This window comes from Pholis gunnellus, assembly GCF_910591455.1.
Source record: "Pholis gunnellus genome assembly, chromosome: 8".
NCBI classification, from domain to species: Eukaryota; Metazoa; Chordata; class Actinopteri; order Perciformes; family Pholidae; genus Pholis; species Pholis gunnellus.
In genome coordinates this window covers 1,656,030-1,728,118 of record NC_136534.1, presented here as the reverse complement: position 1 = coordinate 1,728,118, position 72,089 = coordinate 1,656,030, and the positions used below count along the sequence as shown (strand labels likewise).

At 42.5% G+C, this 72,089-nt stretch overlaps 1 protein-coding gene across 1 annotated transcript; it reads right to left on the bottom strand.

The window, feature by feature from the left end:
• Positions 1-25,900: 25,900 nt before the first annotated feature.
• On the bottom strand, positions 25,901-46,986 carry cyb5r4 (cytochrome b5 reductase 4). The gene is made up of 15 exons (XM_079164892.1): positions 46,516-46,986; positions 46,042-46,195; positions 45,199-45,299; positions 44,798-44,873; positions 43,710-43,791; positions 43,567-43,624; positions 41,687-41,780; positions 40,538-40,570; positions 40,319-40,441; positions 39,451-39,591; positions 35,944-36,078; positions 30,400-30,550; positions 29,279-29,365; positions 27,914-28,075; positions 25,901-26,384 (listed from the first exon to the last, which is right to left on the bottom strand). Exons 1-15 carry the CDS (start codon positions 46,597-46,599, stop codon positions 26,330-26,332), a joined length of 1,536 nt encoding a protein of 511 aa, XP_079021018.1. The 5' UTR covers positions 46,600-46,986; the 3' UTR covers positions 25,901-26,329.
• Between the last annotated feature and the right edge of the window lie 25,103 nt (positions 46,987-72,089).

Genomic DNA, 72,089 nt, shown 5'->3' with positions numbered 1-72,089 from the left:
GATCATTATTTGTTTGAGAATTGTTTTATAAGAACATGTACTTATCTCAGTTCTGCATTAGTTAAACGTTTAAAAAGAATCTTTGCCCAGTGACACAAAGAAACAGACATTATGTGACATGTAAAGTGTGTTTGACAAGGTAGTAAATGTCTGTGTGTGTTGAGCATCTAACCTGCATGCAGTAAACCAGAGTTTGAAGTATTTGAGGGGTGTGTGTTATGTCATTTACAAAGTGACGATTTTGAAGCAATTGAAAGCCTTCTCTTTGGTGAAGTTTCTCTCTACTTTTCTGAAGTTTCGTTGAAGTTTTGGTGAAGTTTCTCTACTTCTGTGTTGAGTCAGAGATGGGCAGTATTTCTATTACTTGTATTTGAAATACGTATTTCAATTACTTTTGAGTATTTTGTAATTTGTATTTGATAGGGCCGATTAAAAAGCTAACGTAATTTGTAACAAAATACTTTAGAGTGGAGTAATTTTGTATTTAAAATACTCAAAATACTTTCTCCAGAATCAAAAAATAGTTCACGAGTTCAGTCTTCAGATCTTCAAGTTCAACGGATTATCTGTCAAGTTAAATATTGTATCTGAGTGTGACAGATGTCAACTAGCTTGATGTATAACTTATGTCTGGGTCTGGCTACATAGCCTATTGTATATACATGGTGATGGTTATAATATCAAGCTAGCGATCGATGCTAACATGCTAATGACGCTAGCATGCTGTCTAGGCTAGTGCATAGCCAGTGTTTAGCAAGTTAGCTTATCAGTCGAGTAGCTAGCTATAGGAGAGGGAGATTGGGATCTTGTATGTCATATGTGATGAATATTTTCTTGTTTCCAAAATTTATGGGCTGTTAAGTCCCATTAATAAAAATATATATATATACATAATTAAGTTGTTGTCTTTCAATAGCTTTGCTTAGTTACACTGACATTCTTTGACTGTTCTTCCTGTTTGTGGGGTTCACTAGAGCTTTGTGTACATTATAGCCCAAACCTGAATGCTCTGCTATACCAAATTGTGAGTAAACAGAAAATCCAGAAAAAAGTATTTCCTATATTTTAAATAGAAAATACATGTATTTTGTTACATTTTCTGGCACCAGTATTTTGTATTTTGTATTTTGTTGTAATACATTTATTTGGGGGTATTTTGTATTTTGTATCAAAATACATTTTGATGTATTTTTGCCCATCTCTGTGTTGAGTTTAGTCATACTAATTGAGGAAATGTGATATCTGTGCATGTCTGTTTTAGCTAAGATGTGATAAGGTGAGAAAAACTCAGGAGATGGGCGTGCATGCACCTGTCAGAGCCATTCTCTCATCAGGAAACAAGCTCTCATCCTGGGGGATTTCCCCTGAAAAGAACTTGCAGATACAAATAGGAGGGTGTTGGAAATAGGCCCGTGCAGCAAAGGAGTGGTGACAGTAGGTGAAAATGAAATCTGGGTATAAATAAAAGAGCATACTGCAGGAAAACAAGTGTTTGAAGTAGTCAGGAGTGAGAATGAATGATGTTTTCTTTATTAAGTAATTAAGACTGGGGGGATTGGAGTCGGCGGTGTCAGCTTTGCTACAGGCTGATATGGCACAATATGTTATCCAAACAAAAATAAGAATAATTAAAGCTGCAAGCAGCATTGATCGGGCCCTCGCATATTTACCCTTGACGCACGTCAAGGGTACTGGCAGGACTCTGGGTGACGCGGCCATGCATTTCTGTAACCCAGTGGCCGTGGATTTTATACCTGGGCCTTCAGTGCTGTTCTACACTTCTAATAACCTCATTATGACATCACAGCTACGGGTTATTATTTGTTTCGTGTAAAAGCCGCATATTCACATAACACTGCAACATTTGACAAATGAAATAAAATGTTACATGAAGTTCAACACCTAGCATACAAAACACGAAATGCAGTGTGCAGATACATGAATACAAGCATGACGGGACGCTGCGTCATTAACGGAGTCCAAATCAATGTAACACAATGACAAACTCACAAGAGCAGTCGCATATGACTGCTCCGCCATACGAATGTATGACAACAAAGCATGACAAATCAATCCAGCAGACCTGCAGCGGATCCACGCATTCCACCACACGCGCACGAGCCATTCAAATATTATTCATAAAAACGCCACGATAGACAAATGAACAGTAGAGGTAAACAAACGAAGTTCACTTACCAAATGCTGTCTATCCTCCTTTCTTTGTTGACAAAGAGTTTAATCCCAGTACATCAGTTCCAGTAAGAAGTCCTTCTCGATTCATCGATGCCAGTCGAGCCTCCCCAGTTATATTTCGCCGGTCGCCGCCAGTGGTCGTCTTCGGCCGTGGACCGGCTGTGGACCGGCGAAGGGCGGGCCGTCCGACCTATCCCTTGTCCCCTTAACTTTAACATTCTCAGACTGCACACATAACTTTTTAAAGATACTGAGAAACAGTTTTCAGGGGACGAGGGAGGACTGTGCCGCCCTGAGTGGGTGCCGGATGATCTCCGCCTTCCGTAGGAATAAAAACTTAAAAGATATCCTGGTCCACACAGATCTCAATAAAGGAGGCGCTTCGAGGTTCGGAGATCGGTTTTATTCATCTCCCCCATGTTTTTAACCCTCATGTGAGGATTGGTTTTAATCTGGGGCAGGCCTTGCAGCCTACGGCTACAAACACAGTCTACGCTGTCAGGTGCGGGGCCTGCCACAAACTGTACGTGGGGGAGATGGGTAACGAGTTACATCTTAGAATTAAACAACACATTTATATGATCAATAGTGGTAATGGTACGAGCGTCCTGTACACACATTTTAAACTCCATGGCTCACACAATGTCCAAAGTGTGGGCCTTGAGAGCAACAGACATTGGAGTGTGGCGCAACGGCGAGCAGCGGAGAGGAAATGGATGCACAGACTAAAAACAATAGAACCTGATGGTCTAAACGAAAAATTCTAACTGTGTGTCCATTTTTTAACCAGGTTTTTAAACCTTTTTTCGGAAATAAACCATTTCCGGATCTCCATGGTCCCACCCCCACTGGTCTTTTTACCGGCAATCCCGTCTGCTGTGCGATTATTTCCTTTTTTCCCTTTCTTATTTATGTCTGTCTTTTTCACCCCCAACAATTTTAGGTACCCCTCCACCGTGCAGTCATATGAAATATTTAATATTTAAATTATAATTTTTTAATATTTATTTTAATTATTTATTAAATTAATAATTTTATTGTATATATTTTATGTTATCAAATATTGTGTGCTTTTTGCATGTTCCTATTTTATATCTATATATTTGCATGGTTTAATTAGTAGTAGTACTAAATTTATTCTTTTAGACACATACGGTGGTGGGGTTGCCACATATTTAACTACAATATTCTTAGTTCTCGCACGCAGATCCTGGGGTTTCTTTTAAGGGTCTACTCACGTTGCCCGGCTTGCATCTGCTCTGATGCTCTTTTTAAACCCTTTTAATAATTTACTTATTATTTTATTGTTTTATGAGATTTTAATCCTTTTAACAATTTTTTACCCCATTTTTAAACTTTTATTCTTTTAGAATGTCGTTTATAATGGCGGGACTTTTAGCAAAAACTATGCTCCAAATTAAAGAACACTCGTATATCTTTTAGATCAATGTTCCCCTCTTTTTAACCTTTTGTTTTTATGGCAAGTTTTTAAACCTTTTTAAAGTGTATATCTTTTAAAACTGGGACAGTGATTGCCTTTTTTTAGCCAATTATTTTTTAAGCCCACACGATGGCTGCACTGTTTTAAGCCACAGCAAAGGATGGTGGAGCAGGACAAGGCCCGAGGGTGAGTCACTTGGATTTTTTAACAGCAAAAGAGTGTGCACACTGAAGATTCCCGCCAGGACTCACCAGAACTCGGACCCTTTGACTCCTTAAACCCCTGAACATTACACCCTGCTGTGCATGTTTTTAAATATGTCAGGATCAACTACAACACTCTGATCCTAAAACGTAAGTGCCGTGTGGTTTGTTTTAAATTGGCTGCAACCATTTCCTTGTTTTTAAAGAGGTATACAGAAATAACTGCCTTTTAACTCTTTTTAACCACCCTTCTTATTCTCTTCAATCTTTCAACTTCCTCTATATATCTTAGGTATTTTAAATTGTTTTAATTATTTAAATTGTTTTAATTTTTTATCCCTTTTAGTGTCTCCACAAACGCCTCTTTTATTTATTTTTTTATTTTACTTTTATTTTTATTTTTTTGCTGAATGTCCCACCCTGACTCCGGATTGGCTTCTGTGGAAGACACCGGTAATCTGACTGGGTAAAACACCCCCCCTTCAATTTCTCAACCTTCTTTCCAGCTCCACAGCATGACCCACCCAGCAATAGCCCTTACAAACAGATTTAACCCACTGGCTCCTGCCCCTGGTGCGGAGGTGAATGATATTCCACACCGCTCTTCCCGCCCCACCAGGGGTCGGAACCAACAGCCTCCACACACACACAAGACACCTTCAGACATTCACACACATACCAAAACCTACTTTAAAATACTTCAAGCCATCCATCATTCAGAAATTCTTAACAACACATTCAACACCAACACATTTCCACAGGGCATGATGAGGAGGGTGAATATACTTACCTCTTTCATCAAGCCCGCATCACCAAATGAAATAACATATCTTAAGGTTCAACAGAACACAAATAACTGGATGCACACAAACATGACAATACTTAGGGAACACTACGATACGGTGATTGCTGTGGGACTGGAAACAATCCCTCTGTTTAACCAGGTCATTTTTGACAAGGCGATCCAGTGGGGGAGAGCGAGATACAGGAGGAAGCTTACCCCCTCCTCCATCAACACACTGCGGGACTTCACATCCAAGGTCCCACATACGGAGGAGGCCGATTCCCCTGGTCCGCTCTACCCCCAGGACTTTCCTCCACTTCCAACACCAGCCAACCCACCCTTCCAGCAACCCCACCTTCTTCAACCTTCTCCCCTCTCTTCTCCCCCCACCCCCTTACCTTGCACTCCCTCCTCCACCACTATACTCACTGCCCCCTCCTCCCCCCACCCACCTCCTACTTCCTCACCTCCTCTCCCTCAATCCAATCCCACTTCAACTCCCCGAGACCTCTGTAACCCTGGAGGGGCTACGGGTGGGCCTGATGTGGCGGCGGCCCAGCAACCCAGACGCAACCCCGGACGAGAGGTCAAAGTGCAAATCCATCCCCTCCCCCAGAGACAAGTCCAACGTCTACTGGGAGCACGGGCTGTCCGTTCTGTCGACCCACCTCACACAATGGCGTCCACCTACACACACGCAATCCAACATTAGACAGGAACATCAACACATCATCAAAACACTAAGTAACAACAAACACATAGTCATTAAACCAGCAGATAAAGGGGGACAAATAGTTCTACAGGACACACATAACTACATTTTAGAAGCCGAAAGACAGTTAAATGACAGATATTCATGAAAATGACATGAAACTGTTAAATCAACTGTCCTGAGCCACTTCTTTGAAGAAAATCTTTGAAACTATGTTTACTTTGACAAAATCCACTTTTGGCCTCTTCCCAGCCTGAAACTTCTTTCAGCATAAACAGTGAAAATCTTTAGGCAGTAAAGTGCTGAAAACAGCAGACATTCATGAAAATGACATGAAACTGTAAAATCAACTGTCCTGAGCCACTTCTTTGAAGAAAAGGGGCGACTGTGGCTGAGTAGCGAGCAGGGCCGTCTTTCAATCAGAGGGTTGGTGGTTCAAACCCTGGCTCTGGCTCCGGCACCACTAGTTGCAAGTTGATGTGTCCTTGAGCAAGACACTTAACCCCGAAAATTGCTCCCGTAGCTGTGCCTACGGTATGATGGCATCTAAAATGTAAGTCACTTTGGAAAAAAGCGTCAGCTAAATGACTGTAATGTAATGTAAAAAATCTTTGAAACTATGTTTACTTTGACAAAATCCACTTTTGGCCTCTTCTCAGCCTGAAACATCTTTCAGCATAAACAGTGAAAATCCATCTTTAGGCAGTAAAGTTCTAAAAACAGCAGATATTCATGAAGATGACATGAAACTGTTAAATCAACTGTCCTGAGGCACTTCTTTGAAGAAAATCTTTGAAACTATGTTTACTTTGACAAGATCTACTTTTGGCCTCTTCCCAGCCTGAAAGTTCTTTTCAGCATAAACAGTGAAAATGCATCTTTAGGCAGTAAAGTGTTGAAAACAGCAGATATTCATGAAAATGACATGAAACTGTTAAATGATAGACACAGAGATAGTCATACAGTTAGGTGGAGGGAGTGAGGCAGGCAGGCAGACAGACAGTTATATGTACTGAGTGAGTGAGTGAGACAGGTAGACAGTTAGATGGAGTGAGGTGTTATTGAACCATCAACATTTTTAAAATAGACTTTGTCGTTACAGAATTGTAGTCTCTTTCGTATGGGTTACAATTTTCGAGAAGGGGCCTAAAAAAAGGCTTAGGAGCTACGGTTATGGGGGTTCTGAGGATTTGTTTGAGAGTTTTTCCTAGTTTCATCTACATTTAAAGCCTGCAGGCACACAGGTGTTTCTAATCAGCAATGTTGAAAAACACACAGACTCACAGACACACGCGCACATACACTTCTCTCCCGCTATCTCTGTGTGCGTCTCTCTCATTCAGTCATTCAGGTCTTGGATACTTTTAGAGGACCCCCCCCCACACACACACACTTATTCTAATGCTACTAATACTTCTACTACTTATAATTCTTCTACTACAACTACAACTTCTACTACTACTACAACAAATATCAGTACTGCTGACATTTTTTAATTAAGGTTAAAATGTTGAGCAGCAGGGTTAGTCGGTCATTTGTACTGAGTGAGTGGACTGACATACAATGAATGATATTCCGCACCGAGACTCTGCTTTTGATCACCCCATAAAGGACTCAGAAGTCTTTGTATGCACCGAAAGTATGGGTAACATGAAAACAATACATTGATGTCACAAAGCAAAAACTATGCTCTAGCGCTCACTAGCAAATGCATTGATGTATCGTACAATGCTAAAGTTCTCAGAAGTTGTCGTCTTAAAGCAAAAACAATGTTATGGCGCTCAGAAGTCTTTGTATGCAGCACTGACTGTTGTACCCGACATCTGCAGTGTAGGCTGACATACAATTAATGATTTGTTGAAAATATTGTCCAGCAAGCAGTTGTTGGTTTAATCCAAGAGTTTAATCCAAGAGTCAGTTAGAATGCAATGAAAAAGACGTTAAAAGACAGTTAGCAGAGGATGGTTTCGATCCATCAACCTCTGGGTTATGGGCCCAAGACGCTTCCGCTGCGCCACTCTGCTGTCCATCGCTGACATGTGACTCGAACCCATCATGGCCATATACAAAGACAGTGGGCAATAAACAGCATTGAGCAAACATGTCAAAGCAAAGCACTGAAAATATGGTCAACATAAGACAAAGGCATTGACTTTTCTAAGCAACAATGCTATAGTTGCCCAGCATGCTTCCGCTGCGCCATTCTGTTGTCCGTCACCCCATGTGGGATTCGAACCCACGATGCCTGGCTTTCAAGGCCAGACAACAATGACAATCCACAGAGGGCAATAAACAGCATTGAGCAAACACGTCAAAGCAAAGCATTGACAATATGGTAACAACAATGTCATAGTTGCCCATCACGCTTCAGCTGTGCCAATCTCTTTTTATCACCCAAGATGGGTCTTGAACCCATAATTGATTTCATATCATTACCTTTCCACAATAATGAGTGAATAAATCATAAAGATGTGAATCGTACAACCTTAACAGAAGTAACAACACCGGAGAGTCAGAAGGTGTAAAGAGAGTCAGTACACATCTACAAAGTCCTGACAAGAGAACTAATAGACAACAAATGAAAGTAGCTGTGTGGTTGAACCAGACTTCACTAAATAAACCAGAGGTTCATAAATAACAACAATTTACCAGTCTAAGAAGTTTAGAATCCAGAAAAGGTTAAAGGGCTTTTTAAACCTCATCACACCTAAATGTAAGTGTCATGTTGCACGTTTGTCATTGACATGTTGGAGACAAAAGCAGTTCCAGAAACTTGTTAATTTTATTCTTCAAATAAATAAAATATGTTTCTTTTTTTGTAATTCATAAGGCTTCATAAAACTCTTCTTAAGGGTTATAAAGAATAACAAATGTGGAAATAATGTTTTATAAGTTCAGCATGCTTTATACCTCCATGTCAAAGTGACAACGATGTTTGTGTGTGTGTGCGTGTGTGTTTCTTTACTTCTGCTTATCTTTCTCTCTGCCTAGTTGTGGATGATTGTGTACAAGTTTTTGATAATGACGATAATCACAGTAATACTGTTAATATTCATAGTAATAATAAGAACACATCAAAAAGAAGAATATGAGTCCTGTGTTACACAGCACATTATAACTACCATGACTTTATTCAGTTATTCAGACACATAGAGAACTGCTCCAACATGTCAGAACAGATTGTAATTTCTACGTTTCTGAAATGGAATAATGTGTTACAAACATCAATAACACGTTATAGCATAACTTTATGAGTTTTAAGTGAAGTGACAGCACTGTAAATTATTAGCTATTGTATGAAAGCTACTATTGTCACAGTTCAGCTTCACTCCCTCCTCACTCTACTTTCACTCACTCCCTCCTCATCAGGCTAAACTCCCTTCACCTGTTCACTCACCTGCCGCCGATCATTAATCAAGCCATTATTTAGACTCCTGCCTCCCACACACACACTGCCAGATTGTTCTTCGGTTTCTCCATGCCAGACTCTCCAGCACTCTTTCCCGGACTGATCTCCTGTTGCCGACCATGCCTGTCCCTGTTCTGCCCGCCTTGCCTGACTCCCGGTAAACCCACCAGCCTTCTGATCCTGACACTGTTTTACTCTGCCTGCTGTGCCTGGAAGTTTGAAATAAAGAGCCAAACTTCCCTGGAATCTTGTGTGTTGCATTTGGGTCCATATACTACCGGTTACAGTACAATCTGGCCAGTCATGGACCCAGCACGCACCCCTACACCAGTGAACCGTTTTGAGAGGGTTGAGGGGGCCCTCCAGCAGCATGAGGCGCTGATGACCGACCTCGCCGCTGAGACACGTCAGTCGGCAGCTACCCAGGAGCAGGCTATGGCTGCGTTAGCCGCGCAGGTCCAACAACTGACAGCTGTCCTGACCCAGCGGATCGCCCCAGCTCCGCCTCCTGTTCTTCCGACGCCTGCTCCTGCACACGAGCCCCGTGTGGGAACCCCAGAGCACTATCCTGGAGAACCTGAGGGCTGCAACCCATTCATTACAAACTGCTCCATTTTGTTTTCCCTGCAGCCTTACACGTTTGCCTCGGAGGAGGTTAAAGTCGCCTTCACCATCAACCACCTGGCAGGCAGGGCAAGACTGTGGGGCACCGCCGAATGGGAGAGGCGTACGGCAGCCTGCTCTTCGTTCCTGGATTTTTCTGCAGAGCTACGCAAGGTGTTCGGAGCGGTCTCCAGGGGTCCTGATCCTACTGGGGGACTTATGGAACTGCGTCAGGGAGACCGGACAGTAGCTGACTATGCCATTGAGTTTCGCACGAGAGCACGCCTTAGCGACTGGAACTCGGCAGCACAGTGCGATGCCTTTTTGGCTGGTCTAGCTGGGTACATCAAGGACGAACTGATTTCATTTGATTTGCCTGCCAACCTGGATGGCTTAGTGGAACTAACTTCTCGAGTGGACAGGCAAGACGACAGGAGCGACTCAAGGGGAAGACAGATCGCCGCTCTTTCACCTGGCTTCAGGGTCCTCCAGCAGCTACCAGCGTCACCCCAAGGCCTCAACCTGGGGGTGTGGAACCCATGCAGGTGGGGCGCACCAGTCTCACTCCGGAGGAGCATGAGTGCCGCCGCCGGGGAAATCTTTGCCTGTACTGTGGCCAGGCTGGTCACTTTATATCCCGGTGCCCAGCAAAAGGGCACAGCTCGCCAGTAGTAGGGGAGGTACTGGTGAGCCGAACCATAAGACTCTCCTCCATCCAAAGACCCCTTTGTCACGCTCAGCTTCTGCTCGCGGACGGATCCCAGACCCTCACTACGTTCATTGATTCTGGTGCTGACGACAACATCATTGATGAGGATCTAGCCCTTCAGCTGGGCATTGACCGGGTTTCCCTGCCACGCTCTGTTCCTGCCAGCGCCCTGGATGGCCACCTACTGGGGAGAGTGACTCACCAGACTATGCCCGTCCGCATGCTCCTGGCTGGTAACCACCATGAGACCATCCGGTTTCTTATCCTGCGGTCGCCCCAGCACCCGTTAATCCTGGGATACCCCTGGCTCCGCCGCCATAACCCCCACATAGACTGGTCCACAGGAGCCATCCTGGGGTGGAGTCCATCCTGCCACCTGATTTGCCTAAAGCAAGGCGCCGCACCCCAGCAGTCGGCCTGTTCCAGCACTGCTTCAGACCTGTCAGGGGTGCCTACTAAATACCATGACCATCGGGAGGTATTCAGTAAGGTCAAGGCCTTATCTCTGCCCCCACATCGCCCCTACGATTGCGCCATTGACCTGCAACCAGGCACCACGCCACCCAGGGGTCGCCTGTATTCTTTATCTGCACCTGAAAGAGAGGCCATGGAGGAGTACATTAATTCCTCTCTAGCTGCTGGGATCATCCGTCCCTCTTCTTCACCTGCTGGTGCGGGGTTCTTCTTCGTGGGGAAGAAGGACAAGTCACTGAGGCCTTGCATTGACTACAGGGGTCTCAACGACATTACCATTAAGAACCGCTACCCACTTCCACTCATCTCTTCTGCCTTTGAGCTGCTGCGGGGGGCTACCATCTTCACCAAGCTAGACCTGCGTAACGCCTATCACTTGGTCCGGATCCGAGAGGGTGATGAGTGGAAGACGGCCTTCAACACCCCAACTGGACATTATGAATACCTAGTTATGCCCTTCGGCCTCACCAATGCCCCAGCCGTCTTCCAGGCCCTGGTGAATGATGTTCTGAGAGACATGTTAAACAAGCAGGTGTTCGTCTACTTAGACGACATTCTGATTTTCTCCAGGTCCCGAGAGGAGCATATTCACCATGTCCAAGCAGTCCTTCAACGCCTCCTAAAGAATTCTCTGTTCGTTAAGGCAGAGAAGTGTGAATTCCACGCCTCATCTGTCTCCTTCCTGGGGTACATCGTGGGACAGGGGACCGTGCAGATGGATCCTGCCAAGGTGTCAGCTGTTACATCCTGGCCCATCCCTGACTCACGTAAACAGCTGCAACGATTCCTGGGGTTCCCTAACTTTTACCGGAGGTTCATCCGCGCCTATAGCACAGTTGCTGCTCCACTCATGGCCCTTACCTCTTCCAAGATCCGGTTCCAGTGGTCACCATCAGCTGAGGAGGCCTTCCGGAACCTTAAGGCCCGATTTACTTCGGTCCCTATCCTCCAAGTCCCTGACCCAGAGAGACAGTTCATTGTGGAGGTAGATGCCTCCGATGTTGGGGTAGGGGCCATCCTATCCCAGCGGGCTGCCAGCGACCAGAAACTCCACCCCTGTGCCTTCTTTTCCAGGCGGCTCTCACCTGCGGAAAGGAACTATGACATTGGTAACCGAGAGCTGCTAGCTGTCAAGCTGGCCCTTGAGGAGTGGCGTCACTGGCTTGAGGGGACCAGTTTGCCCTTTTTAGTATGGACTGATCACAAGAACCTCGAGTACATTCAGTCAGCTAAGAGACTGAACTCTCGGCAAGCCAGATGGTCCCTGTTCTTTACCCGATTCAACTTTTCCCTCTGTTACCGGCCCGGTTCCCGCAACGTCAAGCCTGACGCCCTGTCTCGCCAGTTTGTGGATAAGGGGGATTCCACCCCTTGCAATGACTACATCCTTTCGGCCCCCGTCTTGGTTGCCTCGATCACCTGGGAGGTAGAAGAGAGAGTCAAGGCCGCCCTGGAGGACCAACCCGGTCCTAGCACCTGCCCTCCTAACCGCCTGTTTGTTCCGCAGACCCTGAGGTCCGATGTCCTACAGTGGGCCCATAGCTCCAAACTCGCTTGCCACCCTGGGAGCCAGCGTACGAAGGATGCTTTGCAGCAGAGGTTCTGGTGGGCAACTCTGGAGAAAGACACCCAGGAATTGGTCAACGCCTGTCCTGTCTGCAAGCAGCACAAGCCATCCCACCAGGCCCCCGCTGGTTATCTTCAACCTCTGTCTGTGCCACATCGGCCCTGGTACCACATCTCATTGGACTTTGTTACCGGCCTACCACTGTCCAACAAACATACCACCATCCTGACAGTGGTAGATCGGTTCAGCAAGATGGCCCACTTTGTGCCCTTGCCCAAGCTCCCCTCTGCCAAAGAGACTGCTGAACTGGTCCTGCTGCATGTCTTCCGGCTCCATGGTGTCCCCACGGACGTGGTCTCTGACCAGGGACCTCAGTTTACATCTGTGTTCTGGAGGGAGTTTTGCACACTCATTGGGGCCACAGCCAGCCTGTCATCTGGATTCCACCCACAGTCTAATGGCCAGACTGAGCGCAAGAACCAGGAGATGGAGACAGCTCTACGGTGCATGGTCTCCAAACATCCATCTTCCTGGTCCCAGGAGCTCCTGTGGGTGGAGTATGCCCACAATGCCCTGACCAGCTCTGCCACTGGAATGTCCCCGTTGCAGTGTGCAGTGGGTTTCAACCTCCGCTGTTTTCGGCCCTGGAGAAGGAGGTTTCCTGCCCCTCTGCCCAGGCTTTCGTCCGTCGCTGCCGCCGTACCTGGGCCGAAGCCAGAGTTGCGCTCCTCCGCTCAGCCAACCGGTACTCCACAGCGGCCAACCGGCGCCGCTCCAAGGCCCCAATCTACCAGGTTGGCCAGAAGGTGTGGCTATCGACCCGAGACCTACCCTTAGAGTCCCCGTAGAGTCTAAAAAGTTGGCACCCAGATTCATTGGGCCCTTCGAGATCCTGAAGATTATCAATCCTGCAGCAGTGAGGCTCAAGATGCCCCGGACCATGCGGGTCCACCCGTCATTCCATGTGTCAAGAGTGAAGCCGGTTCGAGAATGCCCACTGGTTCCTGCTGTGCAGCCTCCACCGCCACCGCGATTCATCGATGGAGGTCTTACCTACACGGTTCGCCGCCTGCTTCGTTCCCGCCGCCGTGGAAGAGGTCTGCAATACCTGGTCGACTGGGAGGGCTACGGTCCTGAGGAAAGATGCTGGGTCCCCGCTCGTCACGTTCTGGGGGCCTCTCTCATCAGGGAGTTTCACCGTCGCCACCCTGACCAGCCTGCCAAGGGTCCGGTGCCCACTGGGGCTACTCGGCCAGACTCTGTTCCCTCTCCTCCCTCTGTAGCTTCTAACGTTGGGGAGGATGAGGAGGAGCCGTCTTCCGACCAGGACAGCTCACCCTCCGATGATGAGAGGATGGAGGTGTCGGAGGAATTTTAAGACACAGCTGATGGAATATTAATATTAACATAATATAAACTTCATAAACTGATTCAGAGTTACATTTTTTATGTAGATGTAAAAGTCATCAGTTTGGCTCTTTGCATGAAGAGGTTCTCGATATAACTAAGACGAAAGCAATAATAAAATACTGTAATAAAAACAAATAGATGTGACTGAAAACAAAATGGACGTGAAAGATTCCATCGTTGCTAGGTTACATCTCAGCACATCATTAATATACAATGATAATTTAAACATAAACAACGCCTCAGATGGTCAAGGACAGTGCTTTCTCAACTTTCTCCCAACGATTTGTTGCAAAGTTTCGCTTCTACAGACGATTTGGTACATCAACAACTACAGACTCACAGAGACTGAAGGAAGAAACACAACTGATTTCCACTATGGAAAACGTGAGATTTAAACACTTTGAGTGGTTTTTATGTGTTTTAGCGTCGAGATGTTTAGCTAGCTTAAAATAGAACTTTTAAACTAGCTAAACGTTAGCTAAGCTAACGTTTTGAGCTAGCTAAAATAATGTTTAGCTAGCTTAAAATAAGTTTTTTTAAGCTAGCTAAACTTCGATTGGCTCTGCCATGAACACTCTCTCACTGAAACAGAAAACTAATAAAACTAATTCATATCATCTTAAATATGATTCATATCATCATTATTGTTGAGGCTGAAGTTTCTCAAACAGAGAAGAAGAGCACAGAGGAGAAGAAGCAGCCCCCCCCCCCCCCCCCCTTGCTCCCTTTGTTCCATCAGCAAGCATGGCCAGAATCAAATTAAAATCAAAACTGAGTGAGTGAGTGAGACGGGCATACAGTTATATGTACTGAGTGAGTGAGTGAAATATAACTGTCACATATGTGATGAGTGAGACAGGCAGACAGTTAGATAGAGTGAGTGAGTGAGACAGGTAGACGGAAGGTTATATGTACTGAGTGAGTGAGTGAGACAGGCATACAGTTAGGAGGAGTGAGTGAGTGAGTGAGTGAGACAGCCAGACAGTTATATGTACTGAGTGAGTGAGACAGCCAGACAGTTATATGTACTGAGTGAGTGAATGAGACAGGCAGACAGACGGTCATTTGTACTGAGTGAGTGAGACAGCCAGACAGTTATATGTACTGAGTGAGTGAAATATAACTGTCAAATATGTGATGAGTGAGACAAGCAGACAGACAGTCATTTGTACTGAGCGAGTGAGTGAGACAGGCATACAGACAGTGTTATGTACTGAGTGAATGAGACAGAGAGATAGACACAGAGACAGGCATACAGTTAGATGGAGTGAGTGAGTGAGACAGGCAGACAGACGGTCATTTGTACTGAGTGAGTGAGACAGTCAGACTTTTATATGTACTGAGTGAGTGAGTGAGGCAGGCATAAAGTTAGGTGGAGAGAGTGAGTGAGACAGGCAGACAGACGGTCATTTGTACTGAGTGAGTGAGACAGCCAGACAGTTATATGTACTGAGTGAATAACTGTCACATATGTGATGAGTAAGACAGGCAGTCATTTGTACTGAGCGAGTGAGTGAGACAGGCATACAGACAGTGTTATGTACTGAGTGAATGAGACAGAGAGATAGACACAGAGACAGTCATACAGTTAGATGGAGTGAGTGAGTGAGACAGGCAGACAGTTATATGGAGTGAGTGAGTGAGTGAGTGAGACAGCCAGACAGTTATATGTACTGAGTGAGTGAGACAGCCAGACAGTTATATGTACTGAGTGAGTGAGTGAGACAGGCAGACAGACGGTCATTTGTACTGAATGAGTGAGACAGCCAGACAGTTATATGGAGTGAGTGAGTGAGTGAGACAAGGCAGACAGTTAGATGGAGTCAGTGAGTGAGACAGGCAGAACGAAGGTTATATGTACTGAGTGAGTGAGTGAGACAGGCATACAGTTAGGAGGAGTTAGTGAGTGAGTGAGTGAGTGAGACAGCCAGACAGTTATATGTACTGAGTGAGTGAGACAGCCAGACAGTTTTATGTACTGAGTGAGTGAGTGAGACAGGCAGACAGACGGTCATTTGTACTGAGTGAGTGAGACAGCCAGACAGTTATATGTACTGAGTGAGTGAAATATAACTGTCCAATATGTGATGAGTGAGACAGGCAGACAGACATTGTTATGTACTGAGTGAATGAGACAGAGAGATAGACACAGAGACAGGCATACAGTTAGATGGAGTGAGTGAGTGAGACAGGCAGACAGACGGTCATTTGTACTGAGTGAGTGAGACAGCCAGACAGTTATATGTACTGAGTGAATAACTGTCACATATGTGATGAGTAAGACAGGCAGTCATTTGTACTGAGCGAGTGAGTCAGACAGGCATACAGACAGTGTTATGTACTGAGTGAATGAGACAGAGAGATAGACACAGAGACAGTCATACAGTTAGATGGAGTGAGTGAGTGAGACAGGCAGACAGACGGTCATTTGTACTGAGTGAGTGAGTTTTAATATCTAACAGAAGCCAAAACAAATGCAAACTGAATTACACTATCGACAGTAAAACAAACATAATATTCCATGAAATATGAGGCCCCGTCCACACCACAGGACAGAATGGTGTGTCTGTCCCATGATGCGGAGGAGGTCTGAGGATCTTCTGCAATTCGAAGATCCTTTGTCCCTGCTGAGTCTCTCAAAAGTATCATGTTTCACATTTCTCAGCCAATCGATCAGCTCAGTGATTGGCCAGCTTCGTTCCAACCCCCGCTGGCAGACACCTCCTTACATTCTTGGGGCCAGTTCCTTTGTTTGATTCGCCAAACCCCCGCTTCCAGTACAGTCCTCACACCTTCCTCTTACAGTATGAAATGACCTCTGATGATGAAATTACTTCTTGGTCTAAACTCTTACAAGTAAACACACTGTAACATATAATATCCAGCACTAGGAATGCTCTAAAACTTAAATTCCTCACATTATAAACATTGTAGAAGATGCTGTTTTTTACTGTAATGATACACACTGGCTAATGGATCAGGTAGACTACAGTACTGTACTGACTCAGTTCATCTAGTCATTATAAATACATTAAAATCACTGCCTGACTTACTATAATGTTTTATCATATTATTATGTCTTTCATCAAATAATTCTTATCACAAATTCATATCAACCAGCTCCAAACTAACACATTTATATTGGATGTTTAAATATAGCCTATTAAAAGTAGGCTCTCAACTATAAAGTACTTGAACTTTTATATTTTTAATATATTATAATTATATTTTCCTACAGTATGGAAATACTAGATATATATAAGGAGGGTCCTGCTTTGTTATCAGACCTCGAGGTTCTGTCTTGAGGAGGTTTTAACTCCTTCACTCTTTCAGTTTAATGAGAACATGCTAAATATTCCTGTAATCATGTTGTTACTCAGGCTACTAGCAAATCTGAAACCAGCTCAAATAAAGCACAGAAATCCACACTGTGTAAGAGTGTGAGGATCAGGGGTCAATAGGGGGAGTAGCTCATTGTAGCCCTGGGGCCTCCTGCTAACTTAATCTGGCCTCCATAAACTCTTTCAAGGGTTGAATGGACTGATAGGCTCATTATGTTTGTGACAATAAATGTTATTATTCACTTTATCTATTGCCAGATGTTTATTTGACTGTACTAGTGAAGCTTCATTATAACATGGTGTCGTTGCAGTGTGATGTTCCCGTCCACCTCCAGGACAACCAGAGAGGAAGGAGAGTCTCCGCTCGCAGACAGTGTCCATGCTGCAGGGATGACCAGGTGACACATTTAGATCCTCATATTCAATAATGTGTGACCAATATTATGTGTTTTAAAATTTTAGTGTATAGCTTTCTTTTTTATGATGATTTTAATGTAAAGTGTCTTTGAGAATCATGAAAAGCGCTCAATAAATAAAATGTATTATTGTTATTATTATTAAATAAGTCACAATGTAAATACTCCACAAGTTTTAGTTTGACATCCTCTAATGTGTTGCTCACCAGGTGCAGACTTTGACCCGCAAGCGCCGGCGCTCTGCTGCTACTGGAGACCCTCCCCAGAAGAGGAGAAGGAGCTCCGTGGCCCGTCCTGCAGACTCTCCTGTCTCTTTGTGTTTTCTCCCAAAGCCTCGGGCCACCATCCTGCCTGCAGACCTGCCGATTGCCTCCAGCGTGACCCCCGGCCTCCGGCCCTCCTCGACTCCACTGCACCACGAAGGCCCTCTGATCCACAACCACTCTGAGGAAGAGTACCAACAACTCTACCACCAAGTTGTGGACGATATGCTGAGGTGTGTTGTGTCAAAAATCTATCTGATGATTATCACATTTTCTAATCACTTTAGTTTTTCACTCAATTTATTCCATGTATCAACTTTAATCTCATGTCTCATTATGACTCTCCTCACAGGTTCAAGAACGTCCGTCTGCGTCTGCACAGCATAAAACTGGGACGTCTCATCAAGCAGAAGCTCTGGGAGAGACTGGACCGTCCCACGTCAAAAGAGACGGTAGACAAAGACGGACCTGGGGGACCCTTTCTTGCCATACAGGGATCACAGCGGCGGCAAAAGTCCTCCACGTCCCTCCTGCACTGTCCCCAGTAGAAGCCTTGACGGAGGCGACGGAGTGTTTTAGAAACACCAAAATGTCCAGACCCTGCAGCTCCATGCATGGCTTCCAGCACCGCCTCCCGCAGGTCCTTGGGGACCACCATCTGCCACCTTTCCTCCCCTGTTGCTGGTTCCTTCCACGCCCGCTGCAGCAGACCCTGACTCAGGCGCAGAGATCCAAACTGAGACCAAAACCCCTTTGGTTGCTTTGGAGGACACTGCAACCTCTTCCCACGGTTGCCGCCGCTGTGCCTCCACCCACTGCAATACCGGCTGTAAGTCCGCGTCCTGCACCTGGTGTTGTTTCCACTCTACCCAGTCCACTGTCTGCAGCTCCCGGCATATGAACTCCTCCACCCGTCGAACTGCAGCACAGCCTCCTTCCTCTTCACACAGTTCTTTCTCGCGGGTCTCCCTCTGCTCGCAGTAGCGGCACCCGTCTGCGGCACATGGGCGGCGTGAGAGTGCGTCGGCATTAGTGTGGCGTGCTCCTGCCCGGTGCTCCACGTTGAGGTCGAAAGCCTGAAGGTCCTCCAACCACCTGGCCACCTGCCCCTCTGGCTCTTTGAATGTCATGAGCCACTGCAGAGCAGAGTGGTCCGTCCTCACCGTGAATGGCAGGCCACACAGATAGTACTTGAAGTGCCTGATTGACAGCACCACTGCCAAGAGCTCCCTGCGGGTGACTCAGTAGCGCCGGTCAGCTTTGTTGAATGCCCGGCTGAAGTACGCCACCACTCGCTCTCCCTCGGGTCCCGCTTGGGACAGCACTCCTCCGACGCCCACCCCGCTAGCATCCGTGTCCAGTGTGAAGGGCAAGCTGGGGTTGGCTGGGGCAAGCACTGGAGCCTCACTCAGGGCGCATCGAAGGCTGCTGAACGCCGTCTGGCATTGTTCCGTCCACGAAAAGTCTCTGTCCTTCTGCAGTAGCTGAAACAGGGGCGCAGCAGTGCAAGCAAACCCTCGTACAAACCTCCTGTAGTACGAGGCCAGGCCCCAAAAAACTCTTCACCTGTTTTTGGTTGGTGGGAATGGGCCAGTCGGCGACTGCCTGCACCTTTTCCTGTATGGTGCCGATGCCTTCACCCCCCACCCGGTGTCCCAAAAAAGATACCTCTCTCTGCATGAAGTGGCACTTATCCGGGTGCAGCTTCAGGCCTGCTGCTCTGATCTTTCCCAGCACCACCCGTAGCGATGCCAGTGCATGCTCGAATGTGTTACCATGAACCAGGATGTCATCCAGGTAAACTAGGCACTGCTGACGGGGGACCCCTTCCAACACCTTGTCCATCAACCTCGCGAAGGTGGCAGGGGCATTACAAAGTCCAAAACTAAGGACTTTGAACTGCCACAGTCCCCGTCCGGTGCAGAAAGCTATTTTGGGGCGGGCTTCAGGGGCAAGTGGCACCTGGTAATACCCACTGCGGCGGTCCAAGGAGGAGAACCAAGAGGACCCAGAGACCAGGTCCAGAGACTCGTCAATGCGGGGTATTGGGTAGGAATCCTTCTTGGTTACTCCATATACAGGCCTGTAGTCAGAGCAGAGTCGCCAGCCGCGTATTTTCTTTGGAATCATGACAACTGCTGCTACCCAGGGGCTGTCAGAAGGCTCGATGATCCCCGCCCGCAGCAGGCTCTCGACCGCTTCATCACAAGCCTGCTGGCGAGCCAGCGGGAGGCGACGTGGACGGCACTTGATAGGTCGCGCGTCCCCTGTGTCAATCTCGTGCTGTACTAGATGAGTTTGCCCTACCTCGTCCTCACTCCTGGCGAAACTGCCTTGAAACTCTCGCAGAAGCTGCCACAGCTGTTCCTGCTGCTGAGGATGTAGGCCGCCACAGTTCTTGCTCCACACCTCCCTTACCGCAACCAGAGTCCCCTCCTCCTCCTCCTGGTACAACCCAGGCGGGGTTGGGGTTGCGTAGGCCATGGTGGGGTCAGATGGGGAAGAGACACCCCTGGTGGGTTCCTCTGGGAGGCAGGCGATCGTTGGAAGGTTGCCGGACACAATCTGTGGGGTAGAGGCACCCCTTGTGGGTTTCTCTGGGAGGCAGGCGATGGGTGGAAGGTTGCCGGATACTGTCTCTACCGCACTTGCGGATGGTGTGAGAGGTCTGGGAGGAGGCGCAGCAGGGATATGGGTGGTGGTCATAGTGATAGCAGGCCCCCCTTGGAACCTCACTGAGCCTCGTTGCAGGTCCAGCTGGCAGCCTGTGGCCTTCAAAAAGTCCAAACCCAGAATACATGAATCCTGCACTGAAGCTATCCACACCCGGTACGTACAGTCATCCCCCCCCACAGATATAGTCAACAGACATATGCCTTTCATGGGTGCCAGCTCTCCGGTCACCGTGCGCAATCGCACAGCGGTGGGGTTGGAGTTAGGGCCGGGGTCCGCATATCCTCCTCTATGCGGGCCCTGAGCCGTTTCCCTGCAACTTGCTTGACTTGGGGCACTCCCTGGCAAAGTGCCCTGGTTGACCACACCCCCAGCAGACCCTGGGCCCGGGGCGTGGTCGGTGTGTTTGCTGTAATGAAACAGCCCTAATCAGTTCAGTCACTTCAGTCAACCATGCCGGTCTCTCTTCTTCTGAGGAGCTCTGCATTGCAGCCCTCACGGGAGGTGGCCCATCCCTTTGACAGTGTCCAGCTGCTACACCCCACACATTCTCTCTCTCCACTGCCATCTCCAAGGCCGCCTGCAAAGACTGTGGGTGTTGTAGCTGTACCTGTACACGCAGTTCAGTGGGGAAGATTGCTCTGATGAACTGGTCCCGTGCCAGCTCGCTCTGTACTTTGGGGGCATGTGTACATAAGCCCGTCGCGACAGGCTTTCAATGTCGTTAGCTAATGCCCGCAGCGCCTCCCCAGATTTTCTGCAACGATTATTGAGTTCATTACGCAGGAGCTCAGGCTGCAAACACTGTCCAAAACGCCTCTGAAGAGCCCCCACTAGCGCTTGATAACTACGTCTGTCCTCCGGGCTCAGCAGAGGAAGACAGGACAGCGCATCATCTGTGAGGCACAAAGCCTCATCTGTGAGGCACAAAGCCAGTTGCAGTGCTTTAGTCTCGATGGACCCGGCGTCGGATAATAGCTCAAATTGGGCCAGGAAAGCTTCCCAGTCAGACATACCGGAGTATTTGGGTGTTTTCACCGTTGAGACTGCTACTGGGTGCCGGGCGCCGCCATTGTTATTTCCATTGTCCGGAGAAACGGCGGGAAACGTTGATGAGGGAGCCATCCCAGCGCCTCTAGCCATCCTCACAGCAGACTCTCTCAGGCGATCCCTCACCTCACTTGAAGCTCTTGTGAACTCTCTGGCCATGTCCTCCGACCACCCGCACGCTCCCTCCTCCTCCATGTCTCTCCTTTCCTTCTTCACCTCCGTCCTACCGACACCATCCATGACCAAAAGCAAGCTAGCTGGCTAGCTCACGAATGAAGCTAGGTTAGCTCACGAACGGATTTGGCGGTATGTCTACGTCCGTCACAAAGTCACTTCTGACACCAGTGTAATGTTCCACTTACGAGTCGGAGACAGAGTGAAGTCCTTGCAAGAGGTTTATTAACACAAACCGTAACAGTAGTGCCGAGTAGCTCCAGCCAACATTATCCGTCTGTTCAGTTTTAACAACACAGTCTTCTTCGTTGGTTCCGGTATAACGACCTTGCTAGCTCCCAACACAGAACAGGTAACAACAGCAACAGGTTACTAACTGTAACAGGGTCGCTACACTACATTAAAATCACTGCCTGACTTACTATAATATTTTATCATATTATTATTCATATATCATATATCATATATATTATTCATATCAACCAGCTCCAAGCTAACACATTTATATTGGATGTTTAAATATAGCCTATTAAAAGTAGGCTCTCAACTATAAAGTACTTGAACTTTTATATTTTTAATATATTATAATTATATTTTCCTACAGTATGGAAATACTAGATATATATAAGGAGGGTCCTGCTTTGTTATCAGACCTCGAGGTTCTGTCTTGAGGAGGTTTTAACTCCTTCACTCTTTCAGTTTTATGAGAACATGTTAAATATTCCTGTAATCATGTTGTTAATCAGGCTACTAGCAAATCTGAAACCAGCTCAAATAAAGCACAGAAATCCACACTTCTTTAATCGCTTCAGAGTGACTAGATTTGTTGCTTAAATCCAAGCCTTTGTCAGTTAGAATGCAGTGGAAGAGACATTAAAACAGTTAACAGAGGATGGTTTCGATCCATTGACCTCTGGGATATGGGCCCAGCACGCTTCCGCTGCGCCACTCTGCTGTCCATTAGCCAATGTGTGACTCGACCCATCATGGCCATTGGGTTTATTACCCACAAAGACAGTGGGCAATAAACAGCATTGAGCAAACATGTCAAAGCAAAGCACTGAAAATATGGTCAACATAAGACAAAGGCATTGACGTTTCGAAGCAACAATGCTATAGTTGCCCAGCATGCTTCCTCTGCGCCATTCTGTTGTCCGTCACCCCATATGGGATTCGAACCTACCATGCCTGGCTTTCGAGGCCAGACAACAATGACAATCCACAGAGGGCAATAAACAGCACTGAGCAAACACGTCAAAGCAAAGCATTGACAATATGGTAACAACAATGTCATAGTTGCCCATCACGCTTCAGCTGTACCAATCGCTTTGTATCACCCAAGTCGCAGGCACTCGTTGCCTTCGTCGCCCTAAGTGCAGTTTTCTTGACTAACGGACAGCAGAGTGGTGCAGCGGAAGCGTGCTGGGCCCATAACCCAGAGGTTGATGGATTGAAACCATCCTCTGCTAACTGTGTTTTAACGTCTTTTCTCCCCACCCCTAGTGTTAACTGTGTCACAGCACTTAGTTTATTGGCCCCTTCTTACTATGGCAATTTTTCTACAATCTTAATGTTTAGTAAGATCGGTGGATTTCAGGGGAATCAAATAGTTTGGCACCATTTTTGCATTTGGCTTGCATTTGGTTGTGTGTATTAAAAGTGTTTTTAATTGTGTTTCATGCAAGAATAATGTGTGTGATATATTTACCAAACAGTGCCTTGATAACAGAACATATCTAAAATTGGCAGAAGAAAAGGCCTCATATTTTTGTGTAGATTTGTTATCACCACGGTTTCAAATATTGCAATATTCATGTTTTTGGATATTAATATCCATCGTTTTGTGATTGCTAATATTGTAAATGTTTAGAGATTACAGCTGCTTGTCAGTTATGCACATTTCAGAAGACAGAAGATAATTATCATTGGGTTATCAAAAGAAAACAAAATTCCTAGTGCATTGTTTGTTGAAGCCATGGTATTCTCACAAGCACAGGAATAACGTTATCCTTGCTACTGTTCAACAACTAAGAATAAATTGTTACAAATGTATTGTTTGCTGTCTCCCTGCAGTTATTGTTGAAGCTTAAACATGTGTGTACATTGTAACAATACAATGGTAACAATTACTGTGAATGGGTAAGCTGCCAGTTAATAACTGCATTTCACAGTCAGCTTCTTACAGTGCTTATTTAGCATTCGTTGGACTCTGGTTGCAAAAACGACCAAAATGCTAAATGTTCATCATTTTAATAACTTGCAAAATATAAATATGAGATGTACCTTTCTTTATTTGGCTAATGGTATTCACTTAACATTATTCGGGCCGATTCTGGGGCGTCATTCATCCCGAGTCTCAGCCGAGTCGGCAACCGGACCCGGCCCGATGCATTTCTTCTGGCGGGCCGATGCTGGCCCCGGTTGTTTTCGATTATGGCCCAGTGACGGCAGTGTCGGTACCCGGAATCGGGCCGGTGTATTTGCCCCGATTCTGGGGCGTCATTCATGCAGAGTCTCAGCAGAGTCGGCAACCGGACTTGGCCCGACGTGTTTCTTTCGGCGTGCCGAGCTTATGCCGGATCTGGGCCAGGTAATTTTGGCTACCTGGGAGGCTGAGAGGAGGCCAAACGTTTATTTGTGAAAGTAAACATAGTTTCAAAGATTTTCTTCAAAAAAGTGACTCAGGACTTTTGATTTCACAGTTTCATGTCATGTAACCTCTTGAACCCTCGGCCTATTTTGAGACCTCTGCTTGAAAATGTCATACTCAAACTCTAGAGTGTAAATCTCTAACTACAAGGTCTATTTGAATAATTTAAATGGCAAAATAACACAAATAAATGTGCTTTGTTAATATGTGTACATATCATTGTATATGTTACTGGTAAATGCTGAAACGAATGTTGCACACAGCTCAAATTGAAATTTTTTGTGCCTAAAAAGCACTTTTATTGATTTGAAATGATGCACAGGCAGGCCTAAACACTCCCAAATCATATCACAACATGTCAGCAGTCCTTTTAAAAAAAAACTTTGATAAAGTAAAGTATGCCTGAGAAATCAATGCTGGTGTACAGGTCAGCTGAGGTCAGCCAACGTCAATTCTGATTTTGGAAGGAGCACATATCGCTGTCTTATTGTTCTTATATATACTATCTAACTATTTATTTCACTTCTTTTATCACTAATAGTGTTCAATCTATCTAATACAGCAGTTTGGCATCATTTTGAGAGCCTGGGCCATATAAAAACTTGTAAAATATGGCTAATTTTCAGAATATCAGTTTTACGTGATGTATTTGAACCTAACACAGCCTGTGATCGGCTGATTTGCGCAATTCCCACAGATTTGAACACGGAATAGTCTGGGCAGTGTAGTCATTCGTTCTTTGAGTTGTTTACAGAATTTTAAGCCAATAAAATAATCAAAAACTGTGATCCGCCCCCATGGGTCAAACCCATTGGCCCAAACTGAAATTCGTACTCATTCGTCATAGAAGCTCTTCAGAGACTCAGTTTTTTTTACAGCAGAGGGCAGAGAGACATGGCGAAATGGCCGCACGGATTTCTTTTTCTTTTTCGATTTTCATCCAGGAAACATCTAAAAGGTACGGAGCGTTTCAATGTTTATGATGATGGGCTGAGTTGATATCTGTGGCAGATCAACAGTAACTTTCTAATGGTTTAAAGTAGAATAATTTGGAGGCGATAGTTCGAAGCAGTGTGTTCTGCTGGCCCTCCTGGATATGAAGTGTGTGTGTGAAAGTGCCGTAGATCGCGGCTGGGATCGATAACGGAGAACATTGCTCGCCTTCTCCTGGTGAGAAATAGGTAAAATTGTGGTAGTACTTGTAGTACCTTGAAGTACTTTGTGTATATATATGTTTTTGAGTGATTAAAATAGGTTACATGGTCCATTTGATCAGAATCTCTTCGTCATGTACGTTTTTGATATATTTTAAAATATAATTTCATTCGTTCTCAGAAGTGATTTGTACTACATGTGTACACTCTTCGCCCCCCCAATGGGGGGCTCTCGGGTGCAAGATTAATATCTGCTGCTTTCAGCACTTTACTGCCAAGAGATGCATTTTCACTTTTTATGCTCTTAAGAAATACAGCCGTTTGAGCTTTCTTCACCAGGATGAGATGGGAGAGGACCATGTCAGGATCTGTGTTCTCTTTATGGGCTTTTGTGAAACAGGCCAGAAGGTAAGGTGCTCGTCAGCAATAATGATCACACACTTAAGTGACATAACACTTGTTAAGACAACACTGCGTTTGCTTTATGTTTCCACAAGGTTCAATGTTTATAAGGCAGAAGCAGGTTTTAGCCTGTGTAATTTCTCTTTTAAAAAGGTCAAAAAATCGACTTATAGTCAACTTGATGGTCAGAATTAAACCTGGATGAGTCACGACTCTGTAGTAATAATGAAAATGGTCCCAGTCTCAATGAATGGAAGATCCCTTTGAAAATGTTTCCATAATGCATTTTATTTCACTTCAGAGGTAAGAACTCTCCTGCAACTGCATCCATGTAACAATAGAATCTATAAATATCTTCAGATGATCCTCTCCTATGCATTTCAACGCTCATGTTAATTCTATTTGTATATTGCATATACACCACAGAAAATATACTGAGACGCAAAGAAATGTGAGATTATCTCATTCATTTCTTTGCGTCGCAGTATATTTTACAAACCGTTACAAAGTTTTTTTAGAACTTTATTTCAGATACTGGTCACAATCATAAGAATCATACTGCACTGTACAGCCCATCAGAGCCTTGGTGCATAGAAATACAATGTTCCATTCATTTCTCACAAACAAGTTTAGAAATTAAACTCTCTCTCTCTCTCAGGCACTCAGTCTTTGCAGGGTGGAGTTGTGTGGAGGCAGAGCGGTCAGCCCTGGAAGGCGTGGAGCTCCTCCTCACTGAAGCCCTGCTGCTTCAGCAACCTGACAGACGAACAAAAGGGAGAGGAGGACAAGACACTGAGAACTGAGTACCACTGCATCTGAGGTCTACGGTGCTCTGAGGAGCTGAGGCTACTGAGAAACGTAGCACATAGAAGGTAGGTATGGGAGGTATGTGATATGGGTCTCACTCCTCCTAGGAGTTATGAAAGTCAAAGTCCCCTTCTTTACATTTCACATAAATGCATTATATTTGGTTGGCATATGTATCATGTCCAGACTTTAAAAAAGCCATTGAGAGGTAAACCCTAAACCCAACAGGAAAGCAGCTTTTTTGAATTGAGTGTGCAATACTATGGTCATTTTTGCCACTGTCTGTACTGAAGACATCTACAGGCCCATTTTGAATCATAGCCATAGCGCCACCTACTGGTAACAGGAAGGAACAGTTGCTATACTTTGTCTTGCTACTCTGAGTAGGTTAACCAGATCAACCTAAAAGTTGCTCAGCAAATAATTTAGACTTTCATGATGTAAAACCGAAAAGTGACCGTGTTTTGATGGAGCCACGTCGTGGGAAGGCATTAGTCACCATAAACAACACAGCGGTTTTTGAGAGGCTTGACATGCAGTAAAATAGTTGGTTCTTGTGCTTGGCTGTAAAAATGACAACATTTTAACGAAGCAAACCTCACAGTGCATTTTACCGAGATGTACGGAATTTGGTAGGCTTATGTAGACTTAAAAAAAAGTCTCCAGGGGCCTCTAACAACGTACAAACCAAGTTACACACAAAGATGTCCCTGATAAGAAGTTAAATGGTAAAGGGACTGTACTTGTATTTCTCTTTTCTAGTCTTCCGACCACTCAAAGCTCTCCAACACTACATGTCATCAGTCACCCATTCACACCCATTCATACACTGATGACAAGGCTACCATGCAAGGTGCCACCTGACCATCAGGACTATCTAACATTCATACAACATTCACACACAGTAGGCACAGCTATGGGAGCAATCTGGGGTTAAGTGTCTTGCCCAAGGACACATCCTGGACTAGCGGAGCCGGGGATCGAACCACCGATTGATTGAAAGGACAACCCTGCTCTACCACTGAGCCACCGTCATCGTTAAGAAACATGGGCAGTCAGCTGATGAGACAGAATGTAAACAAACCTCCAGGTTAGCCACACTCACAATAAAGTCGTTATGGTTCACTGTTAATATCTATCACAGGTTACAGAGTCCTCATCTATAGCGGCTGGGTACGCACAAAACAGGGCCTGAAAGAGGCACACGCAAAAGATGTGATCTATGACGACAAACTAGACAGAAAAATGTGTTGAAATTAAATGTGGGAGGCTCACACATTGAATTTCACCTCATATCACACGTTACTTATAGATCTACTTTGTCATAAACATTCAAACCAGCAGAGTTATTTGTGTTTGTGCTGTAGATATTCCTAAAGCACCTTTCAACTGTAAAAGCTATTAACCTAGATGCACTTTTTTCTCAGAGCATGAGGACAGTGAGGTACAGGTTGAATAATAAAGATGATAATACACACCCTATGGTTAGCTCTGTAAAGGCATTGGGGCCGCACACACACACATAGCATTTGGACCCATCAGGCCTGTTGAGGACATCCTGGAGCATGGATTCGTCCAGTCTTCCCTTCCTGCCGGTCCAGCTTTCAGAGAGATCGGAGAGCACGTACTCCACCTGAAACCTGACACACACACACATTGTGAAGATGTACAAAGACACAAGGTCCCGGTGTAGCAGAAGAATATGTAAAGCTGAAAGTCATCTGCATTTTCTTTGCCATACTAGGGCTGCATAATTAATCAAATTTTAATCGCGATCACGATTTTGGCTGCCACAATTAAATGAGCATGATTGTCAGCGATATTGCCGTTTAAAATGCAAATCAAGCGCTTCCTCAACTAACAGTCAGCCAACCACCAGGGGGAGAACGAGATGGGAGGTGTCATGCGCGCACCCTGCAGCGGCAGCCTCAAAAAAAGTTCTGTCTGCAGTCGACTCCGGTATCAGTATTAGAGTAGAGAGACAGGAGCTCATCTCTCAAGCCAGAAAATGTCGACAGGCTGGTGTTTCTTGCCAAAAAGCTGTAGGCCTAACACCTTGTTATTGCCTTTTCTGCATAGGCCTGAATTGTTTTCATTTGGTTGCATTCTGTGATGGCATACTTATTTTTAGTTAGCCCTTTATTTTGGGAAAACATTTTATTTATATTTTGCTTCAACGAGATACACTGTGATAAGGACCAGTCTGATGCAAAGATTTGTACATTAGCCAGAATGTAGCACAACAATGGAAGTGGAAGCAGTGTTCTTGTTCATTTAAACGTGAAACTGCAATAAAAAGATGTTTAAAATTAATGAATAATCGTGATAAATAATCGTGATCTCAATATTTATCAAAATAATCGTGATTATGATTTTGGCCATAATCGTGCAGCCCTACTTCGTACAGATGTGGAGGTGTCAAGCCTAAAAGCACAGAGTGCATTCACACTCAGTGTGTCCGTCAGTTTGTCACACTCTGCCAAGTTTTTACTTAAAAACTTTTGCTCTATCTTTTGATCTAAATACAACCGAAAGAAAACAGGCAGAGATCAAATCTTCTCTCTTCAATATTTTTCCCAACATATACAATTATAAAGGGATATTAAGAAATGACAGACACCAGGTAATAATCAACATGCTTTGAAGGATGGACTGGTGACACCTCACCCTTTGTCTCAACGTCTGTCTGTACATTTCCTTTTCTTTTCTACAACCCGCACTGCTCTATCTTCACAGCACTCCCTTACATACTCCACATCTTAGCTTGTCTAATTAAGAATACATAAAGGCCGGCTTGTGACGGGGACAAACAGTATGAGGCTTTAAACACACAGCTGTGATACCTCTCATGGCTAGCAGCCAGTTCATCCAGCTCACAGCGCCACAGAATGTCCTCCTCTCGTCGGTTTAGGAAGAGCAGCTTGGTTTTCCTGAGGTACAATCAAAGACACAAACAGTAATACGGAACACACTGTGCCCACAATGAATAGGAATCTTTTTTCCTAACAAAGAATATGTTCTTAATATAGGAAATACACTTTATTTTATGTGTTGTAGTTACCGCTATTATTAAAAATCTTTATATTTCACTTTTTCCTAAAGGAATAAAAAAACACAGGACATGATGTTTGTACACGGCCTTGAATATTTTCACCTCACATTCACTTTCAATTCTAAAAACGTTGCCATGTAAACCCAGAGTAGTGGTACTAAAACTTAACTTCATATTCAACATTTAGATTGGGTTAGGCTAATGAGGAGAGTTGCTGATTCTTTCTTTTTTTTTATCTACAGCATTTTAAAAGTGACGCGTTACACAGAGAAGAGTGAGTGTACATTCTACATGCAGGAGGTCAACAAGACAACAATGGTAAAGAAGAAAAAAGACAAATAGATCAATGTTGAGAGGTTAACAAGAAGTACTGGTTTAAAGTTGGGACAGTTAATGGGCCTTATGGCTTTTATGACAGGACATTTATGAAGAGAAGAGTACAATGATATTATGATACGAATACATAAAGCCTTAATTAATAACTATTGTGAGTGCCACTCACCTTCACTTCTCACAGTGAATCCACGGATACAGTTATGCTAGTTTAACGTTATTATTGAGTAAATTCTACTACTGTATCTTAATATCTGACAGGGTACATGCCTTAGTGACAGGATTATTATCTTATAATCTTTATAATAATCTTTATAATAATTTATTTATCCAGTTGGAATTAAACTATTGGAGAGACTCAGATTATTACTGTGGCTGTAAAAAGGTTTTCTTCAGCTCTTTTGGCACATTTCTCTCCCTCTCTATGCATGTTTGTGACTTTTATGTAGAAGTGCCCAGGATGTTCTTTTCAGACATTGGAGCAACAAGTTAAATTTCCATCAGATAAACATGAATGGACTCATGTCTGAAAGGGACTTAAGCATGAAGTGCTGATCTGAGTACTGTGATAGTTCCCACCTGATGGTGTCACCATCCTGTAGAGCCAGTTGGATGAGGCGAGCCATGGGCGTGAACCCTGTGCCTGCTGCTAACAGGTACAGGTATGTGACATCACGAAGGGGGCGGAGACTGAAGGTACCCTCTGGACCACTAACTGATATACAGTCACCTAGATAGTAACAATATATAATTGAACAAAATCATAGAATTAGTCAGTGAGTTCACTTAATGAATGAATACAAAAAGACAGCTTGAAATACGATTGGTAAGAAAAACACTGCAATAATAAAACAACAACACAGAATACATATGGTAGTTGTTCTGCCCCCACATTTCTGTGTTGTATAATGTTATAGCATTTCATGCTCATATTTATCCCTCCTCTCTTGCCGTAGTTAGTGCCTCGTTGTTTTGGGATTCTGATGAGAGTACACGCTGCACATACTGCACTAATGTATCATGTCTTCTGTTTGGTAGCCTGTAAAGACCTTAGTCTGTAAGTATTTCTTTATGTTGCATTAAAATATGTACGAAGATATATTCTATTCTATTCGCTCTGTTAGTATAGCATTTGTGTTGTATTAAATGCAAATCACGGTTAGCATTTCTCCATTGACAGTAATGTTCAAATTAGCTTAGAAGCTAGCTAGTCGGACATTCTTACACGATGCTATATGCTGGATTGTTGTTTTGTATTCATGTATGTGTATATGGACAGTTTGTAAGGCCATATTTCATATTGTGTTTCCACAGTTTTACAATTAAGAAAGATTCACACTAAAGTCCTGAAACTCTTCGACGGATTCCATGGTCTTTATTTCACGGATCTACTGTTAGCTATCTGCTAAGCTTTCCTGCACAAAGCAAGAGCAGAATAGTAGTTGTAATGTTGGGATCATTAGGGCCCGAGCACTGACGTAGTCAGAGCGGAGGACCTATTGTTTTTCTAATGTTTATTATTATTAGGGCCAGAGCACTGACATAGTCAGAGTGGAGGACCTATTGTTTTTCTTCTTATTATTATTTTAGCAGTTTCCTCGCAAAAAGGAGGTGCTTGGGATACTGGAAAGTTTTCGAGATTTGGCACGCAAGCCAGAATTTGCAAAAATTGCAGTCTGATTGGGTTGTCCAGCTGCGTTATGAAATATTGGCTCGCTAGCCCCAACATTGGGTTTCACCTAGCTGTATGAAATTTGGTAGGTATGTGGAACGTGATGGGGCGTACAAAAAATCCTCTTGGAATTGTTCACTAAACCAAACAGGAAGTCGGCCATTTTGGTGTATGACGTTTTTGGACCGTTTCAAGGCATCATACTTTAACGAACTCCCCCTAGAGCAGGGGTGGCCAACCCGCGGCTCCCGAGCCGCATGCGGCTCTTTGCCCGGTTTCATGCGGCTCTTACGTTCATATCGAAGTTTGTATTTGTGTTTTTTTAATGTGCGTGTTCGCTTCGCTTGAGTTAAATACGGTATTTTCGTCAAACGCGCATGTGCGGCCACAGATTACGTTCCTCGTCGACCCATTTAACGCCGAGACGGACTGTTTGAAAGCCCCGCTAGTCACAGATGAGGCTGCGGCTGAGTTGGAGATGATCGATCTTTGTGAGGAGGACCAACTCAAACCTGCTTTAAGGGACGGGACCATTGAGTTCTGGAAAAGTGTGCCAATGAAAAAATACCCCAATGTCAAACGGGCTGCGCTTAAGATACTGTCAATGTTTGGGTCAACATACGTCTGCGAGTCTGTGTTTTCTACCGTGAAACACGTGAAATCAAAGCATCGATCTGTTCTGACTGACACCCATGTGAAAGAATTGCTTCGAGTGGCAACAACGGAATACAAGCCAGATTTGAAGAGGATTGTTCAAGGCAAGGAATGCCAGAAGTCCCACGAAGTAACATGCATAGTAAAAGAAAAACACTATTGTAAATTATTATATTTTTGTTTGTGGACTTGGTTGAATTGAGAGTTTGTCTGTGTGAGACAGTGCACACAATGTTCATTGTTGAAAATGACTGGCCTGTGGTCTTAGGAGTCCATTTCTGTCATTATCATATTGGTGTGTGACATTTACAATAAATCTGGCTGAGCAAAGGTATGTGTGTGTGTGAGGAAGGGATAGGGTGATGTTCATGTGTGCCCATGTGTATGATGTGGCTCTTTGCGGTAACACAGTAAAAAATGTGGCTCTTGGTCTTTGACTGGTTGGCCACCCCTGCCCTAGAGATTTAACCCGATCAACTTCAGATTTGATCAGTCTGCTCTTGAGGCCTTGGCAGTGAAATGTTACTCAAAGATATGTAAGTTATCGAACTATGCATTCCGTGTCGTGGTGTCACAAAAACACCATTCGCCATGAAAAAGGAAGTTGTTGTAACTCGGCCGTACATTGTCTAATCTGCTCCAAATCTCTCATATGTCATAACATCTGGACTCAGAACACGTCTATATGAAAATTTAGAATATAGTAAGAGCGCCACCTAGTGGCAACTGGAAGTTGTACGTTTTGTACTTTGACATCCTGCTCCTCACAGATTAATCAGATCCCTCTCAAATGTTGCCAGGAAAGCCTTAAGACCTTGATAATGCTTCATTGTGAAGATTGTAAGAATTTGTCAAAGGGCGGCGACGTGGCGGCTGGGCGAATTTCGATCCTTCGCCATGAACGAATAAACTGATGGTACTCGACTCCACATCATCAGATCTTTACCAGATTTCACAGGTTTGATTAGACTCCAGGCCTGAAGACATCTGCAGGCTAATTTTTAATCATAGTCATAGCACCACCTACTGGTAACAGTAAGTTAAAGTCTTTATACTTTGCCTTGTTTCTCTTACTAGGTAAACCAGATCAACATCAAACTACTTCCACACAAATGTAAGAAGTTCATAATGCCAGGTCATGAAGCTTTTGATGTTTCGTCAAACGCCGTTGCCATGGCGATGCAGTCTTCGTCGTGAAAAACAAAGATTTTGAGAGGCTAAAAAAGCTCGAAACATAAGCAAACTCGGCACGCAGATTAAAAGCCCAAAATGTAGTTATATAATATGATTTTATTGCTTCAGAGGGGCAAATCGGCTCAATAGCGCCCCCTACAAATTTCAACGAAGCAGCCCTCGCAGTACGTTTCACATAGACTTACACAATTTGGTGGGCACATGTATCACATGTGGCCTTAAAAGAAAGTCTCTTGGGACCATGCTCTAAACCCAACCGGAAGTCAGACATTTTGAATTTTTTATGAATTTCTAGTGTCGTTTTAGTCATTTCCAGGCGCTGCACTTTAACGAACTCCTCCTAGGGAAATAATCGAAACAACTTCAAAATTGGTCAGTACAATCTAAAGACCTTTGTGATGAAAAGTTACTCAAAGCTTGTTGTTTCGTGAAAAGCTGTTGCCGTGGCGACGCATTCTTCGCCATGAAAAATGAAGGTGTTTTTGAGGGGCTAAAAATGCTCAAAACATAACAAAATCTGTCAAACACATTTAAAACCCTGAATGTAGTTATCTGATGTGATTTTAATGCTTCAGAGTGGCAAGTCGGCTCGATAGCACCCCCTACAATATTTCGACGATGCAGCCCTCGCAGTATGTCTCACCTAGATGTATAAAATGTGGTAAGCAGGTGTATCACATGTAGACTTAAAAAAGGTCTTAGGGGTCTAAGCTCTAAACCTAACCAGAGTCAGCCATTTTGAATTTTGTATGAATTTATAGTGTCGTTTGTGCAATTTCCAGGCGCTCTACTTTAACGAACTCCTCCTAGGGAATTAATCAGATCAACTTAGAATTTGGTCAGAACAATCTCAAGACCTTAGTGATTAAAAGTTACTAAAAGCTTTAGGTTTCATCAAACGACGTGGATTTGGTGTGGCAGCCATTTTACATGGTTCGCCATCATCCATCAAGCTGTTGTAACTCGACTGTACTTTGTCAAAACTGTCCCAAACATGACATGGTTGTTGACTGTCATGACTTTAGGACTTCTGCATGCCAATATTAACTCATAGTCATAGCGCCACCTACTGAGAAGCACGGACATAAGCAGGATTTTATAAATACAGCGGCCCAAACTGAACTTATTAAAAGGGTTTGTGGGCACACTACCAGAAAATAATGACTTCTCTGAACTAAATATGTGCATAGTAAGATGTTTGCAGAGCAGCAATTAGATAAAAGTGGTTGTCAAGCCACTGTCGGTAGGCATTAGTATAAATGATCTGTCCAGAGCTTCTACATGAGAATCAGGTTAAATGTTACAATGAATGCTTCACACTACAGTCGTAAGTTGCAGAAGAGCTTCAAATGAAAACAGTGGTAAATTAAAGTGTTCAAGTAAAAGCAAATGATTCTACTGTTTTGTTAACTTTCATGCAAGTCCAAATACAATCAGCAGGACACTGCAGGGAGTTGAACCCCATCCCAGTAAACTGACAGTCTGTTATGTTACTAACACTGAAGAACATTCACGCACATTCATTTTCTTAATGATCTTAACAGGCTTACATTTATGATTGTATCGGATGTACACTCAACACATTTGAGGCTTGAGACCTGGCAACATGTACTTGCTACGCTGCTGGTCGACGCAGGAAATATCATCTAACTCGTGCACGCAGTGTATGATGGTCACGGAAATGCACGGCCGTGTCAATCAGAGTCCTGCCAGTACCCTCGACGTGCGTGAACGTGCGAGGGCCCGACCAATGCTGCTCGCAGCTTTAAATAAAACTTGAACTTGACATACAAATCATTTTTACAGCAGACGAGCGACTGCATTGTCATCACTGCACACAGTAGTTCTCTTCAGCTGCCCATCATATTGGACATTCAATGTTTCTTTAGTTTGTGTGTTATACAGCATTCCATCCTTCACTTCATGACCTCTGTCGCATTAATGAAACAACAGGCTGATCTTTACTGAGATGTTAGTTTAACTGAACCCATATTAAATAAGATTGATCTCATTACTTCACTTTGTATTTCTATATAACACCACATTATTGTTCAGTTTCTGAGCTCGCTGATGTCAGACAGAGCTCTCTTTCAGGGTTCAGGTACATTATACTAGAAAAGAAGTAGTTTTTATCACAAATCAACAATGTAGGTGAGGGGGGAGATGCAAGAATAATGTACCTCCTGTAGGGCATTCATAGTGGTACACTCTGGGGTTCACATGAAAAGTGACAGAAACAGTTGTGTAAAGAGAGCTGAGAGAGACGTGAAAACCCGTATCACAGCTGACCAGTGACAGTGTGAGGGGTTGTGAATGTCGGATCGTCACTTGATGAAAGTTACAGAAATAGATACACAGCTTCCCCTAATCCAAAAGTGGAAAGGTGAAGCTATCAGACAAGCACAAGACAAGAAGCCTACTGGCAGCTTTACTCCCAGAATGCCGTTGGAGGGGTGTCTCACACACTGACTGTATAATGCTGCCTTACTAAATGAAACATACTAATTACACACAGATTGATGGAGACTGCTAACCTCTGACCCATAGTCTCTCTCTTCCTTCTTTCCTCACATGACACACTGTGACGTGACACATTGACTTACCGATGTGCAGGCTGTTGAGATGAGGGGTGAACACTCCATCGGGGTAGACCTTGATCATGAGGTAGAGGTCGGATTCCTGGGAGGCAGCTGCCAGGTTCTGATCTACTGGAGTGTATGGCCTCACTACCTCCGTGTCTGGATAGGGACAAACATCATGAAATAAAACTTCTTAGAATCATATGAAGTTGAGTCCACGCTGTTCCTTCAGAGCAGCTTCATCCCTCCTTTGTCAATGAGTTAATGATGACTTCAGTGTGTCTCAGTAAAAAGAGACTTCATGCATTTGTACTGATGTATTTAATGTCCATTTAGAGCAGACCTTGGCATAGTACGGCCCCAGGGTCATACCCGGCCCTTTGGCTCTCACGGACCGGCCCGCAGGACGTCAATGGGAAATTAGAAATAAAACATAAATAAGTGTACATCATGCACGGAATACAGCTGCATTGCTTTTATTTTGAAGGCGACTTTTTACGTATGTTAGTGTGTTGGTGAATGTGTGCGAGCAGCAGCGTCACTGCAATGCAGTGGCGGGCCGTGCATTTTATACCTGGGCCTTCACTGCTGTCCTGTAGCTGAAACACAGCTACGGTTATTATTTGTTTTGTGTAAAAATGAAGCCAACACCTATAAATACACTGACTGCCGAGAATACGCAGAGAGTGCGTCTCCACTCTGCTCTGACTGCAGCTGGGACTGCTGCGAGAGCCTGTGAGTGCTTTGAGGCGGCTCACGGCAACACCCGCTGTTCGTTCATGGCAGTAACTGTAGAACGTACGTGCTTTCACGTCAGAGTCAAAACACCAGAAATGTCTCCAACAACACCAGAACAAGTTGCTAGATTTGTCACTAGTAGCTTCTGACAAAAAAGGTCCCCATGAGGGTTTGGAAAGTCGGCAGATTTAGCGAGAAAGTCGCCAAGTTGGCAACACTGGCACCGGCTAAATATGTCCCCAGCGCAACATTGGACGTAACAATGGTTCCTTTCACATATAAAACCAAACAAAAATCCATCTCCATAAAAACAAGTTGTACAAATAATAATATATAAACAAGCATATTAAAGCTACTGCAGATGTAAAAACAAAAGCAGTTAACTTACCAAAGCTGCTGTTCACTATTTAAAGACAAAGTCCATCCTCCTTTCTTTGTTAACAAAGAGTTTAATGTCACGGTTGTTCAGTACATCCGTGCGTTTTAGTTCCAGTAAGAAGTCCTTCTCGATTCATGGACGCCAGTGAAGACAGTCGAGCCTCCCCAGTTGTATTTCTTGAATACTGTTTAATGCATTTGAGGCTGAAAATATCTGCTTGACAGAGGCAGCAGATATTGGGATTGTCACCGCCCAACATGTCACGCTAGCCCACTGACCAATCACGTATGGCTAGGCCAGCTAGCAGGCTCTGGCACATCAAAGAATACGCCCAACATGTCAAACTAAAGATCTGATTGGTTGAAGACTTTGACAATCAACAATATCGTCCCCATTCACTTAAACTGCAAAGGGATTCACTTGTGAGTCCGCAGGCCTGGGGCCTCTCTTTTTACCTAGAGACACAGAGGTGAAATCTGATTGGATAAAAGCTCTACTTAAAACAAGCTGCACTGGAAGCAGAGCAACTGAGGAAGACAGTAGCTGTGCAATGAGAAAATAAGCTAATGGAAAAAAATGAAATGAAAATGAAAATGATTAAATTATAAAATAGCTCTAACTTTGTGATTCTGTCTAGGCCAGCAGAGAAGGCCTTGCTGGCCCTGACGGCCCACCACTGCTGCAATGTGTTGGTGAACTGAGCTTACTGGAGATGTGAGTTAGCTGTTAGCCCTAAAAAATGTCAGCCTATGTTAAAAAATGAAAGACTGATACAGAGTGTAGAGTTTTTAACAAAACATGGACTTCTAAGTATCTAAGTACTGAAGTTTGTGGAGAACAGATCTCAGTGTTTGAGGATTACAATTTGAATCTCCATTACGAGACGAAACACTCTGAGAAATACTAAAACGTGACTGATGCAGAGCGGCACGGACATCTGAGGCTTTGCTAGCTAAGCTGCTAAAGCAACATGCTCAGAAGATGTTGGTTCTCTTTGGATCGACCTACATATGTGAACAAACATTCTCCGTGATGAAGTTGAATTAATCCAGATCCAGATCCTAGCTCACTGACGATCACCTGTCAGCTGTCCTTCACATCTCACCTCACACATTCAACCTGACTTCAGAGCACTCGTTCAAGCCCAACACACACTAGAGTTCTCCACCGAACGGAAAAACAGAAAGTGAGGTCATTGGACTACAAAGAATAGTGATACAAGTACTAATTTATCAGAAACATGATCCCTGTCAGTGTTTTAATGAATAATAAAGTACGTAAGTTGAATAAAATAGAAATACTCAAGTAAAGTACCTTGAATTTGTACATTAGTACAGTACTTAAGCACATATACTTAGTTACATTCCACCAGTGATCATGATATTTACTCTTACCACTCACAGCTTATCAAAACCATACAATGTACTGCTTTTTATAAAGAGGTGGAATAATATAGAGCAGTTGGTCCGGCCCTCTACAACAGTCCTTTTTTCTCATACGGCCCCGTGGGAAAAATAATTGCCCACCCCTGCTCTAGACTAATACTCCTCTACCTACACTGGTCTTTCTTTATGACATTAAAGACTTGCTTGACACAGTTTGGTGCCACATAACGGACATCATAACACAACACACACTTTTGAATACTATTCAAAAGTGTGGATGTCCTGCTTCTTTCCTTCAAAACAACTATTTTAACAGAGAAAAAAACATATTTTAGACACCAAATGTATTATTTACTTTGGAAATAGTTTTGGCCCCAAAAGAAGAAGAATGAAATGATTCAAACCTCCATTTAGTTGATGTCCCCACAGTGTTACATGACAGGGGAGAATACTGTTTGAAATTAGATTCTGAATTTGTTTTCCAGTCCTGAAAACCGGTGCACCTGGCCTCTTTTCTTTGGGCCCTCTTCAGTCTACTCAGTGGTTAAATTGAAGGAGTTCAAACTGTGATTCGTCCATCTGATGTTCCAACAGTGCTAACCCTAGACTAAACTCTTTCTATTGTGAAGTCTGAAGAAGAGCTTTGCTAAAGCAACACGTTGCCTGATAAATGATTTGAAGGTAGATCTATACCACAGAGAGGGGATCATTAGACACCTCTATGTGGACCTACTGTACTCGGTGGTTGAGGTGATGAGGAAGCATGCTCACTGAGGCTGTATAATTTAGCCTTGGTAGATAGACTAATTCCCCTTTTCTACCAACTCAGTATACCTAACTGAAGCTGTGTGTACTGCACCATCACCACAGACGCTAGCAGCATACATGTTTACCTACTTGTTTATATGTAGAAGTATATTTCAATGGGTTCAGTTAACTGTTTGAAAGACAACTGTTTTGTGCTGTTTAACAGGGAGGACAACATCCGCTGTATTCAGTACAGTGCAGTCCTACTCCTTGGTTCCTTACCTTGAACGAGGGCTTTGAGGTAGACATGTTTTCCAACAGGCACATGCATCACAGTCCCACGAGGAAGTTGCAATCTGAACATATGGGTGTTATGGTTCACCTCAGTCTTAGACACCAGCACACAATCCCGATAGTGGAGAGCTGGAAGAAGGAGATCATTGATGTAGACTCAAGTTAAACATTTTTCTGACAACGATGTGCTTGTATTCGCTGTAAATACAGGGATCATTCGAACCAGTTTATTTTTAATGCAATTTTGATGTTCCATTTCCTGTAGGAATGCCACAATCAAGCTTAATGACTTGATTCTTATTTTTTACAAAGTAAAGGAAAAAATAACAAACCCACTGTGTAATCTATTTGGAATGTCTCTCTCACTTTTAATTTGTCCTATTGTTTGTTACTTCATAGTTGGCTGAATGAACTGTATTACATTAAGTGCGTATTTCTGTTGCATCTTTTCCAAGGATTACATTCATAAATTACTCTTATTGTTTTTTACTTGCATAGCTCTGCCGGTGAATAACCACCACACATGACAGGAAAACACAAAAGACTCTCTCACTCAGTGCACATAAATTACATAAATAAACAGTCTCATACTGCATTTTACTGTTTATAATGCGTAGTGTTTCGCTGCTCGCAGGTGCGTGCATCGTGCTACATTCCTGCTTATGTACAAATTATTTGCATTACAATAAGACTGCAAATAAGGAAATTGAGGAAAGTCATTGATTACCTGCACCTCTAAGTGACTAACTGGTGTGACACAAGGTATGTCATAAACATTCAAATATAAGGCTACAAAGAAGTGGAAAGGATTTAAAAAAATACACAGTGGAATGCTTCCTTCGATCTTGGATCTCACCTCGGTCTTTTTTGCGTAGAAATGTATTGTGAAATTCCAGTGGCTGACCAAGACTTCTCCATTTTCCTTTAGCCTGTTTGCGTATGCTGACCTGGATCTTTCCCACTAGGAAGGCATTGTGGACTGTTGAAGATATTACAGTTTGAGAATAACAACATGATAATCATACAGTTTTTGCAGATATTACCTTTGTCTCATCAAATCAAGATGTTGTCTCACCAGCAACGTTTCCCTCAACATCATCAGCTAGACCTGAAAAAGCATGAAAATGACACTGATTTGATAAACCAAATCATGAGTAACTCTAAATACAGTCAGTGTGTCCATGTCTAATCATATGCTTGTACACAAATCATGGTTCATGGTCATTGTTTTTATTTGGTCAGCGTTATTTGTACACTGTGAAACCGAACCAGACTAAACAGAAAACCTTCAAGGATTCAAGGATCACTTATTGTCATTATGTAACACAGAGATGCACAACGGAATTCAGTTTAATAAGCCCATTTGTAACACAACAAACACATGACAAACTAAAACAGTAGTACATTCCTGTAGTGCATTTTTTGAAGGAATGTAGATAGCAGCAACAAAAACACAAGTATCAATTTGACTCTGACTCAGACTAGCCAAACAGACTATGGCTTGTGAAAGCGCCTCAATACAACACCACAAACTGTGACACGGTGAGAATAACAATTAAAACCGTTTTACAATGGTGGAGAGCTCAGTCTAATGGTCCGGTCACTCAGCACACTGTAGGACCATTTTCATGATTGTTGACCTCGTCCAAATCGATTTTTACAGACACTGACAACTTTCCATAACAATGCCAAATCTGTTGTGTGACATGTTTAGCAGCACACCAGGACTGAGGGTAACAAGAGTGTTTATGAGAAGGAGACACATAACTGTGATAGGGGTTGTGTGATTTGATTCTATAAACATATAGTACTTATTCTAATGTCTACAGAAAGCTGTAGGAATTGAAGTGTACCTTATTAATCCCACATTCATTGTGAATGTGGAGGTAAACCAGTAGGGGTGGCAATCGTAAGGATTGTTTTGATACCAATTTATTATCTAAAAAATAATAAATTCAGAATGGATAATTGATAAAGAACCGATAAAGGCAGAGCTAATCACCACTCCGATCGTTAATAAATTAGCCCGGGGCCGTATCATACCAGGTTTCATAACCCATCCCTATTACTACATTGCATGTTTCCTAAACAGAAGTTCCAATGGGCTTTGCAGGAGAAAAAGAGAACGGAGGAGTAAACTTCATGTGCTGCACCGCAGTGTGTCTCATTTCTGTTTGTGTAGTAGACAGCACATTCAAATGTAGAAAGCCGTATTTCTACTCACGTAAATGGATCATGTAGGACATCTTCCCCAGCAGCACTTCCAGGCGTAGAACACCCGCCTCCAGGTCAACAATGGTACAGCCGGAACTGGGGATCTGACAAAGAAAACATGTTACCCATTGATCCAGGAACCTCTTTGTCAGTTCACCCGTTATAACTTTATGCTTCAAGCGGTTATTAAAATACAACTTCACAACTTGGCTTTAAAACTTTCATTAACAATGACGTTTGATGAATTGAGAAAGTCCTGCCAACGCTCACGTGGCTGGTGGACAAAGGTGAAGATCAAGAGGGTCTGGTTTGTGATTAATGCTGCAGCAGGGGACACACAGGAACAGTGATTTCTGGGTCCTTTCGTTGTGCCTGACCTCATGGAGCAAACACACTAAACACTCACTTGTGACAACCCATTGAGTTGGGGAGTTTTTCCTGTTCTGATGTGAGGGTCCTGGGACAGAAGATGTATCATATGTGCAGATTGTAAAGCCCTCTAATGCAAATTTGTGGTTTTGGGCTGTAAAAAATAAAATTCAAATTCAAATTGAACCCTCTTTGGGTTCAGGCTTCTCTCTCTATGAGCCTGTTGAGTGGAGTCGGGTCATCGGGGAGATTCAGATCACCTTGAGCCTCAGTTATAAAACTGTAGAACTCAGGCCAGAGGGTTGATAAAGGACAAAACACAGAAAGCACTTCTGCCCAAATATATGCTGATTTAGAACTTTTCTCAATCTTGAAACTTGAAATTTGGTGCATGTGAGCAAACTTCTTGCACCACCATTTTAACAGCAATTGTTGCCTATAAAAAAGCTAGCTGGTGAAATACCCCTAATTAATGCAGAGAATGATGGCAAATTAAGAGAAAGGGGTTATAAAAAGAAATTTGACCCTGTGTTAAAGTACTTGTTGGGGAGGTAGAGGCCTGGGAAAATATTTTGTTAGATGGACACAGTGTAGGCATTACAAATGACAAAAAGGCTACAGAGTGGCATTGTGTGTGAATGCTGCCAGCACAGAAGATCAGATCCTCAAAGAGACACCTTCAAATAAACACCGGGAGAATTCAAATGAATAGGAGTTGTTTAGTGTGAAGTAAGTTGGAAATTGAAAAAGCTAGTTAATGAATCTTTGTTTTTTGACTCACATCACATCCATAAGCTGGCGCATGGCAGCAGTGTTTGGCTCACATTAATTTATTATTTATGGGAATACATTTCATAACATGAAAGTATTGTTTATTAATTACAGATCAAATGAAATATGATTCTCGAGCAAAATGTAAAACATATTTATAATATATCACAGGCAATATTTGTATTTATTTCACACAACCTAATCAATTTCAAACAGTTGCTCTGGTTTCATCCTTCAGACGGTCTGTGTGGACATGGGTCAGACATCGTGGAGGTAGGCACGTTCCTGTCAAGTTTGCTTAAAAATTGGCGCACGCCTTCTTTTGTGCAAAAGAAACGTTTAGCAAGGAGAACATTTTCTCCTAAAGCATGACCTCACAAAGTGACTTTTCCTGTCAAATAAAACAGCACATTGTTATGTCTGTCAATTTATTATTACCAAAGCATTTTTCAAAAATACAGTCATATTACAAAAATATGAATATGTTGCATTGCATTTCTAAGTTGTGCTCCTAAAATGCTCAGTAAGGAGCACCAGTGCTCGGAGTGGAAAAGTTAGTCTGGAGCACTGTTTTACGTTCATTTATCTTTTAGTTATTCCTTCCTCTGTCTTGCCTTGAGCCAGAACGTGACACACTTGTCTCTTCAACCACCCACTGTCAGTTTCAACTGCTGTCTCCACTGTATGCCATGAGAGCTTAGTGACTTATTTGATGTATCATGGATGTGTATATGGTTGATGAGTGATTACCTTTCTTTTAGCATAAACAACCAGATGAACAGTCGCATCAGTTTGGAACCAGTCGTACCTACACAAACAGACAGCAGATAATAATAATGTCTTGAGTATGTCTTGATTATATTCGTTTTTAGATGTTCCATGTTGTGTCATACCGCGGCCGGGAGTCTTTTTCTGTGGGAGCAGCCATTGACATCGGGGGGGCGAGGCTGGTCTGTGGTGAAGAAGGGATGCTAGCTGAGAAGAAAAACAGAAATGAATGCCAACAACTACTGAGGCATACCCTCATTCTTTAGATAGATTTCCAGGCAGACACTGGTTTTCCACTTCCAATACTATATAATAAATCAAGTTGTTGACACATGCTTGAGATACGCAATCTACACATTTAGTGTGTGTGTCTTTTCTTAGCAACATTTTTGTGCGCAAGCTTTTCAAGGCAGCATCAGGGCCCATATTTATCACTAAATGTCTGTGAGTAGAAATTCTGGGTTATCAGGCAGAAACAATCTGTGAGATAGCAATGCGCATATTAAAAGGAAGATTTTCATGAAATTATGTTTTATGTGACTGACCTTGTGTAGGACCAATCAACAGGGTCCTCACAGCGGTACACTTTTTGACAACAGATGATTTAGATCTACCACAATCCACCTATAAAATGTTAATGAATCATTTATATCTTATGCATTGAATGTGTTGACATCTATCACACTTCTGTCCATCCTGATAGAGGATCCCTCCTCTGTTGCTCTCCCTAAGGTCTTTTTTTTTCCTGTTCTGATGTGAGGGTCAAAGGTCAGAGTGTACAGATTGTAAAGTCCTCTGAGGCAAATCTGTGATTTTGGGCTATACAACATAAATTGAATTGAATAAAATACGAATGTGCATTTATTTTCTAAGTCAAACAAGTGGCTTACCAGTGTTTACTGTCAGCCTATGATACAGATGGTATATCAGTAAATAGTGTATGTTTTGAGACCTAGTTCATTTTTATCAGAGTGATTCCTGGGGGGGATTCTGATACGCTTTACAAATATGAGCCGTGCATTTGTTACGTTAAAGAAAGAGAACCCATAGTGATTGCGTTGTGGGACACTGAGTTGCTGCAATTAAAACTCAGGTGATGTACAGCTCCCAGTGCTGTGTGAGAGTCTCGTTCACACTGAGGTAAGGCTGCAGATCAACGATGGTGTGTGAACACACTGATGAAGAGACACTGTATGTTTGTGTGTGTGTTCACCTTTAATGACTGTGGTGGCCATCCTACCCACCAGGCACTCTTTCAACATGGACTCATAGTTCACCCAGCGATGGACCTATGCACAAACACGCGTGACCATAGAACACATGAAAACCCATCAAGTCACTTATACCCACGTTAAAGAGCTTACAGAACTACAACAAACTTAGCAGCACTCACAAGACAGCCCAAATGAAATATGTTCCAGTCCCTCTAAGGTCCTGGGGCTTGTTTTTACTCCTGTTAAGCTTTTTTAAGGGACTTAAAAAACTAAATGATACCTTGGCAGATAGTCACTGCCTAGGCATCATTTAGTTTGGCACCAATGAGCTACAAAGAGGAAGCAGGGGACCAATATTTATTAGCTGAGAATAATATATTTGATACAACAGCATCCATACCTGGTCAAACAGGTCAGTGCCATCTATCCCAGCTGCCTTCATTAGCTCCTCTTCCCCACCAGGGTGGTAGTCCATGTAGGGGGTCACATTGTAAACCATACCTGAGAACATACAGAGAAAAATTAGCTTTATGTGCATCCCTTCCCAGTGACTGATAACACCACACACACAAAAGTCAAATGATAAAAAAAAAAATCTTATTGGTGAAATCATTTTTGATTTGCCGATCAAATTATTATTACTATTTACCAACATGTGGGTCCTGACCCACATGTTGGTCACAGGAGAATGACTGATCTAGTGAGTATTTGGAAATACGAGAGAAGAGTGAATTTATGTGTAAATTAACGCTCCAGACCATTTCTAATGCATTTGCTTCATTACCTTATATCATATTGAATAGTTAAACCAGGCATTTTGAGGGAATATATGTTTGATAAATCAAAACTTTGTTTTATGCATGTGCTATTGAAAACAATTACACACAAATGAGATCAAACAGATACATTTAGGTGAAGTTAACAGGCTCTGGGTTGTTTTTCATCAGCAAAACAAACAGAATGTACCCGAGCCTTTCATATGAGATTCAATGAAGACAATAGAAAAATGCAGTTCAGGAAATTCTGCAAAATTATTTGGTGACCTTAATAAAATCTCTTGTGACCCAGTCAATGGGAATGACTAGTGGACATAAGTAAGTGTTTTTCCTGACTCTGAATTATACTATAATCAAACGTAGGATCAAGTATCATCAAGCTGGCAGCAAGTATTCTCCAGCCTGCTAAACATCACAGTTACCTTATTCATCCGTGTGTCCCACGTCAGACCACCATGCAGGCTCACCTCGTATGCAGGTCCAGCAGTCCTCTCGTGTGTTGTGCTTCTGCATCTCTTCTTGGGTAACTTCGATCAGGCGCCCTCTGAGCCCCGTCAGATCTTTTCCACTCTTGGAAAACCGAATCCAGTCCATCAGACTGTGGCCCGGCTTCAAGTCCACCTAATTAGACAAGAGCAGAGTCACGTTACAGAGGATTCTCTTCTGGAGACGTGTGGAGGAATGTTAAAAGATATAAGACACAGCGACGTTATGTTGAGTCCGTTTAACATTAACATACCACTTGTTATTATCTGTTTAAATGAACACATACACACATACATTGTTAACTGTATGTCCAAATGTAGACAGGCACTGAAGGATTTAAGTTAGCTAGCTCCAAGAGAACTTTTGACTGTCCGCTTTTAGAAGAAGAGATCGGGACCCTGTATGATAGAGGAATGAAGAAGTGGTTGTTGGGTTAGGGTGTTAGCTAACGTTACCTTGTTCCTGCGGGACTGGCCGGACGGAGCGACCCGCTGCTGGGAGCGCGGCGCAGGGAACGACTGGGTCGGGATGTTCAACATGTTGTGAACGCTTCTGAGAAAACCTATTCAACCAACGGCAGTTTACCACAATGGCATATAAACGACAGTTTAGTAACGCAGTCACACTGGCTGCTAGATGTCAACGTTACAGGTACGAGTTCTTCCCTTGTTGTGACACATCTCTGTTGAAACTGTGTTGAGCAATGCAGCTTAGCTAACAGGCTAAGCTAAGCTAGGCTAGGAAGACATTACGCGCTCACGAAATAATAACAGCAAATTATACATCGTCACATTATATTTCAATTAAAGTAAATATTTTCCGTATTAATCAAATGTGTTATGTATATTATCAGGCAAATGCATTAGTTGGTAGCTATCTAGTGATTAATTATTGTGAGCTAACTCCTGCCTTGGTTGTTCTACCATGTAACGCCTACACTAAATGTCGCACAATTTGACGACACCGTCAACAAATGGTGCCATCGAGCTGCGACGGTCCTCCATTGCCCTCTACTGTTCTTATCATACATTGCAGATAAAGCCACCAGCATGTAAGAATTAATCAATGAACAAGAAATTAGTTATTGTAGGACTATATTTTTTTTACGCAGATATTTTGACATGGCAGAGCAGGAGTTGTACAGGTGTAATTTCACACTTGAAGAATGGCTGCATTAATTTCAGGTATGCAAGTTCCCAGGCTCCATTAAACTGGTGTGTATGGTGGCTCACTGACATGGTTGAGATATGGAACACAGTCAAAATTAACAATATGAATTACTCCTGTGCATTGAATTCAAGCTGACTGACTGAAATCTCAATAACCTACCTGAAATCAAACTATTGAATTTAGTGATGAAAGATGAACCACTTTGTCCTCTGCTTGTTCCACTCTCACTGTCGTCATCATCGCCATCCTCTTCTGAGTCTCTCTGGTTCTCATAAGACATTGAGAAAACATGGTATCTCCCACAGCGTTGACATTGCATCTACCTGTATGTACAGTTTAATAAGGTGTACCTCGGACTTTCATCAGAGCAGCTAAAGGGTTTGCCTTTGAAAGGCTAATCTGCTAAGAGGATTGAAGGACAAGAGTTCCCTGACTTCAAAATAAAGGTTCATGTGCTATTAAAGACTTAGCAGAGCTGATGTGTAATGTTGATCAACTGCAAGGATCTATTAGACGTTTTTTTTCATGGCAGGTATTTTGTCATTACAGGCACAATTACACAGTCAAATGGGAGTCTGTTGATTGGATGGTCCATAAGCTTGTAGGTTTCACCTCCAAATATCCAAAGTAAGAGACAGGAGAATAATTACAATTGCACCATGTAGCTTTAAAAACATATTACTGTGAACCAGTTGGAGAGATAGCTCGGATTAGCATGCTGCAAAATGCACAAAATAAGCAAAAATCCTTTCCAATTTGAATGCATACAGTTCACTTCAATGTGTGTGGGTCTGAAGGAAAGCAGTTAATTTCAGCCCCGTTCAGTTTAGAGTATGAACGGGGCTGTATGTGTGTGCGTGTTTCTTTCCTCCTGCTTTTCTTTCTCTCTGTCTCCCCTGTTCTATTTCATCCTTCCTGACCGCCAGAGGCAGTGCTCAACACTGGATATCTTCTGTTTCACGCATGCGCAGGTTGAGTCTTTATATCAACAAAGTCACCTGTGACCTCGGATGACCCCCGTCGTCTATAAGTTGCGGTGTCATCCTGAGATCAGTCCTTTTTCATCTTCTCGCTATGCAGGCTAACTACAAATGGTAGCATAAGCTTAAACAAAATTTGTCTACGATCAAGACATATTGGAGCTTGTCGCTGTAGCCTTGTGACCCCCAGTCGGGGTTGCGGATCTCTCCCCCTCCAAAGGCTGCGCCAACTGTCCCTCTTAGGAGGCAACGCCGTGTTTCGGCGTTTGAAAACCTGGACTGGCGGACACTCCTATCATCGGTCATTCACCAGTCTGATAAGGGCCACCTAAATCGTGAACAGCAATCGGTGAGATCGATTGACATTGTTTTCTATAACCGTTGTTCGTTTTCCACGGTTGGCAGAACGCTTCCGCTCTAGCTAATTGAGTGGTGTGCTAACGAGAGGGTAGAGCTATCTGAGCGGACACTCGCCTCACTAGAACAGTTGCTGCAGATATTGGTGTCCCACCAGGTTGCCTGAGCGAGAGCACTCTGCCACTGTGGAAACAGGCCAGAAACAGTCCTTCCAGTGAGAGGGTGCTCACAGAGTGAAGTGAGTTCACTTCACACTGTGAAGGGCGGCCCGACAGTGTAAAGCACATTTTCAAATACAACAAAGGTTACCCAAAGTGCTGCACATACAGTAGATAAGCAGTCATACAATCAAAGACTGGATTAATAACCGTAAGTTTCAAGACAAACGGACACAAATCACACAAAAGTGCCATGTTAAGATCATAAGGTGATCAAATTTTGTTCCAGAGCTTAGGGGCAGCAACAGAGAAGGACCGGTTGGCCCGGGTTTTTGTTTTTGTTTTCGGAACAACTAAAAGCTGTTGGCCGAGACATCTTAGTGAGCGAGGTGGGGTATAGGGCTGCAGCAGGTCAGACAGATAGACTGGGGCGGCTACATTTAAACACTTAAAAACAAATAACAAAACTTTAATATAACAACAAATAACAACTTTAACTACATTTAATATTACACATTTTCAAATCATAGGTGAGCAAAACATTATTCCCCATTAATTCAATTGCTAATCATGATTTTATGCTAACATCAGCATCGCAGTATGGTATAAAAAAAAAAACGGCGGGAAAAGAAAAGGAAAGGAAAATAAAACAAAAAGGTGGTTAAGTAGGTTAGTCTGATGGTTGTGTCATGGCCTACCTAACTCTGGATTTGGATTTATCTATCACCCCCCTGGGTCTGCTGGGATGACCCAACGGGCCGTTTCCTGACCTGACTTAGAGGCCAAAAAACCCTTTTTCAATTTTCAGTGTAGTTGGATAGAATGGCGAGCTCGCCGCTCTACCGATTCAAGCAGTGGTAGTTGTCGGGACCCTCTTGGCGTGGGGTTCAACTCCAGCTGTTGACTGGTTTGACTGGCTTAGTCTCGTTCATGCACGACGATTAAATCTGCATTGCTGGGTTTGCAACCAAGGTGCAAGATTTGTGGGCAGGTTTGAGAATGTTCTTGTTTTCCTCTGTTTTGCAGACGCGTAATGGCATTCACCGCGCAAGTTTGGAGAATTGGAGGCCAAATGTTCTGGGATTCCCAGGATGTCCCCTGTTCCGTCATAGGCAGGTCGCAGGCAAGGAAGAGGTCAGAGTGTTTTCCATCTTTGTTCCGGGCGAAGGAAAGACTTCTGATTTTGGACAAGGTTTGGGTTGTCAGACTTTGGCAGTTGTGGGCATGCAGGCGGAATGGTCGGATTAGTCGGGATCAGGCTCTGGGAGTGGCATCGACATTGGTTGTATATGTTCCTGGGTGACTGCGACTTGTCTGTCTGGAACTGGCACACAGCCGGCAAGATTTAGTGGCTTTGGGTGTTCTACCGGTGCCCAGAGTATGGTAAATTGCTTTACCACCTCCGTCACACATTTGCAGATTAGACTCTCGATCTCTGGGTATAAACCGTCCCGGCCTTGATCTAACATGCCAGAGGCTGTTCCCCTTGGAGACCTGCTGCGGATATTGTTGAAGCCTGGACTTCCTGATGAAACCGCAAGGCTGCTGCCGTGTTTACTTCTTACTGCGCAGGCGTATCACAAAGTAACTGGATCCGGTCCAAATTCAAAACAGTATTTAATTAAATGATCGAAGATAACAATTGCAAACTGAATTACTCTATAGAATTGTTCTCGAGATCAGAGACCACATACATACTCACAGGTCCGGCCCAGCCAGGTGCTGAAATGAGGGAAGATATGGTCTGAAGAAAACTCTGAAACATTGTCTTTTATATTCTGTGAAGGTCGGAAAGCGTCCAAAAACTGTCGCAAAACAAAGAAATGTCCATTGGCGATCGGTGATTGGCTTCCAATCGCACTGTCCCTCCTTGTATTGATCCGTCGTTGCTCAGCTTTCTAGCATGACTTCTGATAAGTCCTCCTGGTCATCTGTCCAGTTCCTCCACGAACACTTCCTGTCCGTAGCATTGCCTCTGGTCCTCTGCTTATTCCCTTATATGGTCGTGAAGAGCCTGTCCTCTACATTCCTCACTCTCCCTGTCTCTCCCTGCTCTGGCTGCCTCATGGCTCAGAACGTGACTATACTTTGGGTTAATACAGGGGTTCTCGAACTGTGGGGCGCGCCCCTCTAGTGGGGCGCAGCGGTATTGCAGGTGGGGCGCAGGGGGAAATGCAGAATCTTTTTATTTCAAGAACTTTATTCATACCTGCAAACTTGTCGCTTTTCAGCAAAATTCGCCATTTTGAATCAAAATATATCATACGTGAATCGTGTTGATCCGTAGAGTTTTTTTTTTGGGGGGGTGGGGGTCAACTGGCCAGCTGGCCAGCCAGTGTTTCTCAGATTAGAGTGAGACGAGGAGAAAAGGTGATGTCGTGATCTTCGCAATAAAACATCTTTCATGTGACGTGTCGAGTCTTGGCCAATTAGCGTTAAGATATCTACAGCGTCTTCATTTCCCTCCGTTAAAGTTTAACTTATGTTATGTTCCGTTACAGTTCAGACTTGCTGGGTTAAGTTAATGTCCACTGCATGCGGAACTTTGTGGACTGTTAACGTTCATCATTATCGCGATTTATGAGGAAAAAACCTAACGTGATGAAACATGAAGCCCCCCGTGTTCCGGTTCAGTTCACGCTGTCACTCATTAACGTTAAACCCGAACACCGGCGGATCTGGTTGCAGGTTGTTTGTTTTAACTCAAAGTAGAATGAAAGGCCCAGATACTGATGAGATGATGAGGTCAAAGAGCTTCAGGGAGAGGAGGCTGTTTGTGGAGCGCAACTTGATGCAGGGCTGAGATGTGAGTGGAGCTGGGCCTGGTGAAAGATGGAGGTCTACTCTAAACAGATGTGAGGACAGCTTCCCGCTGTCACAGTGTTTTAAATACATCGATAAGGCAGGGTATGCTAAATGTAGCCTCTGCTCCAAGGAGCTGAAGTACAGCAACAAGGGCTCACGTGTCCTCTCATCACACTGCAGACACTGTTCACTGTGATGACCACAGCCTCTGTACTTCCGGTCCCAACAGTCCCACGTGCAGTTAAATCACAGCTATTATTTTACTCTTGATAAACTCTTGATACCTTAGCCAGAGTAGATTATCATTTTAATTTAAATAATTGAACTGGATTGAATGCATATTAATGGCCACAATTCTAACAGCTGTACAGTAACAGTGGAAGTTAATATGAAGCCATAGAGTAATGAAAACTCATCACTTTATTTGTATAGGCGATGGTTCTCGCTACTCTTGCTATCTTTGTTTTTATATGACTAAACCTTTAAAGGTTAATAATAATAGAGCTGAAATACTGATTAATAACTGAATAATAAATTAGTTTTTTGTTTAAAGTAAATGTCTTATCACTTTATTTTCTTCTCAGAGTACACCAGAATGCTACATTTTAAAGCTCATATTTAAAATAAAATTCAGGAGAATTTTGTTTTGTTTTGCACAGGTTGCACTTTATTGTTGTTTTGAAAAGATATGCAGTGTAAAACAGGTTATTTGCAGCCTCAGTAAGCTATTTTTTGCCAAACATTAGTTAATTTGGAGGATGGACTTTGTCTTTAAAAAGTGAACAGCAGTTCTGGTCGCCATGCGACTAGCAGAGCCTGAGCTGGGGATCAAACCGCCGACCTTCTGATTGAAGGACGGCCCTGCTCTCCACTTAGCCAGTCGCCCCTATATGTCTGAATATGGAAAAGATGGAGAAGTAGAGGGCTTATAAATTAATCTGGAGCTACATGAGGCCTTAGTGAGGAATAAAAAAGTAAACATAGTGAATAAATACTATTGCCACATAGAAAATAGATACAGGGAGCATCTTTTCATTTTTACAGACGGGTCGAAGGATCCAGCAGCTGATGCAACAGGAGCTGCCGTGGCAGTCCAGAGGACTGAATGTGAGTCTTTACAAAAGAACATCCAACTACCTGACTGTGTATTCAGGAGATTTGTTAAGCTATTTTGATGGCAGTCCAGTGTATTAAACAGATTCAACCTTGTAAAGTGTCGATATGAACTGACTCACTGTCTGCGATCCAGAGCATTGGGTCCGCTACATCCCAGAGTGGACCTGTCTTGGTCCATGAAATCTGCTAGCAGCCAACAGTTTAACAAGAAGGGGCAGTGAGGGTACCTTCTCATGGGTCCCAGCACATATTGGCATTCGGGGCAACAAAAAGGTGGACAAGTTAGCAAAGGAAGTTGTTAAAAAGAGAGACATACGGGTCAACATAAAACTATCAGAATCTGAAGAGAAATTGGCCAGAACGAAAGTGGGACACACAAATCTGAACGGCACTCTATTCATCTTGGGGAAGAATCCAACAGGGTGTTGAGAGCAGTGCCAGCAGACAGAGACAGTGCAGCATGTACTCATGTCATGTAGGAGATGTGGGGCAGAAAGAGAAGCGATGTTAAGTGGAATGAAGACAATTGGATTGACAGAAATATCAGTAAGAAATATTTATAGTGTATGAAAGTAAGGGAAAATGAATTATATGGCTGTTTCACTTCTTTAGACACTGCTTTAATATAAAAGGTTCTAGTATGCAGAAAGCACAGTATTGATCTAGATCCAGGAGGAGGCAGCAATGCAACATAACGGATGCCGTAAAACCCCAACGACAAAGACAGAGGAGAAGAAGAAGAAGAGTTCTTGCTCGACCTCTGAAGAAAACACTTGTGGAAAGGCTGGGCTTTTGATTCAGCCCAATGTTGTTGAAATAAATAGATTGTGCTGTCCTCCTTCAGCCAGAGAAGAGTTCCAGCAGTTTGATGAGGTTGAGTTGTTTCTTTGTTTAATATTCATAAGGCTTCATTAAACTCTTTTGAAGGGTTATTTAGAATTAAAAGTGGTGGACATAATGTTTAATAAGTTCAGCGTTCATGATGCTTTATACCTTCATGTCAAAGTGACAACAACGTTTGAAAGAAGAATCTTATATTTCTTGCAAGACAAAAGACAAGAGTACAAGAAGAGGACAAGAACAGAGACTACAGACCAGTTAACATTCAGTCAGTAGATGAGAGAACGTGTTTCTGTGTGTGTGTGTGTGTGTTTTACACAGGTTGCACGTTATTGTTGTTTTCAAAAGATATGCAGTGTAAAACAGGTTATTTGCAGCCTCAGTAAGCTATTTTTTGCCAAATATTAGTTATTTTGGAGGATGGACTTTGTCTTTAAATAGTGAACAGCAGCTCTGGTAACACCTCGACATGCGACTAGCAGAGCCAGAGCCATTCGTGTGTGTGAATGAAGGCAGTTAATTTCAGCCCCGTTCGGTTCAGTGTGTGTGGGTGTTTTTAGGAAGAGGAGGAAGAAGCCTGCAGAGTTGCAGTAAAGGAGACTTTTCTTATTGGCCCAGAGTTGCATCCAAGCAGATTCAAGCTGTAGCTGAACAAGCTTATTTCATCCCACCTGCTGGATCACCTTCGAGCAGACACCTCCACCAAGGTGGAAGTGTCGTCCAAGAAAATGTATGAATTCCAACCGGTTCTTGACTGGCTGCTTCGTTTCACTTTAATAAACATCAACTTTTTCTTTTGAGAGCAAAGACATCCAGAAATTGAATTAAACCTAAATGATCTCTGTTCTCCTCCATGCTGCTTCTGTTAGTTGATTTCCCTCTTCCTCCGGCTCACAGGTGTGTCATTTATCTCTTCCCCACCTTCTCTTCCTGTCAGAGTGGGGAGGGCTATTCTGTACTTTTTTTTCTTTTCTCCTTTTCTACTAGCTGTCTCATTAGTTTGCTGCTTTACACAATATTTGGATAAAACAATAGAAACAGTGTAACAACTTAAAGTTATTAACTTAGTATGATGTCCCAAGCTCTTTGTAATATGATAGACTTCAATTAAAGTGAAAAACTCTCTGTTAGTGTAAGTTATTATGTATTAATATTAGTATCCCATATTTACAGGCCGAGTCAACACAGATATGGCAGAGAAACATATTTGATTCATTTTGATAGTTTTATTGTAGCAGTAGTTCCAGCCAGGAGTCTCTAGGTGGTGTTTTTTAGCGGTTGCCACCTGGTGCTCTGCTGTTTTTTTAACAACTTTGAAAAGAAAGAAATATTTGATCAGAAACGGAGAAAACAGCATTGTGCCAGCATGAGTTTATTTAAATGTGTGTTAATGTGTGTTCAAAAAGTGCATCAGTTCAGCAGGAAGTGTATCACTTATGGAAAGACTATAATTTTTTACTGTTTCTTTTTTTTTTTAAATATTCTATTCTATAGTATTCTATTACATTTTATGTATTTGTTCTTTGCTTTCTGGAACTGTGGCACAAATTATTTTCCCTACATGGGAGCTCCTAATTTTCTGTGTTTTTACTTCTAGATCTCTACAAACATCGTTGGTCATCGTCTCTGTCTTATGCTACAGAGATCAATAAGGTTTACATGTGGCCTCGCCGCCGCAGCAGAGCAACATGTCCTTCTGTTTCCTGCAGGTGGCAGCAAAAGTCAACAACATCATTCAATGGTTTTGTTGCTTTGAATCGATGTTTTGTTGTCTCCATAACATGAGACGAGGCAGCTCTGAGTTATGTTACTGTTAGACATGACTCACATAGAGGACTATATTCTAGACTCAATCTACTCATTTGAGCTCACTGCTCTGCCAGTGAAGTGACTAGTGCATCTTAAAGTTTTGTGGTAAATGGTGGTAAATGGACTGTATTTGTATTTCTATTTTCTAGTCTTCCGAGCACTCAAATCTCTTTAACACTACATGTCATCATTCACCCATTCACACCCATTCATACACTGATGACAGGGGCTAACATGCAAGGTGCCACCTGCCCATCAGGACTATCTTATCCGATCATCTGATTGAAGGACGACGCCGCTCTACCACTGAGCCACAGTCGCCCCCAATAGTACTGTATTTGACCAACACCTTCCTCCTATCTTCTCTTGTGTTCTACCTCTTTTTCTCCCTCTCTTTTGTCACTCTACCCACTTCTTCCTCCCTTCGTGCAGATCCAGCACAGGGGCAAAAAAATATTATTTCAAAACCATTTGCCAGATCATTACCAGCTAATCCGATGTTTGGTCTGATGAGTCACGCGCCTCATTTGCCACAGTGCAGGGCCTCTTGGGGCCCTTTCTCAAACACTGGCCAAGTACCACCGGCCTGCCCTGTGGGGCCACCAGGCTGGTGGGGGTGGGGGTGGGGTGTTCCTTTGGGACAGGCAGAGTGGGAACTAGAGTGATAAAAGTGTAAATCTACAGAAGATTTCGAATCATTTAGACTTGTGTTTTCCTGAAAAGACTGTATCCACTAATTGTCATTATCTTGTCTAAAGCGTTGTACTTCAGCAGTTCTGCAGTAGTGATAAAAGCCCTTTTATCATTTTTTCCCCATTTAAGCCCTCTCTTCATATAAATCAGTTCACACGATCTACCAGACAAACACCATACAACTGCCAATTTCCCCTTCACTTAGTCCTTGTTGAACAATAAAAAAAGGACGTGTTTCATAGTAATAAAGTGTAGCGCATCATGGAAAAAAAGCAATCAAATGAATAACTCCTTATTTTCTTATTCATGATATTTTTGTCACATAAAGATATGCAATGATGATTAATGGGTAAAATGTATGTAGATGTTGTCCAATGTCAAGTTTCTATTTGATCATGTGGTGAGCCAATTCGATCTGTGTTTATGCTTCATAATAGTGCTCACTAGGGCCTGTCATAGTGTGCACTGGGGCCCATCATATCTACCTTATGCCACTGTTAAAAAACTGCTACCAGAGGAGCGGCATATGGGGTTGCATTCCTACTCCTCGCATACCACCCTGAGTTATGTGTGTATGCATATATAATTAGTTATTTTTTGTTATATTTAGTTATTGTGAATTTTTTTACTTTTCACTTAATTGATATTCTTTACTGTTTATTTACTTATTTATATTACTTGCTACTCTTGTTTTTTTTACCATGTATCTTGTGTGCACTGTCCACTTTGCTGCTGTGATCCTGTAAATTTCCCCACTGCGGGACTAATAAAGGATTATCTCATCTTATCTTATCTTATAAGAAGTGGACGTAGAGGCCAAAATGTCCCCCATTGGTTTGTGGACTACCGTTTTGAAGCCTTAAGTTTGGCATTTTGGCTGTCACCACCTTTGTTTTTGGCTGTCACCATCTTGATTTTTTGGAACCAGAAACCACATGTGTGGGTACAACTGATCACTGAACAAGACATTTTTAGGAGGCCAAAATGTTGCTTTCATAAACTGAAAAGTTGTAAGACGAAAACAACACAAACAACTCTCATTGCTGTCCGTTGATTCTGTCACGTCAACTTGAATCTAGTTCCACATTTCCCATCTGCTTCCTCTCTGCCTAACTCTCCTGTCATTTCAGATCATGCCACTCCGTCCTGTCCTACAGTAACTCCTGTGTAGACCTGCAGTAAATGTACAAACTTAGTAAAATTGAGCTGGAGTCTGCAATCTGCAGTCCCCTCGCCACAGAGCCTTTCAGCATTGTTCAGCTCATAGTTTTAAATTGACTGCAAACTGCTCAGCAGATGGATAAAGTTAGCTTCTAGCAGGTGAGCGTAGTGTAGTATTTATCAACTAAAGAGCAAGTTGTTTCTACATTCATGAAGTTTATGACCTTGTTCAGATAAGCTTTAAGAACTAAAACCCAGATTTACTAATTTTATAGCAACTTTGAGGCAGCGGAAACAAGCTGTGGACACTGAGTTATCGACATGTCTGAAGTTTACATGGTAAACTTCTTATAGCAAACAATTTCTTATTTGCATATCCAGTAGGTACAGAGCAACATTAGAATTTATTTGGAGTTATGTTTGTATCCAACTAATCAATGGAAGTCCAATATTCTCTGTCTTTTGGCTCCAGTGAGAACTGTCTGTCTTTAGCCTGTAAATGCTCCACTGATCACCAGCAAGTTACTAACTTTGCCTGTCTGCTGCTCGAACTAAAGTTGATCTGAGCAGTGAGAGGGAACCAAACAGTAAAGTTCACAGGACCACGTGTAATGTGGTCCTGTGAACATTGCTCATATAAAAATATGAATAAGAGCCATGCAAATTTGGTCTCAGGATCAAAGGCATGTGATTTCAGGCAGATTTGATAAGGGCCATGTATCCATGTTTTCTTCTCATCTGCTAGTCCCAAATACAGGGGAATGACTAATTTCTTCAAAACCTGTGACCACATGATTCCCTATGCAGTGTAGTAGGTAAGTTCATCTGTGCTCAGCTTTTATTTCAGCAAAAAGTTGCTAGAAATGTTTCAATGTTGCAGCCGGTGCTCCAGTTGGATTATTGTGTGCAGGTATACAGTATACAAGTGCATAATATAAACTGCATTACTACACACACAATAGACACATTGACTATTTCTTCTAATATTCATTTCCAATCAAAATGGTGTTTTTTGTCTAGTATCCTATAAATGAACTATGGTTTCCTCTGACTTCCTGCTGGACTCTCCATCTTGGCCTGGATGTTACATTGTAGCTGTGAAGACACTTGGGTCTTACCAAAAGCAGCCCGTTAGACCTTAATGTCCATCTGTTTCCTCCTCTACGTGTTCAAGCCTTATTGCCAAAGTCCCATAAACATTCACACCCAGTGGACTATTTGCTGTTGTTGTTGACAGTGGCACACTGGTTGTCAATGCACACACACACACACACACACACACACACACACACACACACACACACACACACACACACACACACAGAACAGTGCCATATGGTTGTATGTGTGGCGTTCGGCCCGTGTTTCCTTCAATGGGTCAGTTGACCAGACAGCTTGTGATACCGCAGCACACATAGTTTCCATGGCAACTCGTGAGCAGAGATGGGCAAAAATACATCAAAATGTATTTTGATACAAAATACAAAATACCCCCAAATAAATGTATTACAACAAAATACAAAATACAAAATACTGGTGCCAGAAAATGTAACAAAATACTTGTATTTTGTATTTAAAATATAGGAAATACTTTTTTCTAGATTTTCTGTTTTCTCACAATTTGGTATAGCAGAGCATTCAGGTTTGGCCTATATAATGTACACAAAGCTCTGGTGAACCCCACAAAAAGGAAGAACAGTCACAGAATGTCAGTGTAACTAAGCAAAGCTATTGAAAGACAACTTGATTATGTATATATATATTTTTATTAATGGGACTTAACAGCCCATAAACTTTGGCTTTGTATCAACAAGAAAATATTCATCACATATGACATACAAGATCCCAATCTCCCTCTTCCTATAGCTAGTGTTAGTGAAAGAGGACACAGACTAGACTGAACTCAATAGACTTAAAATCAAACAAAGTATTTATTCTTAACAGGAGTATTCTGACGCAGCAGATCGATACGAGCTCGGACCTAAATCAAAACTATCTGTGACAGCAAAGAAAAAGGCGCTCCCCAAGGGAGAACACAAAACTATATAGTCCTTAAGGGCATTTTTGTGATTGGTTGACTATTGTTGGAGGCGGCTCTTGGTTTAAACTTTCTGAGAGCCTCATTGGTGCACAGGACGTCCGTCCCTACCGGCACCCGGATAGCCGCTCCAGCGATGAGTCAGATCAGTGTATGTGTGTGTGTTTGAGAGTGCGTTCTGAGGCCAAGGTCGCTTAACTGCTTCTTTGTTGAAACTGTTATTTTGTACCAAGCAGTGGCAAGACCGGGAGTACCTGGTTTCTGCTATTGGTCAGTTAACGATGGGCCTCTGCGTGGGTGAGAATCACTGCAGCCTCACTCTGTGACTTACACTTAGAGACATATTATGATTACTGCACATAGCATATGGTTTAAGCTTCACTAAATGTGTTTACGAATACATAGCAGTGTTTACAAATATATAGCAGTGTTTACAAATATATAGCATATTTGTTAAGCTTATTCTTAATGTGATTACACTAGCTACTCGACTGATAAGTTAACTTGCTAAACACTGGCTATGCACTAGCCTAGACAGCATGCTAGCGTTATTAGCATGGTAGCATCGATCGCCAGCTTGATATTATAACCATCACCATGTATATACAATAATAGGCTATGTAGCCAGACCCAGACATAAGTTATACATCAAGCTAGTTGACATCTGTCACACTCAGATACAATATTTAACTTGACAGACAATCCGTTGAACTTGAAGATCTGAAGACTGAACTCGTGAACTGTTTTTTGATTCGTGGAGAAAGTATTTTGAGTATTTTAAATACAAAATTACTCCACTCTAAAGTATTTTGTTACAAATTACGTTAGATTTTTAATCTGCCCTATCAAATACAAATTACAAAATACTCAAAAGTAATTGAAATACGTATTTCAAATACAAGTAATAGAAATACTGCCCATCTCTGCTCGTGAGGCTGAAGCGGGTGGATCAACGAATGGCTTTGGCAACTTTTTTATTCAATGTGCAACACACTTGCCGTCGCCACTCCAACACTGTCGATAATATTTGCCAAACCCATCAGTTGTTACGGTTTGTGTGTTTTAATTCATCTGTCACATCAAAGTCCTGATTACTGCCCAAGCCAAGATATCTTCATCTGTATGTGGTGTCCTGGTTTCAAACTACTTTCATAACTATGGAAGCTAGTTTGGACTCATGTGTCATAAAAGCGTCAATATTATTAATATTACGCAACATTTAGCTGTCTCTACTGATATGAGGTATCGTAGAGCTCTGGGTGAACACAGACGGCTACAATATTTATTTCCTGATTCAACAAAGCGGACAGTCTCGTGGGGAGGGGAGGGGAGGGGGGAGCTGCGCTCATGTGATTGGTTGAAAATGAGGCGGACATCTGATTGGCTACAGACAGGTTATATTGAAAAAAAACGCATTTGGCGTCAGGACAGTCTCAAAAACCCACAAATAAATGTGAAGCGATTTACAAATAAATGCAGTGCGATCCACAAATAAATACATACAAATCCACAAACAAATACATACAAATCCACAAACAAATACATACAAATGCAGAAATATATTTGTGATTTTTTTTTACATTTATATAAATCGTAATTTATTTATTTGTGCATTGGAATGTATTTGTGAATTGTTCTGCGTGCATTTGTAAATCGAATATATTTGTGAATTGTTCTGTGCGCATTTGTGAATCTTTCTGTTTGCATTTGCAATTATTGAGACTGATCTGACCCCATACAAGCATACAGGTAAGCCAGCATCGTTTGCAGTGAAAGCAAATGAATATGTCCAGGCAGAACTCTCTATTTTCCTCCGTGACTTTTCTGTTTTTTGGATTTATCCATTGATAGTTTACCGAGCGCGGGGGTCTGCAAATCATGATTAGGCACGAGCAGGTAAAGGCGAAGTTGACGTAAGATGCAAGTGGCGGATCGTGTAGCGCGACCGTTATAGAATATATTACTATTTTGCTCGACAGGGTTCAAATCCAGGTTGATGCGATCTTTCCATAAATATATTTTCTTCAATGTACTTCTTCATACGTGGCTGTGATGTAGTGCTCACTTATACAATCGTAATCCCCGCAATATATATGAGATGTGGCTTTTAGATCTCCAGCAATATGTTTGTGAATGTGTGACGAATCTGGCAACAGAGGCAGAAAACAGCTGCTGCTGTTATGCGAACACAACACACGCACGGAAGGAAACCAGTAGGTTTGAAAACCAGTAGGACCGGCACCCACTGCATGCCCAGTGTACGTGAATAGTCACGTGATATTTATTAAATAACTATTTTTCAAGGATTTTTGAATGGATGCTAATTTTAAATCTATTTAAAAAAAAATCTCACCCCCTGGAGTGCCTTCACGTACCCCCAGGGGTACGCATACCCCCATTTGAGAACCACTGCTCTAGTGTATCACATATAGTGGGTCACAAGATGGATTTTCGAGACATCTGGTGACATCGCGAGGATCCAGCTGCCATGCAGTCTAACAGCTTCCCAGTTTCTTCCTGGCTGCCTTGCTGACCCTTTACCTCTGACCCCAGCTCAGAGCCTCGCTCATCACTGAACCAATCGATCCTGCCCCAAATGTTTGAAGTGATTCTGCTCAACTCGGTTGGCTGTGTCTAATTCAGATCCATGTTCATAGCAGGTCAGCAACCAATAAATCACTCCAACAACTCAGAGCAGTTTTTTTTCATCAAATTGATCATTTGCTGAATGTTTTTGAGCCTGGAATTATCTCAGTAAAATGCAGAACAATGTTTTGCAGTGCTTCTTTAATGATTTTAGGCCAATCTTGCCAGGTGCGGCTTTATCCATGTGAAAACTTGTATTTTATAAATGACATGGAATGTTGTGTATCTCTGGCATCACGAGACAAACGGCATCGAAAGTCCAAGAATTTCGATGCAAGAATTTCGACCAAACTACCGTAGCTCTCACCATGGTGGGTCAGTAGGAAGGGGGGGAAATGCAGGAATAGCCCTATCAGTGTGAGGGCTATATGAAACTCTCAGCAGGACAAAACCAACTGACAGTCCATTAGACCCGTGGGACTGCAGAGTCTGTCTGTCAAAGCAGGCTTTTGTTTTAAAAAATGTCCTCAGGGTGAGAAGTGTAGTCGAAATCGTGTTCACTTCCAACAGAGCCTAAAAGTTACAGTAAAAAAACGGATTCATACAGCACTTCTGAAAATTTGACTGAAGAACATTATTATGTACTATAAAAGCATTGAGTAGCCATACATATAAAAGTGCAAGTGAAACATCCTCTCCTCTGCTGTCTCTTCCTATGTTCTTAATTGTCATGTCTCGCTCTGAGTATACATTAACTTTGTTTCAATCCTACGACACAACAATGTCACGCTCTTGAGCAGATCAGATGTGTTTAGAAATTTGGATCATTGGCATCCACGGGGGCGACAGAGTGTACACAATCACTTCTGAGAACGAATTAAATGATATTTTATGATATTTCAAAAACCTACGTGACAAAGAAATTCTGATAAAATGGACCATGTAACCTATTTTAATCACTCAAAAACATATATATATACACAAAGTACTACAAGATACTACAAGTACTACCACAATTTCACCTATTTTTCGCCAGGAGAAGGCGAGCTATGTTCTCCGTTACTGATCCCAGGCGCGAGCTACAGCACTTTCACAGACACCCCGCATATCAACCAGCACCAGGACAACACACTGAATCGAACCATATCTTCCAAACGTCTTTCCGTGAAACCGTTCAAAAGTTACATCGGAGAAGCCACACAAAGCACAACACCACACTGCCAAAACATTAGAACCGTAGCATACCTTGAGGTGGTTTCCAGGGAGAAAACGGAGAAAAACGAAGTAAATCCAAATGAGAAATGTGTTCGCGAGCTCATTGTGTTCGTCTGAAACCTAAAATGGCAATTTTCCGTTCATCTGACACAAGATGGTGGTTAATATGCCGACCGGCGAATCATACAGGGGCTTGGGGCTTGGGGCTTGGGGCGGGAGTGTGGCACGGTTTTGGCTTTTTAGTGGCTGAAAATTCTGTCAATCACTTCATGGAACATACTGGTGTGTTTGAAATAACCACCCGGTTCGAATGCAGGGTGACATGACAAGATCCGCCCACCACAGGCTGAGCAAGGGCTCCATAGACACGGACAGAGACGAGGAAATTGCATGGAGGAGAGATATGAGAGGTCAGAATGGCTCAAAATGATGCCAAATAGATGCCAAACAGCTCTGTTATGATAGATTGTACAATATGAGTGATAAACAAAGTGAAATATATAGTTATATAGTATATAAAAGTACAATGGAACAGCTGCAAATCCTGGTTCGAAAATGAGAATTTGGCATGTTTTTTCATACACACACTGCTATAAATTGGGTTTGCTTCACTTTATTTACACCAAATCTTTTTTGTGAGGCACCTGCACCGTTTTTGCTATGAATTGGGAATGTTTTTAGGCTTTCCAGAGCCTCATTAAAAAAATTACAGTGCTTTTTCTTCAGGCGAACCTGGGAATTCTTTTGTGTTTTGCTGTGTTCAGTCTTCAGCTACTATTAACCAGTAACATATACACAATATTTACTTATCTCATCAAATCTCACAATCCCTAGTGTTATTCAACCATCAACATTTTTAAAATAGACCTTGTAGTTACAGAATTGTAGTCTCTTTAGTATGGGTTACAATTTTCGAGCAGAGGACTAAAAATAGGCCTAGGGTTTAAAAGGTTTTAAGCATTGAACAAAGTTATTGTGATAACTTGTGTTTGATATTTGTCTTTGCTATTTTCTTTAAAAGTGTAATGTGGGTTTCTTAAACTTACCTAAATTAAAAGGATTTAAGTTATAATAACAGAAATGTGCTTAAATATATTTTTACATTTATATAACTGCATGTACAATATTTTTACACTTGAATAAACAATAATCAAATGCAGATACAGTTATTTACCAATATGTTAGGAGTAGTTACATTTACACAGTCTTAAATTTACAACCGGCCCTTTGAGGGAAACCATGATGCTGATGTGGCCCAGAGTGAAGATGAGTTTGAGACCCCTGCTGTAAACATATCCACTACTCAGGTAACAGCAGTGGCGGGCCATGCATTTTATACCTGGGCCTTCACTGCTGTCCTGCAGCTGAAACACAGCTACGGTTATTATTTGTTTTGTAACATCTATAAATACACTGACTGTCGAGAAAACGCAGAGAGTGCGTCTCCACTCTGCTCTGCAGCTGGGACTGCTGTGAGTGCTTTGAGGCGGCTCACGGCAACACCCGCTGTTCGTTCATGGCAGTAACTGTAGAATGTATGTGCTTTCACGTCAGAGTCAAAACACCAGAAAAGTCTCCAACAACACCAGAACAAGTCGCTAGATTTGTCACTAGTAGCTTCTGACAAAAAAAGTCGCCATGAGGTTTTGGAAAGTCGTCAGATTTAGCGAGAAAGTTGCCAAGTTGGCAACACTGGCACCGGGTAAATATGTCCCCAGCGCAACATTGGACGTAACAATGGTTCCTTTCACATATAAAACCAAACTAAAATCCATCTCCATAAAAACAAGTTGTACAAATAATAATATATAAACAAGCATATTAAAGCTACTGCAGATGTAAAAACAAAAGCAGTTAACTTACCAAAGCTGCTGTTCACTATTTAAAGACAAAGTCCATCCTCCTTTCTTTGTTAACAAAGAGTTTAATGTCACGGTTGTTCAGTACATCAGTTTTAGTTCCAGTAAGAAGTCCTTCTCGATTCATGGACGCCAGTGAAGACAGTCGAGCCTCCCCAGTTGTATTTCTTGAATACTGTTTAATGCATTTGAGGCTGAAAATATCTGCTTGACAGAGGCAGCAGATATTGGGATTGTCACCGCCCAACATGTCACGCTAGCCCACTGACCAATCACGTATGGCTAGGCCAGCTAGCAGGCTCTGGCACATCAAGGAATACGCCCAACATGTCAAACTAAAGATCTGATTGGTTGAAGACTATGACAATCAACAATATTGTCCCCATTCACTTAAACTGCAAAGGGATTCACTTGTGAGTCCGCAGGCCTGGGGCCTCTCTTCTTACCTAGAGACACAGAGGTGAAATCTGATTGGATAAAAGCTCTACTTAAAACAAGCTGCACTGGAAGCCTAGCAACTGAGGAAGACAGTAGCTGTGCAATGAGAAAATAAGCTAATGGGAAAAAAATGTATAATACATGTAGTGTATTTATGAAAAATGATTAAATTATAAAATAGCTCTAACTTTGTGATTCTGTCTAGGCCAGCAGAGAAGGCCTTGCTGGCCCTGACGGCCCACCACTGGGTAACAGACATAAATCAGCTGACCTCATGGTGGCACTGTAATAACTTTCAGGTTTTCAGATTTCACGTCTTTCATGATGTTTTGAATTATCTCCAAGTCTTGGTCATTCTAAGTTAGTGTTATACTTATAATGGATGTATGATCTATTGTCATGTCCCAGTCAGCAGGTGACATTTGGTTTTGATTGATAAAAGTGGGTGGGATGCTGTACATCATTCTTTTTGCATCACATCTTGAAATATGACAATAAATTTGGCTTTGCTGCAACCAATGGTCAGTAGAGTGGTCTACGGGTTAAGGCACCAACTGTGAGTTCACAACCAGCAGGGGACTTCTGTTAAATGTCATTCCACCTCTTTCTCTACTGTTGACTTGGTACTAGAAGCATATAATGCCCCAAACATAGTAAACCCTTTCAATTCATTATGACACCCTGACCATCAGCCTAGTAGATCACAATGATGAAGCTTTACAGGCTATTAGCTTTGAAGTCAATGACAGAAAACAGTAGCATTGTATGTAGAATTCAGTTAATGTTTAGTGTCCATTGCTGTCAAAAAGACTGTAGTCTAGAAGACGGTCCAGTAGTCTGTATACACTGTGACTGCAAGGTCGCTGGGTTGAATCCGGTTTAGGAACCTTATTGTGTGCATCCGTCTGTTTCTCCCTGTCTGTTCACACACTATTGTGCTTTAAAAGTTGTTTAATACATATTTGTCAAAACAGTGTGCTTGGACTGCACGTATTACCCCTTGTGACTAAATCTGACCTTGCTGTTTTATCACGGGTGCCCTATTAGGTCCAGTTTCTATAAAAATAATTTGTTATCAGTGTTTGTGCTGACACAGCCCTGTCTCCTAAAAATGACGTTCCCATGCAACAAAACTGCATCGTGAATTATGTTTCGAATGAAACATACTCTCTCCTGGATTACGTTTGTTTTTGACGAATCACAAATCAGTCAAAAGTCCACAGAAGTGGTCAAACTAACACAAGACTTTCACCCAGGAGAACGCTGTTTGTGTCCGTGTGAAACCAAAAGTCTATGTTAACTTATTTTAAATAACGTATCAAACATACGTATTGCCAAACTCAGATTTTTACTAAACCTAACCAAGTTTTGTTACATTTTTGTTTTGTTTCAATTTACAACATTAACCACATGTTTCAAACTGGGACCATAATTTGGGAGAAAATACATTTCCCTTGAAATGTAATTGAAGATACATTTTAGTTGTATGGGAAAATAATTTTGTAATAGACAGGGTTGCCTGACAGAGTTCATTTGTCTTGAGCACCAACAATCAGCCGGAGACAATAGTGTCCTCTATAATGAGTCTGACCTTTGATAGCTTCTTAAATGTTCTACACTCCTGGTAATTAATGGAAGTAGCATGCTGCTACTAATTGTTCCGTGCCTTGTTGCTGACAGTCCTAATAAAGTAGAACAGGGTTTATTAATTACTGCTTACTGGGTGCTAATGATATCACATGCAGCCCTGGGAGGTCAGGTCAGACAGACTAACCACCAGACTAATCATCGTTGGGCAGGTAAAGGTCTACTTTTGGAGAAGTGGACTTTCTGCTTGGTTGAAGTACGGCCAAAGTTTCACAAGGAGATTGTGAGCTTTTTCTTTATAATTTTCCCTGAACTAATCAACTTACTTGTTGAACTTTATCACATGCTGAAAAACCTAACATGGTCCAACTTTTGCATATCTTTGTTCTATTATGCGGTAAACACATGATATAGTGAATGTTTATAAATTACTATTATCATATAGGAGTTGTGGTTATTATTTTGTATACTTATACCTCTTCTGAAATACTAAATAATTCCCAACTATTCCTCCAGATGTAGCACACTTCTTTATTTCTTGATAGTTTTTTGAGTTATAAATGCTATTAGGCTCAGAGTTCAGTTGACTTGTGTTTACCAACAAGTGACGGTGAAATTTCTCACCTCTGGAAAGGTAAATATGTACTCTCCCACACTTCACTATCACAGTGAGATAAAGAGAGGCTGATAATGACTTAGAGAGAGAGAGAGAGAGAGAGAGAGTAATATTCATTGATTCTGCAAAAGGAAGGAATTATTTATTGAGAGCAAAGGAGGACACGATTATATATTATATGTTAGCAACAGAGAGAGAGAGAGAGAGAGAGAGAGAGAGAGAGAGAGAGAGAGAGAGAGAGGCCAGTTAAGGGGTGTAAACAGTGGTTGAATAAGCTGACAGTGTGAGCACAGCTGATAGTGTTTAAGTCACAGTCTGTCTTCGCAGGTCCTGCATTGTTCTCTGCTGCCTCTGGCTGTGTTTTACAGCATGATTAGAGCTTATTTCACGTGCTACACAATCCCATCTGCTTGGCTCTCACTTATCTACAAGCTAGGAGACATGTGGTTGGTTTTCATGTAATATTATCTCCATGATGCCATTCTGTAAGGAGCTGTCTCTCTGTTAGTCGATATGACTAATCACACAAGCATAGTGGTGTTTTAACCTCTAGCTGTTCCAATAAAGCTTTTATGTAACTGCAGTTCTAAGCATCCAGTGGCTGATTCAAGAGAAAACTCCTCCAGCTCACACATTCAATTCACACATCTGGTTTGTCTGGAATAAATATAACCTTTCATGCATCAATATTCTAGAATGGAATCAATATTCATTGATTCTGCAAAAGGAAGGAATTATTTATTGAGAGCAAAGGAGGACACGATTATATATTATATGTTAGCAACAAAGTCCACAGAGGAAGGATGTCAGGGTGGACGGATGGGACTACACTTCAGACAACACAGGAGACTGCTGTTCATTTCACAGTAGCCAAGTCGTTGTTGTGCCTAAACCAACCAAACTTTAACATTAGAGGTGTCAGACCACAAAATGCTAAATTTGTTGTTTCCTTTTGAGCCTTTGTTGAAAGGCAGGCATCGGGCATTTGGAGAGGAAAGAGGAATTGACAGAGTTGTCAGGGTACAGTAGCCTGGATGTGCTGATCCAAGTAGCGAATGATGCGCAAAGTGCATTGCCCATGAATGGCAATATTGTTCAATGTTCAACAAATGTTCAAATGTTCTATAAATAATTCCTGCGCACAAATGCTCCATGTACATCCTATGCAACCAGATGGTTTAGACCAGTTCCAAGGTCCAGTCAGAGAGAATTACCTCATGCAAAGGTCCGGAACATCACAGTAGTCTCTAACTTGTTCTATGATTTAGTCCCATATATATTGAATTAGCCAACAGTTGTATTAACGTCTGTATGTAGTCAACAACTGACTGTCAAATCAAATAAAGAAAGTTAAATTGAATAATACCTCAACAATATTTATTGTCAGTTTTCAAATTGAACTGAATGAATTATAAATAATACATACTCTAATAATAAATAAATGCTCTTCTCTCACTTCAAGTAAAATAAAGGCTGCATTTAAGAATAAATTAAATAACAGAAAAATCGAAAAAAAGCTAAAATAAAACTTAATTTTAGAAAAATGTATTGCACTGAATTAGATTTAGATTCAGTGATGTCAACCAAAAAACATGATATTATATTATCCTCATCTTCTAAAAAGAGAAATGTGTGTGCAAGGACTTTGTCTGTGGTTATTAAACCACTTGCTCTATTCATCTCTGTTAACATCATTGTTGGTCAGTGAATTCATGTGTTAGGATTCTGATCATATTGGGCTCTTGTTTATTATCTGTGACTTCTTTTCAGATGTGAGTGGGTACGTTTCTCAAAAGAGTTGTGCTTTGTCTCGTAGAACATAGAAGATATGAGACATCCTGGTTTTAAACTGCCAGTGGAAAGAATTAACCTATAATAGTCTGTCCATTCTTGGTTAAAGACTCTGGTCTCTCTGGTCTCTCTGACCACTTTTCTCTTTTTGGAGAACTTCATGTGAAATAACTTCTGACTCACGTAATTGTCGTCCTACTCATTGGTCTCTTTCCTCGTCTCTCCCGTGTGTGTAAATCTCACTTGAGTCAGGAAACATGTCAGTATACACATATTTGATTGGCTGAGCTGCATCACGTAATGTGATTTACAACGCATGTATTTGGTCGGTGTGTTTCCTGCACCTCTGAACAAGTGCCGTAAAGGCTAGAAAAGCTGCACCGGTTAGTGACCCCTGTTTTAGACCATTCACACCTTTTAAAAGAAAAATTCAGTTCAATCCCCGTATTAGTCTCAGGAGATTGGTCAAATTTAAAAACATACTGCCAGTTTCAACTCCACATATACTGGGATTGGTACTAATGAAGCCATACTGGTTGATGTCTGTTTGATTAGCACCTGTGTCTGAGTGTTTACAGTTGGTAGAAACATTGCTCTGATGTGGCAGAGTGCCAACATGCCAAACAAACCATATGGCATCTTTAGAGAGAAGACTTCATCTTTATCATCCACTTCCCTTTTTCTCCATTATGTTCAATGTTGTAGATGTCAATATAAAGGAGGGTTGACGGATGATTTCAGTAAACCCCCCCCCCCCCCCCCCCCCCCCTCCCCACACCACCCAAACCACCCCACCATACACAAATACACGTCAATAGCAAACCCATGCTTTACTAATCAGCTTAGCATTCTCCCGCTCTGCCCCACTTGTAGTGTGGGATTGATATCTGATTATGTCGTGTTACTAATCCAGATAGAGCCACGTTCAGACACACACACACCCGCCCCACCCTACACCACACCTGACCTCTGACCTCCTGTAGTGTTGCCTTGGAAACCTGCTTGGTGGGCTGGGATGGAGAGGTTGGGATAACCCATGAGGAGGAGGCAGGGGGAGGTATCTGTGTTTGGTATTCTGGGCCAATCTCACGGCTGGTTAAGAACCATGAATAGAGAGTGAGCTGGCCGAACGTCTCGGACCCCCCTACCCCCTTATCCCTGGCAGTGTCTTCTTCGCCTCTCTCATACTCCTCTCTCTGTTCTCTTTCTCTCCCTATTTTTCTCTGCTCTGGTGCCAGACAGATGGTTCAGTACACAAACATTTGTCTGAAGTTGGGAGAGCATCCCTTACCAGACTAATACATAAACTGGAGGAAGCGAGACATTCTGTAAACATGTTCTTTGTGAGTACAGATGCACTTATCCATTGCATGTATACATCATGACACCGGCTCCTTGCCAGTTTTCAGAATGGTACACTCTCACACTCTTAGCAAAAAGGTAACATGCTTAGCATTATTGCAACAATAGAAACCATTTGGTGGAAAATTCTAGTTTATTAGTACTTTGGTTTCATTTTTGTAGTTTTGGCCATCATTCCTTCTAGTTACAATAATATTGAGCTCACCAAAGTAATTCAGATTCAAAAAACCAAGTTAGTGTGAAAACAAACAAGTTTATCCAGATTATCTAAACCAGTTATTCTCATGCAGGGATACGTATACCCCAGGGGGCACTCATGTGGCTGCCAGGATGTTGAAAGCAGCTACTTTGAAAAAGTAGAGATTATGATTTGGTAGAGAGACAATTATATATCCACATATTGGTAACACTTTATAATAACTACACACTATGAAGTATGAGTAAACACTTAATTCATCATTTATAAAGCATTGTTCCTACATTAACACTCATTAGCATACAATTTATAACAGTTATAAATGTTTTATTCTTGATTAATAAGCTCGTCTATTGTGTTTTCATACTTTATAAATGATGGATTCCCCATTTGTAAATTAAGTATTACAGATATTACAAACCAATTATTAAGGAGTTGTAGGTGATTAAAAACATCATTTATAAAGTGTAAGTAAATGATTTATTTAGATGCACATTATTCATGCATTTATATATATATAATGATTTAGATATGCACTAATGGTTAGGGACTATGTTAATATATGCTTTATAAACGCATATTGATACTGCAATTCATGATTAATTCAGGTAGTTACTAGTCATTAGTTAAGTATTTTGTGTAACCTCATCTAAAGTGAGGACTATTTATCATCAATGTGGGACAAAGGAAAAGCCCGCGTCATACGTCATCAACGTGGGACAAATGTTTCGGTCAGGAACTGATACAGAAGTGCACTCACGCGATGGAAAACTCTGACTTAAGTTGAAAGGGCTAGTTGGACCCGGGCCAGAAAGAATGATTGCTGACGGGCCTCCAATGCCCATCTGTTTGTTTTTGTTTGTTAGTTTGCCGGCACGTCCACATTATGTACGATGAGTATATAGCTAGCCTTCCAGCTAGCAAATCACTAACTAGAGGTCCTGAGGCGGCGCATGCTACCGCATCACCTCCGTTGTAAATAGAGCAATCCGGGTGACAGTTGGCTAACTAGCTGTTATACGATAACGACAATGTTAGATGACCATTTATCTGTTCATATGAGTGGAGTGAATGTGAACGTTTTATATCCAGCCATGTTCTCCTGAAGGAGAATCTGTTTGTTTTGGTTTTTACATGAATGAATGGCTGAGAGGTATGTATTTACGAGTACATTGTTTGCATCTTGCAATAAATATTGATATGTTCTTGATCACTTTGTGTTTTGTCTATTTGCCTTTTCTGTTGAGAAGAT

Bases quoted from the DNA above. Each gene is read 5' to 3' on its own strand.
- cyb5r4 (XM_079164892.1), bottom strand. From the start codon at position 46,599: ATGTTGAACATCCCGACCCAGTCGTTCCCTGCGCCGCGCTCCCAGCAG. The intron at 40,442-40,537 runs GTGAGACAACAT...TATCTTCAACAG, and splicing joins TGTTGAGGGAAACGTTGCTG to TCCACAATGCCTTCCTAGTG. The intron at 36,079-39,450 runs GTAAGGAACCAA...GTCCCTATCCAG, and splicing joins CCTCAAAGCCCTCGTTCAAG to ACACGGAGGTAGTGAGGCCA.